The sequence below is a fragment of the Miniopterus schreibersii genome, assembly GCF_964146895.1.
Source record: "Miniopterus schreibersii genome assembly, chromosome: 19".
NCBI lineage: Eukaryota > Metazoa > Chordata > Mammalia > Chiroptera > Miniopteridae > Miniopterus > Miniopterus schreibersii.
The window spans coordinates 31130130-31200268 of NC_138119.1; the positions used below are offsets into that span (position 1 = coordinate 31130130).

Genomic DNA, 70139 nt, shown 5'->3' on the forward strand with positions numbered 1-70139 from the left:
AAGAGTGAGGCTGGGCTGGTCGGGTGGCAGGTTTCATTTTATCATTTCATTTCATTATTTTATTTCATTTCATCATTTCATTTCATTTCATTATTTCATTTCATTTCATTTCATTTCGGCAGGGAGCCTGTGTCACATGGAAGCCCCTTCTTTGGAGTCATTGGACCCTCCGATTGGGATGGATCCCTGGCTGGCCCAGCTCTTGCATAGGAATCGACTGTTCATATACTATTGGCTGTTCCTCTTTTCAGCCATAGCTGTGTCTCCTGCCTCCTCTGTTCTGTCCAACCCCACGGGCTTCCGGAGGCCTGAGCTCCCCTGTGGTTCTGCTGGGATAACAGGCCACCTTCTCAGCTGCACCCCCACTCCCAGGTCACTGCCCTCCACCCGCTTCAACAGTGACCACTGTTTAGCTGCTTTTGTTTCACCCATCTCTTTACTTCAGACACAGCTCCCTCATCCAGCCTGTCACCCTGTCGGAGATCTTTGCACTCTCACATCCAAATGCCAACTTGTGTTTCTGTCCTGCCGATTCTAAGTCCATCACTTTTCTGAACTTGTGGCTCCAGCTCCATCCACTGCCTCTGTGTCATGGTTCTGATCCATCCTTTAGTTCCGAGCCGGTTTCTCTTGTCCAGGAGCCTCCTAACTCCCTGCCGCCCACCTCTAATCCAGTCCCCTTCCACTCTAGATTCAGACGTGAATTCATCCCTCATTTCCATCAAGAAAGGGACAACTTGAAGCAATTAGTGTCGCCTCTACAGAGGGCTGTTTGGCAACATCCACCAAAATTATAACTGTGTCTGCCCTGCGCACTCCTGGGAAGTTATCCTGCATGTAGCGTTGTACTTGTGCAGATGACATGTACAAACCTCTTTGTTGCAGCACTTTTATAGAAACAAAAACATGTAGACAGCCCGACTGACTATTATAGAGACTTGCTGAACAATTTACAGTACATCCATGTAATGAAATAGTGTGTAACCCTAAAAGTGAGATGCATATTGATAGGAAATCACATCTAAAATATATTCAGTAAAAACTAGATGATGCAGGGTAAGTGGCTAACACTTGTGTGGCACATGTGTAAAGGGCAAGAGAACAGTGTGTTTATCTTCTTGTCTATTCATAAAATTGCTAGAAGGTGGGAGCAGCCTTCAAGGAGGGTTACTGGATGGTGGGAGATATTTTCACTGTATACACTCTTGTACCTTAGGAATTAGGAAGCACATGAATGTATTGCCTATTAAAAATAAATAAAATGTAAAACTCTCCTTTTGTATCATCTCAATGTTGTTTCTTTTAAAAGCACACATATTATGCTAAGTTATTACTCAGGGGTGGGCAAAAGTAGATTTACAGTTGTGCACCTACTTTTGCCCAACTCTGTGAAGTAACTTGTACGTTACTCTATATATTTTCTGAATTCATAATATGTTCTAATATAACATAATCTTTTAATATGAGAGGTGCATTTTGCTATGTTAATATGCCTATATATTATACATTGTATTTATCATACATATATGCTCTTTTAAAAAGTCTCTTTATAAAAAAGGATCTGAAAGGAAAACAGCAAAATGTTAACAGTGGTTATTTCTGGGTAGCTGGCATATGAGTGATTTTTAAGTTTCTTTTTAGCCTTTTTCTGTTTCTCCCCCACTTGTTTATGATATGGATACATTGCTTCTAATTAGGGAAAAAGCAGGCATGCTGCCTCCTCCCATTGGCCACCGGGTAAAGCTCAGTCCCCCTGTGTGCCTGTCAAGGCCCCTGTCTGCTTCTCCATCGTCTTCGCTCATCCCCGCTGCCACCCACGGGAGGACTTGTGACCCCTGAACAAGGCCTCCTGGCTGTTCTCCCCTGACCTGCAGAAATGTGACCCGGCCTTCACTGTCCAGCTCAAATGTCCCCTCCCAGATAGAATCGGTGGCTCCCTCCTTTGTGCCCAGGTAACGACTGCCTCCTCTGGGCTGGATTCCTCATGTGTGTGGCCCCTGCCTTAGGGCACTGAGTTTCCAGGGGTAGCCCAGGCCCTGGCTCAGGATGGCCGGGACTGTGTGGGCCCAGAGGTCCTCTTGCCGCTTCCTGCCCCTCCTGCCTGTCCGAGGTGCCGAGGAGCTGCTGCTGGCTGCAGTCCTCACTTCGCTGGCTGGCTCAGGTGTCTCCTTTCTGTTCGTTCGGGTTTCTGGGGTGTGATCTTGGTGTTCTGCCTGACCTGGCTACAGTCCCATTCCCTCCTGGCAGGGCCCCCCACCTAGCGGCGTTCTTCAGACAGCTGCGTCTTCCAAACCAGTAGTGGTCCTGGACCAACCCCAGTGGTCCAGCTTGAGAGGAAAGGGCTCTCCCAGGATGGCTGGTCTGCCCGGGAGAGAAGAGAGGAGGGAAGGGGTCCTTCCCTCATGTTGGTTGGAGCAAGTGGAGCTGGGAGATGAGGTGACAGTTGCCCCAGAGACTTTCACATGCCCCCCCATGCCCCAGTCCCAGGAGCCTTCCAGTCTTCCTGCATGCCCCTATCCAGAGGGAAATTAGCCTGAAGGGGAGGAGAGGGGGCAGGAGGAGTGGCTAAAGCAGATCCCACCATCCGTTTCCCTCCCTGGGAGGACTGAATCTCTCCCTTGCCTTCTAGAAGATTCCTGCAGAAGAGCGGAGCTATCCGAGAATCCCACTTCTCCCCAGCTTCTCAGAGCTCAGAGACCCCACCTCGTCTTTCACCAGGCCTTGCCCCCAGTTCATGGGGAAGCTGCACTTCAAGAATCGCACAGGGGAGCAGATGTCACATTCTTCTCGTGCCCATCTAGGCGCTGGCTTAAGAGAGACTCAGTCTCCCCTAATCGGGCCACGAAGGCTCTCATCCTTGTCTTTATTCTCAAGGAGGTTTACCCAGAGGATAAACCTCAGCCTGAGGACTTGGCCGCTTAGCCCCACTTACAGCGCCCCCTGCAAGTGAGGGCAGCGGAGCTAACCTTGGATGCGGCGGGCACACAGCTCTGGACGGACACAGGCAGACCTATGAAGTCCAGACTATAAAAAATCTCCCCATGTTCAAACTCCTTCCACCAGTAAGCAACATAGCTAATATTTACTGAGTATTATGATGTGCCAGGCATTTCTGAGGGCTTTCGCCGTGTTGAGGTGAGCACATTTATCATTTTTTTTTACATATAAGGAAATGGAAGCACAGGGAGGCGATGTGGGTGTCCTGAGGTCGCTCACCTAGGGAAAGGCTGAGCCAGGCTTTGAACCTTTTGGCTCCAGAGCCTGTGCTCCTATCGGTGAGGCTATCCTGCCAGGGGAGAGGCCCTCTCTCGGGACCACTGTGCCTCTCTCTGGCATCTTCTTGCCAAGTGCACGTGTTCCTGGGGAGGCCAGTATGCCTAGTCCACCTACTGGGTGCAAATGGGTTTATCCCCATGAGAGAGTTGGTGGTTGGCCTGAGGATGGCCCCTGGGCTCCTTAAGGTGCAGAGGGGAGAAGGAGCCTCTAAAGAGGGCACATGGGTCAAGAGAGGATGCAGGTCCTCGGAGCCACCCGAGGGTCCCCCAGCTCAGCAGAGAGAGCTCTGCGGAAAGAGACTGAGAAACAGTGAAGGTGGGAAGGGGAGGGCCTGAGCTGACCCGTCCAGCCCATGCCTTTGGAGTGACGTGCTGGAGTGCAGTGGACAGGTTCGGGTGTAGACGGACAGGGGAGTAAGGGGGTGTCAGCCTGACCCCTGACCCTCTGAGGCTGGCCCAGGCCACTCCAGCAAGCCCAGAGCCTTGATTCTGAACTCAACCTCTACGCCCAACCAGCCGTTGGCTCCCCAGCTGAGTGAAGTGGGTCTGTGCCCACGGGAGGCTGCTGGGCCCTTTGTTCTCGTTGCCTCAAAACCTGAATAAGCTTTTACCACACACCTGGTGCTGACCGTGAAGCACCTCACGGGCGATCGCTAGGCCTCCCCAGCTATGTGTGACACGGGCTGGATGGTCCCCATTGGGCCTGTGAGGAATTGAACTCAGAGAGGTGGTCGTGTGCCCAGGATCACAGAGTGGCCAAGCCAGGATTTAAACCCAGAATCCCACACACCAAGAGTCACACTCCTTCCATGATCCACAGCTGCGCCTGGGGATTCCTGCCAACACTGAAGCTTTGGTCTCTGAGCCTCAGGAGCTCCTTTTCTTCCAGACTCAAAAACCTCCGTTTGCTCCAGAATTGCCGGGGGATTCCCAGAGTCCCCCGCCCCAGGGCTCTGCCTGTGGAGGAGGGCCCCAGGACTCTGCTTTCTTAGCAAACCCCAAGTAATTCCAAAGCAGGAGGCTCCTGACACACCCAGCCCTGAGATGCCTGCTGTCAGCACCTCAGCGGTACCTGCCCCAAGCCCTGTCTCATGGCAGGGTCCATAAACACCTGTTTCAGAACCACCTGTGTTACTTGCCCCCAACCCTGATGTATTGAACCCTGGGGGACAGGGCCCAGAAATATGCATTCTTAGCCTGCACCCTAATCAATTCTAATGCATGTTGAATATCTGAGAAATCCTGCGGTACAACGTGAACTCTGGAGTGTCATCGACCTGGGTTCAAATCCCAGATCTGCCACGAAATCAGCTGCGTGGTCTGGAGACTCAGTTTCCTCATCTGTTAGAAATGGGCACTAAACCTGTGGGTCTTGCTGTGAGGGTGAAATCAGACCAGGGGAAAGTTGGTGCACGTGGCACCTGGGAAGCCCTTGGAGGCACACCCAGCTAGTGGTAAAGAGAGAGGTGCGCAAATGAACGCCTTCTCCGGGAGGGAACTGAGAACACGGAGCATTACTCACCCCATGGCAAGCAGTGAGCTGCTTTAAAATAATTCTGACCTTGCATTTCCTCTGGCGAGAGCTCAATAAAGATTTTCAATTCTAGGTTGGTTCCCATCCTCAGGTGCAGCCATTTCAAGTTGGGGTCAGATGTTGTAAACAAAATACCATTCCATTTGGGCTCAATGCCCTCTAGCCAAGCCCTTCATCCACGAGCCCTTTCCCATTCCCGCCCCCATTTCTCCTCTACTGTACATTCCCAAACCCCTCATGCCAAAGGGGAAGGGCCTCTAGGCAAGCTGCAGATCTGCCAAGGTCCTGAGACCCTTAACCTTGTAGCCACTGCCAGGAGTGGGGAGTCTCCAAGTCCTTCCTTTTCTCGGCTCCCCCAGTCTGGCTGATCCAAGGAAATGCCACAGCTTTTGAAAAGCTTCAGCCATTCATAATGGGTCAGTTCCCTTCGGAAATGTTCCCCAGCTCTGCTGAAAGCCCGCCAGGCCACTTGGTGAAGTCCTGTTCTCAACACACACAATGGACTGGGCAGAACAATGCTGAGTAGAAAAAACATTCTGCCAGTCCAGGGGCTTACATCCTCCTGGGACCCCACCCCGAGGCTCCCAGAGCTGGGGGGACAGGGAAGCAGCTGTGGACGAGGGGAAGGGGAGGAGTGGGAGCCCGACCAACTTTCCCCAGCTTGGCTGCATTCTGGAGCAGCTGGGCGAGTCAGATTAGAAGTCAGCTCTGCTTATTCTGGCTCCCCTGCCAGCCCCAGGCCACTGCTCAGCAGCCCCGACTCTGGAATGAATTAAACCCTGAGCTGGCAAACAAAACAGTTCAGAGGGCAATGAGGCAGGTAGGTGGATCTGGTGGGACACCCAGCTTTGTCACTTAACTGACTAAGTGCAAGGTGCCCAGTCTCCTAGGGCCTCGATTTCCATACCCGTGAATAGTGTAATCATACCAGCCCAGTCAATCTCACAGGGTGTTTTCAGAGCAAAATGGGCTACTGGGCTTGAAAGTGCCTCAATAATTATAAAAGAATTACTTGGTCACCATCTTGTGTCATTACTAACAAAGCAAGTGGGGAGTAGAGTGGCCCACCTGGGGAAGATCACGCTCGAGAGGACATGGCACTTTTCAAACCGGGCAGTTTACAACCTAAACCCAAGAAAGAGACCTAATAGATATTGCCAAGCTTGAATGTGGACTACAGACTGTTAGAATTTCTAGATTGCTGGGCTTGAGTGTAAGGCTGGGGGTGGAGGGTGTTAGAGGTCTTACCTAGAACTCAGATTTCCATACTAAACCCTCTGTTTTTACTTAGGTTGGGTATATTTGGGTGGCCTTGGGGTGATTGAGGTTATTGTTGCCGGAAAACCTGGTGGGGCTCAGGCTGCCTGTCGCTGTGTCCAATTCAACAAAGGCAGGGTTGAATCATATAAGGTGTTTCTTGAGAAGGCTGACCAACCAAGACAGGGGGCATGTGAACATCCAAAACCTGTCTTACGGAGTGGCCTGAGGGGTTGGGTTATATGGGGCCAGCTGAGGCTGGGAATGGAATGTGTGCAGTCCAGGAAGTCATTCTTTTTATCTTGGTTGCCTGGGGATGTCTCGATAAGGTGATATCTTATCCACTGTGCAAGGGCCTCCAGCGCTATTCATAGGTACAAAGAATATGCCGTTAAACCACAGAGCAGGAACCAGCTAGGGGGAAGGCGAGGATGCCCATTGCCATAAGATACAGAGGAATTTTCTTTTGAACAGTTCAATTGCTATTGATTCTTCAAAGACTAACAGTTTCCTGGACATCCTGTAAAGTGTACACACTCTTCTATGGAACCCCCCTGCTGCTTTAATATTAAGCATAGGATGATCCCTTTCAACAACAGGGCAATTGGTAGCATCTGGTTTTAATGCAGACGAGTCTCCTGGCATAGTTTTGGCTCTCAACCTTTCCTGAGGCCTAGATGTTATCTCTACTAAGAAAAGGTCAAGGGAGTCCAAACCACAGGACCAGGGATATGCGAGGACAGGCCATCCTGGTGGGGAGGTCCCACCCTACCCTACAATTGTTCCCTGCTAGGCACCTGGGGCTTTCCACCCTGATGACCTTCTGTACCTGGCCCCTTGTCCTCGCTCTGCTCATGTCTGCCTGACTGCCTACTACATCCCCCTCAAGGATCCTGGCTCTGAATTATTTCAGAGAAGAGGGGCGCAGAGTCTCTTCTTATAGCTACTTGTTGCTGAAAGGGGGTGACGTTTTCCTTCAGAGCCAAGCGATCCTTGCTCTCTGTCAGAGGGACAGCGAGGCCTGGGCACAGAAGGAGGTGGCAGTGGTCTCTAGACGTGGTTTTCCCTGAGTACGAGTAGGGCTTGTAACCTGGTGGAGACAAACTGTTATAAATTTTAGTATTATTGAGGCAAAGCGAGAACACGAATTATGACAAATAGTCTGGTGGAAGGAAAAACAAACAAAACAAAAAGACATGTCAGTTCTAATGTTTCCCTATTGAAACAATTCCCCCCCCACAATCACCCTCATTTTATTAAAGAGCTGAGTTAAGAGCAATCTCTTTACTGTATTATTGTTTCAATTTGGCCTGATTGTTTGTATGAACCCAATAAGAATAACACTTGACCATATAGGCTTTTTAAAATCTGCTTTGCTGGAATCTCATGATCGAGCTTTACTTAGCCCCTCAGGGCCAAGAAGCCAAGCTACCTAGTTGCCATCAGGTTTTGCTTGCAATACCTACAGACTTGGGTGAATTCCTCAAGTTCTTGAGGTCCCCAAAATGTCTTGAGGTTCTTTCCTTGCCATCTCACAGGAAAACAACCTTTATCCCTTACCTGGAAAGACTGCCATGAACCATATGACCAAGCAAGATACCAGGCTTTCTCTAAGGTGCTCTTATTGGCTTCAGAGTCAGCCTTCGTTTTCTTGAGGCTTCCTGGTGACATCCAGAGTTCAGGCATGTCTCTCTCAGGCATGACATTCCAGTCCAAGTCTTGGTTAATAAAACCACAACTGAAAACTGGTCATATTGAATTCATGCAAAGAAATGTATTGCCACAACTCACTCATTAAGAATCGCCAAATTCTGGAAGGATCAGGTAGGGAGAAAAATATAATTTACTTAATTGCTTTAAGAAAAGAAACACGTTTCCTTATGTCTGAAAAACAGAAAGATTAGATATCAGAAATACTTTTAACAAAGTTATAGAAACTATAATTCTTTTCAGTTCATTCAGTCCCATAATCAATTTTTGTTTCTCCTGATTTTTCTTGCCAGTACTTCTATAAATTTAGATACTCTTATAGAGTTCTAATACTTTTCAACCAGTTTGAAGGGAATGATCTGAAAATTTATTCTCAGAGATACGTAATTTAAAATAAGTCAGAGTCCTTTCCATGGATCCCTCAGAAGATGTGACATTTCTGCAAATGCATTACAACAAAACAGTGACTGTCTCTGTATAACAAGAAGAAATTTAAAATGACACGATTATGGGTTTGATTATAATGCAATTGACATGGAATCCTGTCCTTTCTGAAAAATAAAATGTTCCAGAATAACAATTAGTTGTAAGTGAAAGTATGTTAAAATTTATAGACTCCTGGAGACTTTTTACATCTACTTTAATAACATGTATATGTGTGTGTGTGTGTGTGTGTGTGTGTGTATATATATATATATATATGTGTGTGTGTGTGTGTGTGTGTGTGTGTATATATATATATATATATGTGTGTGTATATATATATATATATATATATATGTAGAATATAGTTATTATTTCTTTACTTGACAAAGCTTCCTATGTACCTTAAGTATAAGTTTTTCCTTCATAAGGAGAGAAAACAAAGTCCTTGAGATATTCCAAGGCCTATTGGTGTGACCTAAAGCCAATTCTGGGTCAAGAAAAAGTTTCTTAGAATTCAAACCCTGGGAGGTTGTCAAACTTATTTGTCCAAAAAAACATATATAGTTATTATTACAAAACAGTATTAGAGTATTTATTTATTCAAAGTGACAAGAGATATTAAATACAAACATAGGCTAGTAAAACTTCAGTTTCCATGATTAAGAAGATGGCTTTTTTTTTTTTTAAGTAATCAAGTACCTGATTAATATAACCATTTAAATAATTTATAAAACTTTTGCACCCTAGGCAAATACAGGAAAGACTTTTTCCCTTTTAACAGGCTGGAAAGGACTAAACGAATTCTGTATTAGTTCACTTTAGATTCATTTATCTAATTAAATTTATTATTCAGATTGCCTATAATTTCCTTTTAAGATTTCTCTTTATAACCCTTCTACAACTTTCACAAACCTTCTTACCTATTTAGAAATAACCAGCTCGAGAGCAACAATTCCTTTCTAATTAGTTAGAATTCTTAACTCTTAGAAACCTTAATTTTTAGGTGACATGTAATTAATTAATATTCCTCAGGTTAGCAATACATTCACTTTTTTAAAAAAATATATTTCAAATAAAATGCAAGACATATTCATTAATAGATTCAAATCCATCTTCTAGATTCTCTGTAATAAGAATTCAAAAGTAGGTGACTCAGATTAACATTTCAGTATCCCATTATTTCAAAATACCTAGATATTTAATAATTTTTATTATTTAACCCAGCAAAACTCCAGTCCTAAGTTACCAAGGACTTTAGAAAACTGTATATATATAATATATATAATATATATATAATTATTACTGAAAAGCCTTATGAAGACCCTTCATTTCAGTTATATCTAATTTATTATGTCTCAACAACCTTGAGATTTTAAAGCCAATTATTATTTCCCAAGGCATTTTTTTTTGCAAATTTTGTAACTCCCAGGCATCAGGCGGCCTTAAAGTGAAAATACCCTTTTTTTCTTCTTCACAGAGTGGGTGTGGCCTCCCTCTGCCTGAGGGCATTTTGACAGCTCTGGACCTTCTGGGAGAAAACTCAGGGGGTTTAAAAAGACTTATTTCCCATATTTTCCTTTCTGAGTAGAATAAAATACTATGAAATCTTGTACATAAGGAGAGATGCTATCCTATTTTAAACAGAAACAAACAACTGCTAAAGTAAATGAGTGAGTGCTCTCAAAGGAGGGACTGGGACAGCAGCCTTAGCATCTTTCTCTCACTCGAACCCAGCGCAGCAAAAGGCCTTCATTCTAAGCGGCACAAAGCCCAGACAGCAGGCAGGGTTCCCAGTGTCCACGAACGGCAAAGAGCAGACTAAGTCCTTAAAAAGACAAAGGCAAGCAAAGAACATCTACAACCAAAGTCACATTGCAGACAGACAGACAGACTCTCACTAGTTAAGCATTTCAGGCCGCTGATGCCTTGAGAGGAGAGCAGGGCGGCAAGTTCCCGCGATCCCCCCTCCTCCCCCTGGGTTCAGCCCGCCGCAGAAGTTGGGGACTCCAGCAAAGTGGGATATGCTCCCATCTTTAAACACATTTTAAGCAAGACTATACACAAGGTTACACAAGGCAAAACCACCCTAATATACAATATTTACAAATGCGCACAACAGACAGACGACATACAACAGTCAGACAGCCACTTGCGGCTTACCCGCACAGCCAGACAGAGCACCAGGCCGAATGCCTGCACCACGCAGGGCCACGTCTGGACCCCAGGCTGATCAGGCTGGGGTGCGAGACCGGGCAAGGACCCAGAGAGGCCGCCTGCAACCAGGAGCTGGCCAAGCTCACCCCAGATAGGGGACAATAGACAGCAGACTACAGACAACAGATACCCCTCCTTCCAGGGTTACAGAAGCATAAGGGGACCAGGAGGCGGCCAGTGGGCTGCCGGGTGGGGTTGCCAGTGCATTTCCCATGCTTTTCAAGTTATACAACACCCACAAACAACAGAAATAGAAACAAAAGGTACCTTAAATATGTCACTCCTGGCTTCCAATGCCAGGGATGTCCAGCTCAGATCGGAACAGGCGCGCAGACAGAACTGATTCAACCAACAGCGAGGCGACTGGGAAAGTTCAGAAGCGCTTAAGGAAAGTCCCCGAGTTAAATGACTCGGCAGCTGCTGGGAGTTTCCACGGGCACTTGCAAGAAGTCTCCCAAGTCCAGGCAACCACCCAGAGTTCTCTGGCACTCCCTGAAGGGGCTCACCTTAGGCCTCAGAGGAGGGTCCCAGAGGAGTCGCCAAAATATGTTACCGGGAAACCCCGGTGCGGCTCAGGCTGCCTGTCGCTGTGTCCAATTCAACAGAGGCAGGGTTGAATCATAAAAGGCATTTATTGAGAAGGCCGGCCAACCAAGAAGACGGGGGCATATGAGCGTCCAAAACCTGTCTTGAGGAGTGGCTTGAGGGATCAGGCTATGTAGGGAAATGGGGTAAACTGAGGCTGGGAATGGAGTACAGCTACGTGCAGTCCTGGAAGTCATTCTTTTGATCTTGGTCGCCTGGGGATGTCTCGATAAGGTTACCATTGTTCACAGCTGCGCCACCACCTGAATTGCTTCAGTCCAGGATCAAGGGGAGTACAGGGTGCAAAGGCCTAGGAGAAAGAAGCCTAAGGAAAAAAGACCTTAAATCCCTGCTTACATAAGTATATGTGTTCTACAATTTTATAAGTAATAGAATTATATTTCAGATTAATTCAGGTGCTCAATCTTTGAAAATTATAAGTGCCCCTATTGTTATGAGGGGCTAAGACCCCCACGAGCCCCTTGCATCAGCGTTGGCATAGGCCTACTTGGTGCCAGCAGGACTCGCTCATAAAGAGTGTCCATGCAGTTGACTTCCTCTTCTTGGAGGGGGAGAGTGTGAGGCATGCTTGAAAGGAGAGAGGGAAGTGGCTCCTACAAAACACTGAAGTGGGAACAGACAGGTTGATGCAAAACCGGGAGGAGGGAGGACACTCAAAGGTCATCTGCAGCCCCCCTTCATTGCAGCACTGAGTCCCAGCAAAGGGAAGGCACCTGCCCCAGGCCCAGTGGGTCTGACTGAGCTGGAGTTGCAGAGGGAACAGGGACAGATGGAGGTGCAGAGGCTTGAGGGAGGAGGCGCCTTCAGGGAAAGGTGGGTCCTTGGTCTAGTGGAAGAGTGCAGAGTGTGCAGTGGTTGATCAGACACTAAGCTGGAGAGAGAGAGAGGCAGTCAGGGCTGGCATAAAGGCCATGGGCACCTTGCCAAGGGGGCATCGCCCTTTAGAGATGACAGTGGGACAATGAGATGTTTTGAAGCCCTTTGCAGCGTGGGGGCCACATTCTTTTGACTATTCCTGAGGTATCAGAGGAGTGGGGTGGGGGTAGAGTTTGGAAAAACCTAGAAATAAGGCCCTGTGACTGTAAATGGGCGCTCACATCTAAAGAAGCCTGAGCAAGGCAGAGGGGAAGAGAAGGGAGGGACTGGGGAAGGTGGGTTCCAGCAGGTTCCTAATGTATCAGATGTTTCATTTTTATGCTAATTCATTTCGCTGGCAACTATGAACTGAGCCTAGAAGGTGAAGGTCCAAGTCACTTTCTGAAGCTTTCTGGACTGATGGCACTGCAGAGGCTGGGGGTGGTGGTGGTGGGGTATAGAGGAGCAGAGCCCTGGGCCGGCTGCTCACACCCCCTGGGATTACCACTGAGCATCTGGGAAATGCAGGTAACAGAGCCCATTTCGAAGCCACTATTATTTCTGCAGTTGACTTATCTGTCCCTGAGCTGACTGTGAGTTCCTTGCAGAGTGAGCACTATTTACTTATTTCTGAATCTTTAGTGTTTCATAGAGTGGTTTGGACCAAGATTTTTTTTAAATGTCTGTTAAATTAAATTTTTTTTCTAAATTTAGATAATGTTTGCTAAGGTCATAGTACTTTGTCTAAACCATATATCTGTCAGGATAAGGGACTTCAGAATTCTGAAACTCTGGTGGCAGGGTGGGAGGATGGGTGGCTCCCCACAGATAGAAGGGGTTTGACTCACTCCTGTGCCCCATACAATCCTTCCCCTCTAGCGAGTGATACCTGCTTCCACCCGGGGGCAGATGACCTAACAGCCAACACCTATGTGGTGCTTTCTATGTGGCCAGTATAGATTTTGGGAGCTTTCCACGCTAATTCTATGATCACCTCAATTTACAGAAGGGGAAACTGAGGCATGTGGTCTCATAACTGGGAGATGGTGGAGCCAGGATTCAAGCCTAGGCAGCCTGGCACTAGAGCTTTGCTCTTGACCCTGCACTGCACTGCCTCCGTTGCTGGTGAATCCCACCCACCCACCCTCCCCTGGCCCTGTACCAGGAAGCTGGGCAGCCAATTCCATTGCCAAGTGCAGCACTTTCCTGGAGGTGTAGGTAACAGGTGGCCAAGGGCAACCTTGCATCTGCCCAAGGCAGGAAACAGAAGTGGGCCTGAACCCCTGGGCCCATCCCCTTTCCCAAAGTAGCCCTCCCTCCCCCATCAGCTCCAGCTTTAGGAATCCCAAGATAATTTATTCCTACACCCTAGGGTCAGTCCAGGTCTTGAAAGGCCAAGGTAGTCTGGTCTCCAAGTGAGCAGCCAGAGTGGGAAGGTGACCGGACATCCTGGAATCCAGGGGGAAGGTGTTTGCAAGCCCAGAAGCCACATTCCTCTCAGCTTCTCTGAGGAGTACTTCTCGCCTGCTGCCCAAGAGGCAAAGGAGAGACCCAAGCATACCCCTGGAGTTCCCTCCAAGTGGTCTCTGGCCTCTGCTTGACTGTCCTAGGGACAGAGTGCTCACCATCTCAGAAGGCAGCTTATCCACTTAGAATGACACGTGTGACCCGATGCTTTTTATTGTAAACTCTCTTCCATGTTTACTTCCCCGGCTACACTTAAAGCTCTCTGGAGACAAGACCCTGGGTCGAGGTCATCTTCTCAAAGTCTTACAAAATCTTTTAGTTAGAATATGCCCAATACGTTCTTGCTAATCGAGATCTTATCGAGGGTGAAGAAAGCAAGAAGAAAGTATGACCCCATTTTCATGCCAGGACTGGGACCCCTGGCGAAGCTGGGGTGTCTGCGGGTGGAGAAGGGGGTAGGGGTGCGCAGGGAGGTACTGATGCTGCTACTTCCTGAGCACACTGCGGCATGAATCCTCCCAACCCTGTGAAAAAGCTGTTAAAACCTTCATTTTAAAAGGGGGGGAACTGAGGCACAGAGAGGTTAGTAACATGCCCAAGGTGACAAAGTTTGCAAGCAGCAGAGCTGGGATTTGAATCCGGGCCCGTGCATTTTGGAGCCCTGGGTGTGCAAGACGCCTCACCAGGAGCCCAGAACCAGCCAGTCCCGTCCCTCCTGGGCAAACATGGATGGCATAAAGAGTTTGGGTTGTGTCTAAAATCTTTTTCAAAAAATTGGTAAATTTTAAAAGAATGACTAATGGACAATTTCCTTTCCCCCAGTAACTGAGACCTCAGGAGAGGAAGCAAAGACCACATCCTAACTGACTGAGCCTCTGAGCTCCTGCAAGGGGGGTCTAAATCCGAGTCATGTCTGTGCTTCAGGTGCTAGAAACACAGCCTGGCACGCAGGCAGGAATCTCAGGCGAGTAATGAGTGATTGAGGAAAGGGGGAGCTCTGAGGAGATGGGGGGATGAACTGGGCTGGAAGCTGCGAGCGGGGAGGAGTGCCGACTGCAGCCAGGAGGGCAGAGCCACGTGTCTGCCACACTCCAGCTGAACCGCCCCCATGCCACACAGCCACTGCCACAGCACCTCGTGCCTGTGTTGACATCCCAGGAAATGGACAAGGGTGCAGGAGAAAGGAATGATGCTTGAAGTCAAGAGAACTCCTCTGGGACCGGAGGCTGGGGGTGGACAGTGAGGAGAGGCTGCAGGCTTCCTCCTCAGGGGAGGGGCCAGGCGAGATGCTGGATCTCTGGGTTTTGGGGTTACTCAGGACCCCCCCAGGAAGAGGAAGGGAGGGGCTGGAAAAAGGGGTAACAGTGGGAAAGGGGGAGAGAGGTAGAGAGAGAGACATGGAGGATGGGAGGGAGAGGACAGAAAGCTGATGCACATAGAAGGCGGTGGCCAAATGGCATTGGCTGATCCATCAGAGCTGCCCTCCACCCCATCCGTTCTGTCCGAGGAGAGGTGGAACCTTCACTGACACTGGGCACCGATTCAAAAAGGATGCTGGCCACCGCATAGGGCAGAATGAGGTCTCCAGTGCCCAATGCTGCCCTTTGAGTTGGTGGATGGTGGGATGGTCCAGTGGATCCAGAGGAAGGGGCTGGGTGAGGCCAGGGGGCACATTGTGGGATGGGGGCACAGTGACCAACCCTCTGGTGCCTGCTGGCTGCCTGTCAGCCATGCTCACAGGGGGTGAGGGTGTGCTCCCAGGCCCCAGGAATCCAGCCAACAAGTGAGGTGGAGCCTCCCTCCTGTGCCAGCTGCCAGTCAGGTGGTATAGTAGGGAGCAGGGCACTGCTCAGGCAGGCAGACCTGGGTTTGAATTCTAACAATCCCCCTTATTCTGTGTGGCGAGGCAAGGTACCTCAGCCCAGAGCCTCAGCCCCTCACCCGGGAAATGGGATCTCACAGCACAACCCATGAGCAGAGGTGCCTCCCCACTTCCTTTGTTCCTGGCCAAAGCCTCCTCCCAGTGTCTGTAGGCTGGGGGGATGCCTTTCCCTCTACTCCCCCAGCACCATCCTCATAGGGACTGACATCTCCTGTCAGTCTCTCTGAGCCATTAAAAGCAGAGGTCAGTAGCTTCCCACCTCAGAAAGGAATCTGGAGTCCCTCCCATGCCCCACCTGGTGGTTCTAACCCTGGCTGCCATTAGGGTCATCTGGGGAGCTTTTAACAACTCCTGATGCTGGATCCTGCTGCCAGAAAATCTGAGTGAATGAATCTGAGCTGGAGTCAGGCATTGGTGCTTCCCGAATCTGCCAGGTGGACCCGCAGAGCCACGGCCAGTGGGAAGTGGGAGCCAGCTGCCTGCCACTCAAGAGGGGCTCATGGGGTGCTGTGGAGTGCCAAGACTGGAAGCAGGGTTCTGGGCAAAGACTGGCCAAAGGGGCTGAGCTACTTCAAGAGGAAAGAAAGGAACAGGTCTGGCAGCAGTGTCCAACACGTGGCTGGCCCAGGTAGCCTAGCAGGACAAAGGGAGTGGCGGCCTGTTGGCATCAGCCCTGATCACAGGGCCCAGACCAGACCGTAGGAGCAGGGTGACTGGGAGCCCACAGGAAGGGCAGGGTGGGGCAAGGAAGAGCCAGCCTCAAGTCCCATCTTCATGGGAGCTGATGTGGGGCAGGGCCTGGCATGTGATCTGGTGTCACCACCACCCTTGCAAATAGAACCTTCCATCAGGCACTGCAGGGCTCCTGCCAGTGGGCACATGGAAGCAAAAACTAGTTGGGGCCCTGGGCATTCCTGCCCCGTCCCAGGAGCAGACGGTAGAAGCGAGGCTGGAGGGGAAATGACTGGCTAAAGGTGCTTCAGCCCCGGACTCCAGTGAAATGGGGCAGGCTCCTGACTATAAGAGTCAGGAGGCAGGGAATGACGGGGGGTGCCCGGGAACAGAGGGCTCCTGGCCACAGGCCCTGTGTTCTGGCAGTCTGGTCACTGGAGAGCCAGGTCACAGCCCTGGCAATTGTTCTGCCCTGGCAGGTCATAACCAGCCACTCGGCTGCTCCAGCTTCCTTCTCTGAAACCGTCACTTCTCCATTGAAAGCCTTGAACACTAACAACTATATAGTGTGAGCCTGCCCAGCTGGGCCCCCAGGCTTTCTAGAGAGGGGGCTTAAAGTGCTTCTAAAGTCCCCCAACCCACTCCTGAAGTCCCTCAACCCACACGAGCCTTCACAAAAGGCCCGAAACTTTGGCACCAAGATCAGGTGCCCCCCAGGACAACTCTTAGAGGGGCAGGAGCCCCTGCGAACTGGTGGGTGGCCACTGTCTCAGTGGTGGTCTTGCAAGATGCTCCGGCAAAGCTGCGTCTGCTCCGGGGCCCTTCCCGTTTGTCTCCCTGGTTCCTGGGGCTCCACACAGTCTACTTCTCCACTCTTACCCCTTCTTGAAGACCTGGGGTGGCAAACAGACCTGGGGTTCTAATTTGCTATGTGACCCCGGACAAGTCTTTTAACCCTGCAACTGGGGATAAGTGGGGCTGTTGTGAGGATCAAGAGACGATTCCACACAGTGACTGGTACATAGTAGGGAGCTTAATAAACATTAGTTCCTATCTAGTCTCCTTCCAAACTCAGCTTAAAAGGCCCGACCGTTGCTTTTCCTGGCCCCTGCCCTGTCACGAAGCCTAACGATCCTACAGTTTGGTGACTGGCAAAGGGCTGAGGGGGTCTAGGCTGGGGAAGTGGTGGCCGGGAGTCAAGCCCTGGTCCACTCCTTCCTTCCAGGGCCTTGGGAGACATCACCCAAGCTCTCGGTATTAGCTTCCTCCCCTGGAAAGCAGCCACCCCCCACATGGCAGCAAATTGGAAAGTGCTTATGGCCAGATATGAGTCCACTGGACAGGGGAGATCAGGAGGGTGGCTTAGGGACCTCACATTGCCCCAGGGGTTTTGGGGAGAACAAACCTAGACACAGACTTAGAAGACAGAGCAGGATGCTGAGAATCTTGGAAGAAGCATATGAAAAGAGGTTGCAGAGAGACGCAAGGTAAGAGGCAGTCTGCGAGGCAGATGGGGCCACGGTTTGTAGGAATCACTGCTGGGCCAGAATTACTGTGAGGTTTGTACCCTAGTTTTGCTTCCCTGGCCTTGGTCATCACCCATGTCAAGCCTCTTGAATTTTCCTCCCTCCCAAGAAGTCAGGGAGCCATTTGGTTGGGGGAGCACAAGGGTTGGCCACAGCAGCCCGAACTGCAGAGCCCTCCCTGGGATGCCCTCTGCTCTCCTGGCCGGGACTCCTCAGGCACCCACCTGGGCCAAGGCTGGAGGCGGGCCTCTTCCCGCCCACCCGCAACACCCAGAGTTGACTTCTGGCCCTAAACGCAGCAGCACCCAGAATACAGCAGGGAAGGTACAGGGCACCCCTCCTACAGCCCAGGTGTGTAGGAAGGTACAGGGCACCCCTCCTACACAAACCAAACTCTCTCCACGTTACACACACACATGCGCGCGCGCGCGCACACACGTCCACCCGCACTTCTGACCCAGAGAAGGCCTCCATCTTTGGCGTCATTCTGTCAAATTCAGCTTTTCTGCATGAGCATGCGGCTCCGTTCTGTACATGAATTAAATACGTCATCTATCTTTGTGGTGAGTCCCAGGCCATTCACAGTACTATGGGCGATGAGTGGAGGGACTCTGAGGGAGGCAGGGACCCTCCAGGGCTGCTCCTCAGGGGGAGGGGGTTGGGCTGGGCTGGGGCTGGTGTAGGGAGGTGGGCCTGGCCTCCCCTTGGCCTTGCTGTTCAAGATTCAGCCAAGTGTTGAGCTGTCCTTGGGGATACAGCAGGCATGCTCCGGAGGGGTGCTGAGGAACACCTTCTGCAGGGGCCGAAGCCCCTCCTACTTCTAGCCCCCTGGGGCAGGGCTCTCAGGATCAAAGCCTGTCCTGTCTCAGCCCAGTGTCCTCTACCTCAGGCTGACCTTTTGGGAAGGCTGGTGCCAGGATCAGGTGGAGCAAGGACAGGGCCACAGGGGCTGGGAAGGAGGGGACAGGGAGGCTGTGCCAGCCCCAAGGAGCCAAGGCCAGCCTGGCACCACTGTTGGGGTGACTCTGCATATCTGGGTGCTGCCCTCAGGACCCTGGCCCAGGGCTGGCTTATCAGCACTCAGGTGTGATAAGCAGGAGCTGCTCTTGGGAAGCGTGGACAGGCAGGAGCTTGGGTCAGAGCTCCAAGGGCAGTGAGTGCTCTACCAACCACCAGCTTAAGGCAATCCCATTCACACTAGGGACTAGGGAGACGGGTGGGGTGGCGGAGGTGGAGTGCAGCTGGCCGTGCCAGGCCACCTCCGGACTCAGCGGAGCATCCAGCAGCATATGGGGCCTCTGGCGAGGGGGGGGAGTGGGAACGGGGTAGGATGATGATTGGAAGTGGGGGTGGGGCTACTATTTCCCCTGACGCTGGGGACATCCGCCTCTCAGCTGGGGGGGTAGGCGTGGGCTTTGGCACACACACTGGCACCCAGGATTCCAGGGTCCTGGAAAAGGTGCCATGTCACTTCCTGCTCTCAGAGGGGGAGAAGGTGAAGGAGGGGTCCATAAGGGGTTCCACCAAACTCGTGAGACAAGCAGGCCTCTGGGGGCGGGGCATGCCCAGGGCATAGTGCTCAACCCAGCAGCTGGGTTCTCCAGTCCCTGTGGGTCCCACGCTGGTGCAGGACTTTGGGATGGGAAAGTGTCTGTGGTCCCTCCTTCCCCCGTCACCTCCTCCCAGGGCAGGTGATGCAGGGGTTGGTGTCCATGGGGAGACATGTGGGAAGCAGGGACAGGACCCAACTGTGGCCAGCAGGGCTGCAAGAGGTCTTCTGGGCCATCTTGCCCCCGCCCCTCAGTCTTCCAAGGGTCGCATAAGCCCACCCTGCCTGCAGCTGTGCTCAGTGTGACCTCTTATCCCTCCAGCCGCAGTAGGGTGGGCGCAGCTCAGAAGATGCTCTGTCGCCGGCTCTTCCCTCGTCCTGGAGAAAAGAGGGGAAGAGGAGGACTGCAGGGAGGAGGCTGGGCCAGAGGGAAGGGCATGCTCCAGGACTGCAGATAGCGAGCAAGAGCACACACTTGGGAGCTGGTCAGTCCTAGGTTCAAATCCTGTCAGGTGCTGCACGAAATTGTGACTTAACCTCTTCACAACCTCAGTTTCACTGACTGGGGAGCACTAATAGAACCAACTTCTAGGTGTTTTAAGGATTAAATGAGATCATGCATGGAAAGCGCCTGTCACTTCCAAGGCCATCAGCTGTTTGGAGACAAAGTTCAGTTCTCCAGGGGCAGGCTCGTTGGAGAGCTCAGGGCTTGCAGAGAGAACACACCAGAGAGCATGTACCTTCGTCAGGGTCAGGGCTGTCAGATGCAGCCCACTTCTCTCTGGGGTGGGGGTGGGGGTGGAGGAGGGCGACACTAAAGGAGGAAGCCTGGGCCGGAGATAGGGAAACCAGCCCCTTCCCTGTTCCCCATGGGCCCCCGGAAGGGAGGCCAATGTCAAGGAGGCCTGCTGATTTCCCATCACAAGAGGGGCTGCTGGGCCTCATCTTTGTTCCTCGAGAGGGAAGAGAAGCCTGTCCTGGTCTCCCCTAAAAAAGGGAGGGGGAGGCATGAGCCCCTACCTGGCTGCTGGAAGGCCAGGCCCCGGTGGCCTGGGTCCTTCTGGAGCTGGATGTCCTTCAGGGAGAAGATGGAGGCAGCTGGAGAGGGGGGCACAGGGCGAGAACTCAGTGGAGCCAGCCCTGCTTGGCAAGCCCGCAGCCCCCACGCCCACTGAATGCATGGAGCTGGAGCACCCCCTGGCTGGGGAACCCCTTCAGTTAGGACTGGCCCAGAAACACCTAACTGGGCCTTTCAGGCAGAGTCTCAGATCCAGTTTGGCTTTTTACTCACAAATGAGAACCCAAGGAGGGGGAAGCTGTGTACCCAAGGCTGCTCAGCTGGACCGAGGGCCTCTGGCCTTCAGTTATAGCTCTTCTGCCCACACCTACTGCCCCCTTTCCTGGTTCTGGGGTGGCCCTGTCCCCTCCCCCAGCCTCCCCCACACACTCACTGTCTTCAAGCTGGTGCACCTGCTCTCCCAGAGACCGGAAGTAGGGGTGATTCAGGGCTGCCTCTGCGGATATGCGACTCTTGGATTCGTACTGAAAAGCACAGGGGTCTATTGGGTCCTGCCTGCGGGACTGCAGGGACCCTATGGGAAGTGCTACTCCTATCCTAAGTTAGATGGCCAAAGTGTGAGGGGCTGAGTCTGAACTGAGAAGCCCTGGGGTCTACTGCCAGCTCCCAGCTCCCAACCCAAGGGAACTCAGGCTCCCACCAGGAGAAAACCAGAAATGAGACTTGGGGAGAGTGGCTTCCTCTTGGGATAGAAATGCAAATGCTAAAGCAACCCCAATCGTAACGTTAATAACAGTAATCTCAATATGTAATACCAGCAAGTCCCTCTATTGTGCGCTTACTTCAAGACATGCACCATATTAAGTGTGTTCCATACTCTCAATTTAGCTCCATGGCCATCTTATAAAATATGAATGATTCATTCCACTTTGCCTTTGAGGAAACAAGCACGGGAAAGTTCTGTAGCTCACCCAAGCTACACAGCTATTAAGTGGGTTTGAATTGCAGTTTGAGCTCTGAGTGCCCACTCCAAGTCAGTGGGGAAACCCGGGCTTCTCTTGGGCCTGGGTGGGGGTGGGGTGGAGAGTGGCAGGGGAAGGGGCAGTTCAGACTTATGAGCCCGTGAACAGAGAGAGGGGGGAGGGTCGGGGTGGGGTCTTGGGGCTTCAGCTGTCTTTGGCTGCCTGTTCCTGGCCCTGCTGAGGGCACACTCACCAGGAGAAGGCTGGTCAGGAGGTTGATGCCATCAGAGTCCAACCTGCGGGAGGAAGGAGCTGGCACAGGCCTGGCCTGGGTGGGGAGGGTGGAGTGGCCACCTCCAGGAGGGACAGCCAGGGCCCCAAGCAGGAGAGGAGGTGTGGGGAGGCAGGGCTACCTGGGAGCGTGGCTGATGAGCGGCTGCGGGAGGTACCGGGGGAAGTTGTAGACGCGGAACTCAGGCAGGGCCATCACTCCGGGCCACGTCTCTTCTGTAGGGGTCCCTGAGGAGACAAAAGGGGGTGGAGAGGACATGGTGAGGGGCCAGGGCCAAGGGCGACTTGGAGGGGTGCAACGTAGGGATGGAGGCAGAAAATGGCCAAGGCCGCAGGGGTCCTCGCCCTGCTGTGAGCAGGTGCGGCTGCTGCTCCTGGTCCCTTTATGCGTCTGGGCTGGACAGAGTTCTGACGCCCCCTGGTGGTCATGTTGGGGGAGCGCAGGAGACTGACCGAGGAGTCGAAAGATGAGGTGCAGCTCCTCCTTGACCGTGGAGCCGGGGAAGAGGGGCCTCCCCGTGGCCATCTCGTAGTGAATGCAGCCCACGCCCCTGCGGGGAGTAATGGGCAGGGGCGTGTCAGGCTGGGCCTCCTCATGCCCACCCTTCCGAGGGCTGCACCACCACGATGCCCTGCCCCACGGTGGCTCAGATAAGTCCTGGCGCTGGGGCTGGTGGCCCAGGACGGGGGAGGCTCCTAGCACAGCCCACCCCCCTACTACGGCCTCTCTGGGGGCTCTCCAAGCTCTAGGACGCTCTGGCCTCTCCCCTTTCACTCTGTAGGGTTTGAGTCTGCACAGCCAGCACCCGCGGGACAGTTCTTAGGCAGGGTTGTCTCAAACTTTTTACGTGCTGTGTCCCCCATTGGAGGAGATCAGTCATAAACCCATTCTCCTAAAGAACCCCAGGGCACAGGGCACAGTGGACATTCATTGGAAACCTGTGCTTTAGTTTTAGTTTTATTTACTACAACAAATAATACCCATGTTAATTTTTAAAATAATATATTCTTTCTGAAATTTTCAGTAGAACTGACGCTTGGTTAGAATCATCTTCACTGGGGCCTCCCATGCTCTGGGGATACTGGGGGGGGGGGGTATTTCAGAAGTGTGGCTTGGAGGGTCTATCAGAGCCCAGAAACCCCAGTGAGGTTCAGGCTTCATCCTTAGCATCCATTCTACAGGATGCCACATGGCTTCCAGTCAAGGAGGCCAGCAGTTCTTCATACACAAACTTGGGGCAGCGAAAGGGAGTGTGGAGGTGGAAGGTCCTCCCCCCAGGTCCCATAACACTCACTCACCACATATCAATGGGGGTGGAGTACTCTGTGGACCCCAGCAGCACATCGGGGGGCCTGTACCACAGGGTCACCACCTCATTGGAGTAGGTCTTCGTGGGCACTGACTTGGCCCGGGCCAATCCTAAGGACAGACATGTCACTGAACCTCTCCTCCGATGGCACCCGAATTCTAAGGAGACTGCCAGACCCCCACCCAGCCCTGGGGGCTTTGTTCCTCACCAAAGTCAGCTAGCTTCAGCTCCCCCCTCTCATTGATGAGCAGGTTCTGGGGTTTTAGGTCCCGGTGCAGAATCTTGCGGCGGTGGCAGTAGGCAAGGCCCCGGAGCAGCTGGAACATGAAAATCTGGGGCAGGAGAGAAGAGAACAGGGAGCAGTGAAAGGTGGGAACACGTCCCATCTGGGAGACCCTGTGCCTCTGGCCCCTGGCTGGGACTCACATGGGGACAGGGACTGGGTAAAGGTGAGGTACCTGGAGAGCTGCCTGGTTCTCCTGCCCACACTGCAGCCCCATCCTGGGCTCCATCCACTCCAGGGAACCCAATCCAGAAAGAGAGCGCCAGGTATATGGAGGAGGCAGGAGGGTGGGGGAGACCAGGCAGTTCTCCAGCCTGGGAGCTGAGGGCGCTACAAAGGGCCAGGGAGCCCACCCTGTGGGGATGTGTGCGCCTGATTCTCTGACAAACACCAGAAGAGGTCATTCATCCTTCTGAACTTCCCCAGAAGCCCCCCTTCATCCCGGCAGGTAACTCATGTACCCATCTGACAGATGGGAAAACTAATGTGCAGATTTTGGGGTGGGGGGTTATATCAACAGCTAAACGGTGGCAGAGGGTATGTGTCTGTACGGTGGGGTAAGGGGCTCAGCACAGTTCCTGGTCCTCTCTGAATGGCACTGCCCCTGCCCTCCCTCCGTCTGAGCAACCTCAGCAGCCAGGGCCCTTGGTGGTGAGAGTGAGTTCCCATGCTGGGCTTGAGAACAGGTGGGTGCCAAGATGGATGGGGCCTGAGTGTGGGGTCCCTGCCAGAGGCTCTCACCTTGACATTGTGCATGCTCATGAGGTTTCCACAGTGGTCCAGGTACTGCTTCAGGTCACTGTCCTGGAACACAGAGCTTGGCTCAGCCCTGTCCTGACTCCTGGCTGGAAACCCCTCCCTGGGTAGGGCTCAAGCCCAGGGGTGGGACAGGTCCCTGGCTCCAAGCTGTCCTTAGGCCTGGGAACATCTGAGAACCCGATTCTAGAATAAGACCTGGGATACCCACCACCCCCCCCCAAGGGGAAGAAGCCTCTCACTCACCAGGTACTCAAACACCAGGGTGAGAGACCGCTCCGTATGAATGAGGTCATGCAGGGTGACAATATTGGCGTGCTTCAGGTTCTTCAGCAGAGACACTGTGGGGAGACAGGTCCACTTGGGTCCCTGGGGCCCCACATGCCCCTCACACCCTCTCTTCCTGAGATCAGCCCCAGGAGTCCCATTCCTGCGATGCCCCTCCACCCCCAGGCTCCCACCAGGGCTCAGGTCAATGAACCGCTCCTCCCAGGACCCTCAGGAGCTCAGGACCCTAGGATGCTGTACCCTCGCGGATGGCAGTGCAGGGCGCCCCCTCCTCGTGCTCCAGCCGGATCTCCTTCAGGGCTACGAGGTTTTCAGTCAGTTTGCTGCGCCCTTTGAAGACTGTGGCATAGGTGCCCTGGGAAAAAGAGCCCCGGTAGCCCCAGCAACACTCAGCTCCTGCTCTCCTCTGTCCAGTGCCCCCCTAAGTGCCTCTCTTGGGCTGACTTCAGTTGCAGTGTCCTGCCCCTTCTCCCTTCCTTTCTCTGTGAGGCTGTCCCTAATCCCTCTCGGTCAGAGTGAACTGTCCTCCCTTGGCCCCAGCAGGCCGGGCACCCGTCTATTATAATGCCAGTCTGTTCTTGCTGATGTTGATGCTTATGTGGGTATCTCTAGGTTTCTGCAGGGACAGGGCCATCGAACGTAAAACCTGGGGCAGTGATGACAGAAATCGCTACCAGTACTTAACTACATGCCAGCCACCACCTAAGTATTGTCCGAAAGCTGGTTGTGGTAACCTTGTCAATCCTCACAGCCCCGGAAGGTAGAGCAGCTACGGTCTCTGTTTGAGAGGAAGAACCTGAGGCACAGAGAGGTTACATAATGTGCCCAAGGCCACAGAGCTAGTAAATGATCAAGTTGGGATTTGAACTCAGACAAGAAATACTTGCATAAAAAAGAATACTGGATCCTGCCCAGAGCCCACAGGCAACTCCATCCTCATGCCCTCCTCCAGTGCCCTGGCCCACCTCAGCACCTGCCAAAGGCTGAGCCCAAGTGCCCAGCCGAGATCGTGTGCCCCCGTGGGCAGGCACAGTGAGAGGGCAGGTTGGGGAGGACTGGGGAAGAACCTGTCCCTTCTAACCATCCTGCTTGGATTTTCTGAGAAGACCAAACCCAGACTCTTACCTCCCCCAGTTTGTCCAGTTTCACATACGTTTCCAGTTTCCCAAAGCCGATGTCTGACTGAGGAAGAGACATAGGGTCCCGTGAGCTTGAAGGCTCCAGCAGCCCCAACACTACATTTCCCCCACTCCAGCTTCCAGGAGGAAAGATAATGAGACCCCCATCGGGAAGAGAGAACAACTGAGGTTAGCAGGGGTGAGGACAGCCACAAATCCTTCTTCTTCTCTTCCCTCTAGCCCTGTGATAAAGGAAGAAGCCCTTGGGAGTGCGAGTTCCTTCCTCCCCCGGCAGTGGAGGGTGTGGAGCCCAGGGCTGTAGCACCTGCGATGCCTGAGCACACTTTCATCACCTGTCTTGTTCAGGCACCTAGCTCCAGGAACTCAGTCTTTTTCTCTACTGCACCCCGAATGTCCAGTTCAGAACCCACCACACCAGTAGCCTCTCTCATCAGCACACTTCCTCTAGCTCAGTGAGACCCAACCCTTAACAGTACAGGTTCCTGGGCCCCACCACCCAGACAGTCTGATTCTGTGGGTACCTAGAGTGGGAACCAGAGTTCGTGTTTTGAAAGATACTTCCAAGGAACTCTGATAGGCAGCCAGGACTGGAAAGCATGTGCCAAATGGTCTATTGATCTCACCCTAGTGGAGACCCTGGGGCCCAGAGGAGCTGAGAGCTCTGCCCCAGCCTTGGTGGGAACCATCTGTAGAGTGAATGTTGACCAAGGACGTAGGTCTATATGAATCAGCTATGACCAGCAGGTGGCGCCAGAGGCTCGGGAACTTCCCCCGAAACTGCCACAGGCCTCAGCCAGTACAGGCCCAACCAGGACTGGTGTGTGTCTGGAAGATGGTGTTTCACCCTGATTATCTCTGACCCTCTTGGGACTCACCAGGGATGCTCGGCGGGACATGCGGCTCAGTGGCTTGGGCAGGTCTGGGCTCTCCAGCTGTAGCTTCTGCAGGAATTCCTGGGGCAGGCGGATGTCCACGGGCAGAGAGAACCTCTTACTGATGTCCTGCAGTGGCCGGGATGAGACGTGGACACCAGTGTTTACTCCAGGGTAGCTAGCGCTGTGAGACCCCTGCCTCTCACCCTGGGCCTGGCTTTCCCCATAGACCAACTCGGACAGGGCCAAACCCCAGGCTCTGACCCCAGGCTCACAGCTGCTTCAGTGATGTGCTCAGAGACGTACTGAACACCCAGGGCTTGGTTGCTATGTGACCTTGGGAGGTCCCTTCCCGACACTCTGGGCCAGCATCACCACCCACAGGCTGAGACTCCTACAGACACTACGATTCTATAAGCATATTTTTCATATACTTGTATACATGCATATGGGTCATAGGAACAACAGTTGAGTTGTCTATCCCTTGCTGTGTATCAGGAATGTTCCAGGCACTTGGCATATGTTAACTCATCTAATCTTCACGATGACCGTTTTAGCCCAAGGAGACTGTGGTATCCAGAGGTTAAGAAACTTACTCAAGGTCACAGAGCTAATCAATGGCAGAGCTGGAATTTGAACCCATGAAGTCTGGCTCCAAGGCCACCACCCTCCTGGGCACACGTGAGTGGATGCATCCTGCCAGGTCCACGGGATCGAGCCCAGAGTGCCTTACCTCCATGGAGAAGCGGCGCTGGCTCTGCCGCCGGTACTGCAGGCCAGGGGACGGCTGCGGGGGCTCCTCCCCACTGTCTGTGGGGGAGAAGGTGCTGGACTCTGGCTGGGGGTCTGTGCCAAGAGGACCAAGCTGCAGGCCTGAGAGGGAGAGGCATCAGCTCCCCTCCCTGCCTCTCCCCCAGGCCAGCAGGGAGGGCATAGTCAGGGAGGGCGAGGAGGGGCTCCGGGGGAATGCGGGCCAGGGCGGCTCCAGACCCTCACCCTCATTGCACAGGTTGTGGAGCTGGTTGAACTGCTCCGTGAACTCGGTCAAGGACTCCTCGATGGTCTCGGTGCGGGGCACGGACAGGGAGAAGCGGCGCCTAAAGTTCTTCATCTTATGCATGATCGGCAGGGACCAAGCGGCAGGTCCTGAGATGGCAGAAGTGAGAAGAGCCAGCATGAGAATAAGGCAACCGGGGGCCGGGCGGCATCAAGAGTGAACTCTGGGTCTCAGTCTTCCCATCAAGCTCTATGACCCTGCACTGGGAGCCAGGGTTGAGTCTTCTCCACCCAACCCTCTCCCTCCCTGCGAATCACCCCAGGATCCTCTGCCCCTGGGGAAATACAATCTGGATCCACCAAAACCATAACATATTGCTTATAATAGCGGCACGATGTGCCAAGAGGTTCCTGGAGGCCTCCCCAGGGCCAGAAGGTAAGCTGCCGGAGGCCTAGAGAGTTCTGGAAGGAAGGCTGTGTGGCAGGGAGGGCACGAGAACCCCGTGGCCCTGGGGCCAGCAGCTCTTTACCAACCCGTGTATAGAAGCTCAAATGTGTCAGCAGCCAGTGAGCCTCCCTGATTGATGCCTGTAAGCTAAGTTTCAGCCTGACTTACACCTTTGTGACAGAGTCTGGTCCAAACCCCATTCATCTTAATACCAACACCTGGAGGTGCCTCTCTGGCTTGTCCTGGGTCCCCAGGAGACAGGAAAAGAGGGGGAAATGAGGGAGGAGGTGTGAGCATCTGAGCTGACCTCACCCCATCTCTCTAGCTGGAATGTGGGAGGCCAGGAGTAGCTGAAGGTCTCAGGGGAAACACAGAATTGGCCAGAAACAGAGAGATCCCCTGAGGAACCCCAAGCAGGAAGGGTGTCCACTGCAGAGGACACAGTGGGGGAGGGGTGGGCCACTCTGCTCACCCTCAGGGCCCTTCCCCAGCCAGAAGGGATTCTCTCCCTGCAGCGCCCCAGCCCTCTTGCCCTCTGAGTGAGGGCAATGAGACCCTGCACAAGCCTCGCAGTGAGCCTTGGGCAACTGCCTCTCCCCGCAGATCCTTCCTTCTCTGTCCTGCCTTGAAAGCCCAGAGTGGGGCTGCCCCTCCTCCCCTCCATGGTTTCATAAGCTCCCACTGTGGCCGCCCCCTCACGCTGCTCTGCCCACATCTCCCTCAGCGGCAGCAGGGCTGGCACCAAGAGGTCCCAGAAGGGCCCCCACCCACACCTGCCAAGAAGGCATTGGGCCAGTCCTGTGATGGGAGGGGGCCACCCTGCACCCTCTCTCTGCTTTTACCCCCACACCAGGCCCAGCCCATTCCCAGAGGATGCTCTCAGCCCTGTCACTGGCTACTACCCAGTTGCCAAGGCAACCAGGCCCCTCCTGAAGCCTCCTGGTTTAAGGGATTATGGGTCAGTAACATGTTTGCTTTGCTTAATGATCACATCCTCCTGTCCTCAGCCAGAAAGAACCCTGAAAAGGGTCCTTTCCCTGGGCCTGAATGTTCCCGGCTGCCTCCAAATGCATCTACAGTTGGCCCCCCAGCTTCCCTGCACCCTGAGACTGGGCATGGCCAGGCTTCCTTCCTCAGGCTTGAGCCTCTCAGAATCCAGGCCTTGGGTCTGCACTGCCAGCTAAGCTTCCCTCTGTCAGTGGGCCCTGAAGTCTCGCTCAACTAACGAGGACTGAGTACCTCCTGTGTGCCAGGCATGGGGCTAGACACTGAGGTTACAGTGGTGAGTAAAGTGTGGTCCCTCTTCTCAAGGAACTCGAGGGCTGGTCAGGCCTCCTCTGATGAGAAGGTGGGGAGAGCTCTTCCAGAGGCCTTGGCCAAGCCCACCAACCGTGGACTTCCCCGATCCTCCGTCCTGAACTCAGTGCTGCTAGCCAATCTCAGCCGCTCCTCCATGGCTCTGTGCAATGTCTCAGGCCTGCCGTCTGCAGAATTCTCACTGACAGGAAGCCCCCAGAGGGCAGCCACCTGCCTCACAGTCTGTGCGCAGCAGCCCAGAGGGATTCACAATAGAGAGGGCATATGGGCTCCAGTGACACAAGGACCTAGACATACCCTACTGTTGACTCACATTTCCCAGCATGACAGCAGAGAGGAGACGTCTCCATTACACGGATCAATTGTTTACAAGGTCAGCAGAACATCAGCATCACCAGGAAGCTTTGTAAAAAATTCCAATTCCTGGGTCTCACCCTCAGATTCTGGAGCTAAGGCTCTGAGGATGGCAACCAGGAAAATGCAGTCTTAAAAAGCACCCCAGCCCAGCCGGGCATGGCTCAGCCATTGAGCATCAACCTAGGATCCAGGAGATCGAGGTTCAATCCTCGGTCAGGGCCCGGGTTGGGGGTTAATATTCAGTCAGGGGTGTGCAAGAGGCAGCCGATCAATGATGACTCTTTAATGATGACTCTTTAATTGATGTTTCTCTCTCTCTTTCTCTCTCTCTCCCTTCCTCTCTCTGAAATCAATAGATATATTTTTTAAAATAAAAAAATAAAAATTAAAAGCAGCCCCAATGGTCTGGACATGAGCCATGGTGGGAAAGCTTCTGAGGCCCAGGTAAGGGATAGTAACCTGTCTGGGTCTCTGGCCTGCTTACTGGCTGAGATGAGGACTCCTCAGAGCTGGGGAGGTGCAGGAGGTGGAGGGCACACAGTGGAGCAGAGAATCCCCCAGAAGGGGAGGAAATGTCGGCCCAACACAAACGGACGCCCCAGGCTCAATCATGGTTACCCATGGGGGTGGGAGGAGCCAGGTACTTGGCTCCCTGAGGCCTGAGTTCTGCCAAGTGGGGCCAGCCGTGCCCCCTTCTGAAACAGGGAACCCCCATAAAGCTGTCCTGCAGTCTGGGATTTATGGCATGGAGTGATGGGTTTGTGACTCAGGAATCTACCAGTAGCCACCATAAATCTCATGCCCTTGCTCTTGCTTGTGTGGGAGGGGTTGGGGGAGCACATTAAAAGCCTCCTGGGAGAGAGGGGCCCAATTTCGATAAGATATATAAAACCTAGCCCTAAAGCGTACCTGCTCTCCTCAAGTTCATTTAGAAACAAGGAGCCACCAGCTTGGATTGGGGGTAGGTGGGACAGGGAGCCAAAGGGGGGGTGAAACTGGGGACAGCTGACTCAAGCAGGAATGTGGCGCCAAGCAATGCCGAGGGATGGGGACCAGCTGTTCTCCACTGGCCTGAGAAGAGACCAAGAGGAAGTGGCTGTCACTGTTATAGGAGCGATGGAGGTCAGTTGTAGGGATGGACTTCCGATGGTGACAAGGGAGCAGGTGGCAGGGGTGGTGACCACAGCAGAGTGGCTGCCTCTCTCTGCTGGGGACAATCAGGGCATTGAACCCAACAGGGTCTTGGGTGTGACAGGGCAGACGGGGCAGTGAATGGTCCGTTGTTCCATAGCCTAAGACACAAGATGTCTCTGTCACTTTTCCCTTGGGACAGTCAGCTCCTCGGATTTGGGGGTCGAGGGGGAAAGGAGACAGGAAAATGGCCTGTCACCTTGTGCAGTCTGTCCCCACCCCCATATGGGGACAGAAGGGCTCAGTGTGACCCAGCCTGAGGCCAGTCCAGGGCTGGGCACAGTGTGGCCTTTGTCCCCAGGCCAGGAAGCCATCTGGGGCTGTCCCCGAGCAACTGGTGCCAGGGGAAGAGGGAGATGGGCGTCCAGGGATGCTGGCCTGGTTGGGTGGGGTGGGGGATGGTGAAGGAGCACAGCCCTCTCAGGAGCTGGAGCTGGAGCTGGGAGCTGCGGCCTTGGGCAAGCAGACCGCCCAGCAGGCCTTCTTCCTGCCCCCCTTGCCCAGGTAAGCCTGAAAAGTTCTCAGCCTACCTCCTGCCACTGCCTCCTGGGCACACACCAGCCAGCCCAGAACTTCCTGCTGGTGCCAGAGAAGTGGATGGCACAGGAGGAAGGAGGAGTCAGGCCAGAAAGAAACTTGCCCAGAGACCACTGCGCACCCAGCCAGAGAGGGCTGGAGTCCTGGAACCCTAGCAGAAGGCACTGACAGATGCACCATTCCAACCCCTCGCTGCCCAGGGACGCAGAGACTCGGAGAGGGGAACTGACTTGCTCAGAATTGTGCAGCGGTTTCCTGGTGTGGCCAAGCACACAAACTCCAAGACCACATCCCTCCCTTCTTCTCCTAATTAAAATGCCCCGCCACCCCCTCCTTGTGGCCAAGGCTGCAGGTTTCCTCCACTCCCACCCTGAATTAAAAACTAGACAAACCCAGGTTTAAATTCTGGTGCTACCACTAGCAGGCTATATGATGGTGATTAAGTTATATAATTTTTTGCTTTGGCTCTGATCATTCATTTGATAATTATTTATTGAACAGCTACTACATTCCAGGAACTGTTAATCACCCTAAGAATCTTGTGAACCAAACAGACATTCATTCCTGCCTTCATGATACTTATGCTCTAATGAAGGTGGGAAGGGCCAGCATGGACAGTAAAATAAATAAAATATACGCAGAATGTTACACGGTCACAAGTGCAATGGAGGAAATCAAGCATGAAGGAGGGATGGGGTGTGAGAGATGGGGGCATGGCAACTTTAAATAGGGTGCTTAGGAAGGCCTCCCTGAGAGGGTGACATCTTCTTGGAAAAATTCCAAGTAGGCCTGGGGAGGAAGCTAGTCATGCGGAATCTGGGAAAGCAGGTGAGCAAGGGAATAGCAGGAGCAAAGGTCCTGAGGCAGGAGTGAGGAGCCGGAGAGGAGGCCAGAGGGGAGCACTGAGCAGAGCAAACCATGTTGGGGCCCCTCGGGACTTGGGAGGGTTCAAGGGAACGTGATTCTACTTAGATTTTAAACAGCTCCCTCTGGCTGTGGTGTTGAAAACAGACTATGTGGGCAGGAGGCTACTCAGAGGTCCAAAGAGAGATGGTGGTGTCTGGGGCCAGTGTGGGATTCATCTGCAAGGCGGAGCCAAAGGGGCTTGCAGAAGGACTGTATATGGGCTGTGAGGACAGAATCAAGCAGGACTCCGAGGGTTTGGGCCTGAGTAACTTGAAGGATGGGAATGAAGAGCGCTGGGAATAGAAGTTGCAGCGGCTTGGGGAGGAGGGGGGTTTGGGGCAAGTGTCTGATGTCCAGAGGACGTCTGAATGGAGATGCTGAGTGAGCTGACTTGACACAGCACTAGCACAAAAGATGCCCCCAAAATGTCAGCTCTCTCCTCCATTTCTCTTCTCTCAAGTGCCTGCTCAGACTCGAAGATGTGAGAAGAGACCCCATATAAAGCTCATCAGACACCCCTCACAGCCCGTAAGGTGCTCTGAGACCCGGGCGTGGAAGAGGGTTGGGGAACAGGGAACACGGTCAGCTACCGGAGAGCCAGAGCCACCAGCAAGGCCAGGCAGGCTGTGGTCCCCAACTCAGAATGAGGTAACTCAGAAGAGCCACTCAGTTCAGGGGACACGGCCTCCTGTCTGACAGATCTCATGCTGTCCTCAGGGGAGAAGTCTCCACAGAGCAGAACAGGCCCCATGGGGCCACCATCCAGGAGTGCAGACATGGCCTGCTGCCCCCACTCCCAGGACAGCCTCTGCCAGGCCCCAGACCAAACACCGGCCCTGGGGCTGGACACCTGGAGGATCCTGACCAGCAGGATCCTGACCAGGAGACCACGAGGCAGACACGGAGGCTGGCAGAACACCCAGGGGAGCCAGTAGCAGCCTCCAGCTCACAGAAGTTTGGCTCACGCTGGTGAGGAGGCTGGGGGTCAGCTTCACTTCTTAACTCCAGGGAGCAGGCTAGAGATGCCCCAGCAAACCCCTATGAGGAGCTCCTTTGCCTACCTCCTGAAGAAAGCCCTGACTCGCAGCCTGCACCACAGGCCTTCAAAATCTGGGCCCTCTTCCTCTCCGGCTTTGCTCTTCCCCTCCCTACCACTCTAGCTCTGCATGCAGTGCCGTTCTCAGGTCTTCAGAAGCTTTGCTGAGCCTTCAGGACTACTGGGCGCCCCTCCCATGGACATACTCCACCAAAGCGCGTGACCTCACAGGACAGCTGTTCTGATCCCCCTGCCTCAAGCTGATGACATCCAGCAGGCTTGGCTGTCTGTTTCACAGCCCAGGGAGCACGTGCTATGTTCCGGGTGCACGTCAGATGCTTCCCCAATTCCTCTTTTTGTTTTATTTGTTTTAGATCTCAGTCTCTGTGGGCCCAGGGGCAGGGGCTGAAGGATATAACTTCCAATTGCCCACTTTCTGAAGCCCAGAGGGTCTGACACTTAGTCCCGAAGGCTGATCACCAGCCAGGATCCTCATGATACCCTCTGCTGCCTGATCCCTGGCCCTGCCTGGGTAACTCTGCCACGGGGGGCCTTTGGGCAGGTTTCTAAAGGACTAGAGGCCACAGCTGACCAAGCCTGCAGACGTCATGAGCTGAGACTTCAGACACTCCCTCGCCCCAGTGAGAACTGTGCCCGCAGGGAGTCTGCAGATAGCATCTCTTCCCTCATCCTCTAACTGACCCTGCCCTGCAGAGCTTGAGGTTTTAGTTTCCCCAGCTTGGGACGAACCTCAGGGCTGCCGAAAGCTGGGAGGCACAGGTGGAAGCTGAAGCCCTGAGCCCTGCTCACTGACCTTGCCCTGCCCCAGCCCCGACCCGGGTGACAGAGGCTGCCAGCCTGGGGCCTTCTGGGTGGCAAGAATCTAGGAAGACAGCAAGGCCTGTAGGCACCCTGCCAATGAACAGATGCTCTGGACACAGCAACGGAACTCAGAGAAGATTCCCACAGCCTCTGTCTGGAATGTAGGAAGCAGAGGGGAAGGCCTTCAGAGAGCAAACTGGGTAACCTACAGGAAGCCTGGCCAGGAGGAGAAGCGTCGGGGCTCAGGGTCACCCCTGCAGCATCCTACCTGGTGGCACGACCTACAGTGAGCGCCACATGCCACCCAGGCCTGCTCTCCAAAAGCCTCTGCAGTTTGGAGTCCTGGAAGAAATCCCAGCTCTCCCACTTACTAGCACTGCCACCTGGGCAGACACCCACACCTCAGCTTCCTTGTCTGCTAAATGGGGATGATTCCAAACCTCCCATCCACCTGCTACCAGGCTGAGAGGCTTCACTTTCTCAGTGGCTTTCCGATGATGCCACTCCCCTGTTCAAAATCCTTCAATGTAACACTGCCCTCGGGAAAAGTCCAAACTCTAAGGCCCAGCAGAGCAGGCCTCGTGTTATAATCCCTGACCCCTTGTCTCAGCTCTCACCCCTCCTTGGAGGGTCCAGTTTTGTGGAACACGCTTGGCGTCTGCAGAGGAAACCTCGCCTGGCCCCACGGCTCTGCACATGCCGTTCACCTGGCCTGGGCACCCTTCCTCGTCTTCCCTTGGTCAAACCACTTTCAAACCCAAATCGTGTCCTTCCCCTGAGAAGCTGCACAGGACACCGCCTCCTTCCTCTAGGTAAAATGAGATGCATTCTCCTCACGGCTCCCAGGGCAGCCGGCGCAGGCTCGCAGCTAGACGGCGATGTCCTTCAGGGCAAGAGCGGTCAGCTTCATTTCCCCAGCGCCTTGCATGGCATCAGGAGCCTCCCAGTGCTCGGTGTTTGCAGAACGAATGAACAAATGGCTGAATTAGACCTTAGCCACTGTATCATAAGGACTTGTTTAAGTCTCTTTCCTCTACAGATGTATAAACATGAAGCCCAAGAGGGCCGACCTGTAGTCACCTGGATTTCTAGGACACTTGTCTGTCTGTGTACAATAAATGCTGGTTCCCTTCCTTGCACCTTTGGCCTACCAGGGACCTGTGTCTATCTAGGTTTATCTTCCTGTCGGGTCAGCCCCTTCTTTGTAGGTAGGACTCGAGCACCACTGGGGTGGGTCTGGCCCTGCCCTCTTTCTGGACACACCAGAGGAAGCCAACCAGCCCTAGATTCCCCGAGATGTGGTTCTGGCTCTCAGCGGGAAGTGGGATGCCAGATGGTGCACCAGGGACTAGGGAAAAACCAGCGAAGTGCTCACATCTTCAAGGCTCAATCCAGGCACAACCTCTCCCCAGACACCTGCCACCACGCCCCACATGTTTTCTCCAGCCTGAAACCCCGCTGGCCCCAGCCAGGCGAGCCCCTCCTCTGTGCTCCCATAACATTTGGAAACCCCCAAGCAGAGCCCTTGACTCCTGGCCTTTCACTTGTCTATTTCCTTAGTTTACCTGTGAGCTTGTTAGGGGCAAGGACTTGGTCTGACTCATCTTTACACCCCAGTGCCTGCCACAGGGCCTGGCACCGAGGGAATCCTCACCTGATCAGTGAGTGAATAGATGAAGCTGTGAATTCCTAGTTCCAGGAGCTGTTTGGAAGCAAGAGGACTGACAGGAGACTGTCAGTTGCCGGCTGGACTCGAGGCCTCAGCAGTAACCTAACCCTCCTTCTCCAGCCAGCTCTTGGTCCCAATGGCAGTGGGGAGATGGTGGGCTGGGGCAGAGGGGACAACTTCCTCCCTGGCAGCAACTTCATAAGTGACACCTGCAGAGGTCTCTGGGCTGGCAGGAGCCATACTACAGTGAGGGATGGAATAGGGATGGGAAAGATCCTAACGAGAGATTCCAACCAAGCGTACATCAAGCTGAGGCCTCCAGGGCTCATGGGGAGGGAGAGGTTGGCAGGTCCCTGGAGCCTTCCTCATGGGCTCCCATTCCTCGGGGGCAGATTCCTAGAGACTCATGGGTCAGGTATACTACCCAAGTTCAGACTTTGACCTTGATCCCTACACATGGCCCCTTCTGACTCCTTGACTGTCTCACTTGTAGCCCCTCTTTGTGGGCCCCACATCAGCCCTGTTGGTATGCACTCTCTGGCTTCCTAAGGCTCAAGAAATGGAGGCATATAGATCATCTTCTAGTATTTTCTTTTTGACCTTTTTTGGAAACCCTACCTAACACTGGTCTGCAATCTTTGGGGAGGCTCTGGATTTCCAAGTGATGAGATGGAACCAGGCACCCATCTGTCAGCTGTGGTCCTGGCCATGCAGAACACCCCAGACCAGAGCTGAAGCAAGACTCCATCCCCACATCTTCCTGCTTCCAGGCACGGTCCGCCTCACCTCCTAGGCAGAGGAGACCCTTTCCCACTCCTCTCGGCAGCCCCTGTTACTGACCCTCAGAGAAGGTCCCTCACCTACCGCCCAATGCTTTCAAAATTCCAAAGTCTGGAAACTTTTCTAAGGTCTTCCTTAAGTCCCAAAGGAAAGAGCTCACATGCGTTTCTCTCTGTCTCTTTAAGCACAGACGCTGATGTTCACCATCTTCTACAAATCAGCAGGAGGAGACAAAAAGAACATCAAGTCCACCCACTCTCTGGCCTTCCCTCGTCGATAGGAGAACCTGTCATGGGATCCTTGTTAACATCTCTCTGGACTTCTCGCCATGCCCAACTTTAGCAACAGAACTGCAGGGGGCTTTGAGGGCTGGTGTCCCTGGGGACCCCTCAGTCTCAGGAGCAGGGAGAGCAGGAGGGAAGTGTTTCCCAGCATTTCTAGAGCATGTTCCTATTTATACTCCACTCTCAGCCCCCACCCCCCAGTCTGGCCCACACTACCCCATGCCCGCATTCCAGCAGAGCCCCCTGGTCAAAGTTCAAGCTGCTTCTTCTCACTCCATGTGGTCTCCCTCCCACCAGGTCATGCCCAGGCGACTGCTTCAGCCTGCCCCCCCACACACACACTCCTCCCTGTCTCTAAGGCACCCTCTGGGAAGCCCCTGGACATATCTGTTGTTCAATTGTTCTCTAACTGTCCCCATCAGTGGCACCTACCACCTGGAGCTCAGGCTTCTTGAAGGGAGGTTCTGGTTTCTTCTAGTCACTGTCTAATTTTATAGGTAGCTGCTGGGAGCCAGGCATTGTCCCAGGCTCTGCACTTTGTCTGCCCTTCCCTGGGCCTACTGCTATTCCTTCTACTTCTTTCTCCCTCCATATCTGGCGGACTCACTTCCTCTCCCTGTCCCTGAGCGTTGGCACTTCCCAGAGTTCCCTCTTTGGCCCTTTGTTCCTCCCCCTCTACACACTCTTCCTGGTGACTTCATGTTTTCCAGTGGTGGAAACCACCACCCATGTGCTGATGACTCTGGACCCACTGAGCCCCTGCATCTCACATGGGCAGGGCGACTACCTGCCACCCCAAGGGTCTGAGATATGAGAATAACCCCACAGGGCCTAGGACAATCAGAGGTAGCAAATAGTTTGAGATGTGTTTTTAAGTAAAAAGGGAAGATGTGTACAATTCGTAAAAGCCACATGTGTGCTATATACACATATGTGTCATCCATGTACAAATATCCATACAAACACTGTATCTAATCCAAAAAGATAGACATAAAAATGTTAACAGTAGTTACCCCTGGGGGACAGAATTGTGGGCGATTTTAAGATTTTTTTTTTTAATATATCTTTATTGATTTCAGAGAGAGGAAGGGAGAGGGAGAGAGAGAGATAGAAACATCAATCATGAGAGAGTCATTGATCGGCTGCCTCCTGCACGCCCCTGACTGGGGATCGAGCCCACAACCCTGGCATGTGCCCTGACCGGGAATCGAACCATGACCTCCTGGATCCTAGGTCGATGCTCAACCACTGAGCCACATCGGCCAGGCTAGGATCTTCTTTCTGCTTATCTGCATCATCTAGTATTTCCATAATGAACATTCACTGCTCATGTTAAAAGAAGTAACATTTCTTTTTAAGTGAAAAGAAAGTATTTTTAGATTAAGATTCCAGAACTGTTCAGAGCAAGCCTTGGGAGGACTATAATTATCTGGAACAGGGGTCGGCAAACGTTCTCTGTCAAAGGCCAGGCAGACAGTGTTTCAGGCTCTGTGGACCATTTGGTCCCTGCAGCGATCACACAATCCTACCCTTGTAGAAAGTGCCCACAGACAGGATGGAAACAAATGAGTGTGGCTGCGTTCCAGTAAACCTTTACTCGTGGACACTAAAATTTGAATTTTATACAATTTTCAAGTGTCACAAAATATTAGTTTCTTCTGTGGAATTTTTCCCAGCCACTTAAAACTGTAAAAAACATTCTCAGCTCATGGGCCTTACTAAAACAGGCTGGTTTTGGCCAAGGGCCACAGTTTGCCAAGCCTTGCCCTTGAGCATCTAGGTCTGAATGGCATTAGAATCTAGCATCCAGCAGGGAAGGCAAAAAGTTAGGAGTTTGTGGCCCTGGTCGGTGTGTCTAAGTGGTTAGAGTATCAGCCCATGAACCGCAGGGTTGCAGGTTCGATTCCCGGTTAAGGGCACATACCTAGGTTGCAGATTTTGGGGCTCGTGCAGGAGGCAACCAATAGATGTGTCTCTCTCACATCGGTGTTTCTCTCTCTCTCTTTCTCCCTCTCCCTCTTTCCCTTCCACTCTCTCTAAAAAAAAAAAAAAAAAATCAATGGAAAAAATATCCTTGGGTGAGGATTCACAAAAAAATAATAAGCTGGGAGTTTGTGGACATTATCTCATTGGAATCCGCACAACCACATGAAGTAACACTATTACTCTCCCCATTTTCCAAATGAAGAAACAAACATGGGTGAGCAAGTTCCTTCATCTAGGCAACCACTTACTGAATGGCAGAGGCAGGATTTGAACTGACCCCAAAGTCCATACACAGCCTCCACCCACAGCTGACAGGAGGGAGACACGCTCAGCACGTAAAAAATGAATGACTGCCCCAGCCAGCCATTATCCCAACCCCTAAGGGGAGAATTTAATGCTGGTGGGTGGGGCAGAAGCACAGGGTGAGACCATCATCCAGAATCCCAAGACAGGGGTTTCATCACTCACTGTCCCTTCGAAAATTCTGGCTAATGTCTCTGAGGCCAGGATGTCCTGTCTCCCCAGGGCCACTCATTTCTCAGAGAACATCAAGACCCTTTTTGGTTCAAAGCCAAACCTCACACTTGCCTCCCGATCCCTCCACCTCTGCAGATGGAACCACCGTGGAGATTCCAGGAGCAGATGGGCTCTCCTTCCAACAGGAGGTCTGGCTGAGGTGTGCACAGCTCTCCTCTTCCTGATTTGCTGCTGTGCCACTGGCCAGCTCCTGCCAGGCCCAGCCACTGGCTCTGTCATGATCCTGGCTCCGAGACTCTCTACCTGACCTACTGTGAGCCCAGCCTTAGAGTGGGTTCTATGTGTGTGTCCACAGCTGTGTGTGGGGGGAACCAGAACAAAACAAGACTACTCTTAGTCTGCTCCCACCCCCTAGAGATGGGGAAGTGCCCACTCAGCAGCTAATGCCAGGACAAAGGTGAAGGGTCTGGTGGGGGAGAGAAGGGGTTGTGGCGGGACACAGGGCTAGGGAAGAGAAATGTGACTCGTTCCCAAAGGGCTCGTGAAGTTAATCAGGTGAGTCTGGATCCAGGCCAGCCACTCCCTCATGGACAACAGAGCAGAACAGGGACTGCAATTAATTAAGTATTGGGGGCGGGGGGGGGTCTTCTTACTCCAGGGAAAGGAGGCCCTGCCAGAGGCCCTCAGAGGAGGAAGCTGAAGGTTTTCCAGCTCCCAGTGCCTACCTCATTCATCCTGGAAACTAGAGGGCAGAGTTCCCCACAGCACACATTCCTGGTTCCCTCTTACAGGTTTCCATCCCACCTGTATGCCATCCCCTCATTCTCTTATACAGAGCCTTCCTCCCCAACCTGGAAGAGCAAGAAAGATACTGTCAAGAGCCTGGCCTGATGAGATTAGGAAAGCCGGCCTGAGTCTCTATCCCAGAGCCAGGCATAGTGCCATGACTAGGAAACCCCTTTCCAAATAGCCAACAGAGGTACATACAGCTACTGGTTATTTAGCATCTGCTATGGGCCAAGAACTATGCATTATTTCATTTAATTCATATAACAACCCTACCTATTATGATCCCCATTTCACAGATGAGGAAACAGGCTGGGAGAAGCTCAAGAGTTTGCTGGGAAGAGAGGAGTCACATGGCTGGTGTGTGCTGGAGCTGGACTCCCTCAAGGCCCTCCCTTTAGGCCTCAAATTCAGAGAAGGAAAGAAGAAATCAGGGGTGGGATAGAGGGAGATGCTGGACAAAAGGTGTCCCAGGGAAAGGAGAGGCAAGGTTGGGATAGGAGCTGGGAAGAGCCAAGCCAGGCTCCTCCCCACAGCATGGGGGCTGTGTGCTTAGGCACAGGAAGGCCCCAGTGGGCAGAGGACAGAGTCTGGCTCTGTAGAGAAAACAAATGCAGCCATAAAGGCAGCTCCATCTCCTAGAGGCCCCAGGGGAGTCTTCCAAGGCAGACAGCTGTTCCCATGAGATCTCAGACCAGGAACCTACTTGTTTCTCAGATCTGGTGCCCTCTCTCCTGCGACCCATGGAGAGGCTGCCTCTGCCTGGCACAGGACAAACTGGAGTCTCTTACTTGGAGCACCACCCCCATCCTTCCTCCTGTTGAGGGCTGCGGTGGAACCAGAGAACTCCAGAGTGGGCTGGGATCTCCTTTGATGGGGCAGATACTGAGAGCAGGGGGCTGGGGGTCAGATGGAAATGGGCTGGATTCTATCTCTGCAACTTAGGGAAAGTTGGTGTCTCAGAGTGTCTGTTTCCTCACCTGTAAAATGGGCATGATAACATTTACTTCATAAAGCTTGGCACCCGGTAGATACTCAGTAACTGGTAGCCACTAAGGCATCTGGAAATTGGATGTAACTTACTGAAGCCCACTCTGGCTCTGGAAACCATAAGAAGTTTGGGGAGTGAGCAGGGAGACTCCCAGGAACCTAAAGGGCAGGGGTTGCAGGGGTGGGGGGAGGTCAGCCTCACTGGCTCACACAGGAGGTGGCTGGGGTAGGGTAACCCTAGACAGTAGCTTTGCTAGGGCAAGGTGACCCTCTCTTCAGCCGGCCTTCAGGATGCAGGCCCAAACCTGGGAGCCGACGTTGCCTGGAGCCATCCTCACCTTCTCCCAACCCTAAGCCATTGCTGTCTCAGGCCCCTGCCAGGCCAGGTTAAAGGCAGGGGACCTCTGAGGACTAGGACACCCTGTCAGCCAGACTTCCCAGGTGCCCTCGAGGATTCTGATCCCTCAGGCCAGTGTCCAGAAATGTGCTGTGTGCCCAGTCCCAGTGGAAAACGCCGCAGGAACATGCTGAATCTCACAGGACGCTGACACAGAAAGGGCAAGCCAGTGGTGTTTGTGAGTCACCCAGGGCCTAGGCCACAGCTGGGGAACTGCTGAGGGCTGGCCTGGGGGTGGGAAGCAGGTTAAGGAGCTGACCCCCACTCTTCACTGCCCCAACTCTTCCTCCCCTGTGTCAGGAAGGGGTTCAGAGAGCATTAGAAAGAGGCCACTGGTGCCCAGCAGGATGGTGACCCCATAGCACAGAACACCAGTCACTGTCTCAACAGCCCCACTGGCCCCACCACAAGGCCTGCGCAGTCCTCCACACCGCACGCCTGATCCTGTCCCCCCAATCCCCACAGCAGAATCCTCAGCCCCATCTCCTTAGTCCAACAGGCCGCCCACCCTTTCCCATGGCTGCATTAACCCTTTGCCAGTGGCTACCGCCCGAGGGGGCCACTGCCCCTCTGGGCTCCTGGGGGGGCAGAGAGAAGAGGCAGCAATCCCCAGAGGCCCCCACTCAACCCCCCACCCCCCCACCGCCGGAATCTGCGGGGCTTCACGGTGTCCTTCCACCTTCACCCCAGGTCTCTGGTCCCCCGCCCCCAGAAAGTTCACTAGAGCCCGGAAAGCCCTTCGAGGCAGCGACCCGGCCCCACACTCGCGGGTTCCCTCCTCACCGGGGACTCCTGACCCTTGCCCTCCCCAAAAGGAAGGGCGCCTGGAAAGCGCCAGGTTCGCCACTGGGTGGAAAACTTTGCTTCCCAGGGTTCAGACCAAGTCGGGGGGGCCCAAGGGAGTCCCGATGCAGACTCCCTGGGGGTTGGGGGAGCCTGAGAATGCAAAATCACCCTCCTTCCTAAGCACCTGGGACTTGGGAGTGGCCTCTGCAGGACATCACCCACCCCCGGCACGCCGCGATCCCGATCGCCCGGTGGCTCTGGCAGGCTCCCCCGACCCCTCGCCCCCTGGCAAAAGCAGCGGCGCCTTTAAGAGCTGCCCGGCTCACCTTTGCTCCGTTCCGCAGGCGCCACCGCGCCCCCCGCTCCGACCTCCCCTCCTGCGGCCCCAGCGGGACTCACCGCGCGCCGCCGGGCGCCCCGGGGATGGGCGCTGCGCCCCGCGCCCTGCGCCCTGCGGGGGTCCCTGCCCGGCTCCGAGGTGCTTTGCTTGCTCCGGAAAGGTGAGCGGCTCCCCCGAGAAGCTGCAACCTGAGCTGGAGGAGGGTGCAGGGGAGGGGAAGGAAGGAGGGGAGGAGGGTGGGGAGGAGGGCGGGAGGGGGCGGAGGAAGGAGAAAGCCCGGCCCCCGCTAGAGTTTTTCACGTGTACAAGTTGGCTCCTCCCCGTCCCTCCCGTGCTGCCCACAGCGGCTGCCAATCTCCAGGCTCCCTCTGCCCGGGTGCCCACCCCTTTCTCCCACTCGGGGAACCCTGGTCCAAGCACCTCTTCCGGTTCGGGTCTAGGCCTGGCCTCTGCCCGCCCTCCTCTGGGGCTGGGGGGGAGAGCCTTGACTACGGGGTGAGACCCTGTGGCCTGCAGTACCCCAAGACTGGGGCCAGGGCGCCGGGATGGTTTGCTGAGAGGGCCTGTCTCTAAATGTAGCTCTCCCACCTTCTGAGTCTGCTCCTGATCCCAGCACCTGGCACCTCAGGAGCCGATGAGCACCCACAGGTCCTGTGGGTCATGTCTGCTTTTAGAGTTCTTGACAACAGTAGTAGCCCTGGGGCTCTTCCTCTGCCCTGTCCAGTGGGATATGTCACTTACCTTTAGGTACAAAGCTCCCACCTGGTTGGCCCCACTCTTCTGGGCCTAAATGAGTCCCACCAATAGCCATCAACCCACTTCCTACCCTGGAGGCTATTTCAGTTTGTTCTCCTAGAATTAAACCCTGCGGGTCAACTGAGAAGCATCCAAGAATACTTACAGACTAGCTAGGGCTGGTCCAACTTTAATTCTATAGAAGGGGAAACTGAGGCCCAGAAAGGAGGTTGAACTGGCCCAAAGCCCCACAAAGAGTTAATGACAAGCCACGATTTGAACCAAGGCCAAAGGCCACTCTACCCACACCATCTGAATTTGGGATCAAAGGAAGGCTGAGATGGGATGACAGGGGCCATCTGGGCCCCTCCCAGCCCTGCTTCCTCCTTAGGGCAGTGAGGAGAGGGGGTGGTACCTCAGAGCTGATGAGCACCACATAGAGGAGGTCTGTGCCCTCTTCCCTGCCAATGGGCATGGCCTCTTTAGTTTGGGGGCCTTGGTGGGGATGTGGGCATCTTTTGAGAAGGGTGGCACACAGTATGAATGTACTTCTTCCCGGACCCTTTCCTAGGATTGATCTGAAGTGACTGCCACCCTTTAGGTCCTAGGCTTTGAGCCTGGGGCCTTTCCCTGGGGAGAAGGAGTTGTTGCGAGTAGAACCGTTTCCTTTCTAGAAGATGTGGGCCTGAGCTCTCACCCTCCGGCCAGCCATCTGCCCTCCAACATCAGCCTGAAGCACAAGATCTCTCTAGACTCCACGGGGGATGGGCATGGCAGAAAGAAGGGAGTAGCTGGGCTGTGCAGGAGAGTGTCTTGAGGGTAGTCCCCAGGCGCAACCCACAAAGGGCCTCCCAACTCTTTGCTACCTCTGTTTTCTCTACCAGGACATGTAGATTTCCTGGGCACACACACTTTATAAAAATAAAACTGCTGAGTGTTGAAGGGTTGGAAAGAGGGATGGATCCGGAACCTCCAGGCTTTGGGGAGAGGAAGCAACCTGCCTGGTTCCATAATCCATGTCTGTGATAACAAAAACTGGGGGGCAAGGAGGCCATGCAGTAGCAGTAGCATTTTTAACTTAAAGAAGGGCAGAGAGAGGGGCTCCGGCAAAGGAACTGTATTTTCAAGGATTAGAGAGGATGGGGCCAAAAGATAAAGTTTCAAGGAACCAGAGGGATGGATGAGGTCAACAGGTTTCAATAAAACTTTTCTGAACATCTCATATATGCCAAATAATAGACAAGTCTCTGGGTACAAAAGATGAATGAAATGCAGTCCTTGCTCTCAGGGAGCTCATGGTCTGCTGGGGAGGGTAAGTAAACAGTTATGCTGTAGGACCGAGGTTAGAGCTGTGTCTGCCTGGAAGGATCATTCTGCTGCTGGACTGAGGGTTATGGGATGAGAGGACCGTGGAGGGGAGGAAGGTTTTTTTTTTTTCAGGAGGTCTAACACCATGTGCAAAGTGTAGGGGCAAGATAATACAGCCCCACAGTTCTTTGAGGCCAGAGCTTGGAGTCTGTAGGGCTGGAGGTGATGCCATAAAGGGAGGCAGACGCTGGGTTCTGAAGACCCTTCTACTATAATGTGGCTAAGAGCCAGGACCCTACCTGAAAACACATAGCAACATGGAACACTTCAGAGGAAAGAGATATCACCAGTCTATGATTTAGGATGAGCTCTCTGGCAGCCAAGTGATGGACTGATGATGAGGGCAAATCTGGAGATGGGAACCCCAATGTGGAGGTGAATCCTGGTGAAAAATAAATTCTAGGCTTAGACTAGAGCAGTGGCAGGAAGGAGGAGAGAAAGGACTTACATTATAATTGTTAGGAGACACGGTCAGAACTTTGTGCCTGTTTGAGTCTAGAAGATAAGGGAGCGAAGAGTGTCAAGGTTGGAACCACTTGGTATGATAGGCCAGGGTGGGAGTTTCTTAGGGATGCCTTGATTCCCAGAACCTCCTTGTATTGGCTGTGTGGCCTTGGGCAAGTGACTTAACCTTTCTGAGCCTAGTTTTGCCATTTGTAAAACAAAGATACTAAAATTGATCTTGTGTAGTTGTTCTGCATATTAAAAATAATGTCCATGAGCTGGGCCAGTGTGGCTCAGCAGCTGAGCATGGACCTATGATTCAGGAGATCACGGTTTGATTCCCTGTCAGGGCACATGCCCGGGCTTTGAGCTCGATCCCCAGCAAGGGGCATGCAGGAGGCAGCCGGTCAATGACTCATCATTGATATTTCTATCTCTCTCTCTCCCTCTCCCTTCCTCTTTCTGAAATCAATAAAGACATATTTTTAAAAAGGAAGAAATACAACTATGGTTAAAAAAAATAAAAATAATGTACACAAAAGCATAGGGCTTAGTTCATCATAGAAACTCAATAAAAAACAGGTATAATTACCATTGTTTTTCCATCCAACAAACATTTATTGAGCACCTGCTATGTTCCAGGGACTGTACTGGATCCCTGAGATACAGGAATGATCTTAAGTCTCATTCCTTTTTCTCAAGCAGGTCACCATCCAGTGGGAGAGGGACAAGCAGAGGAACAGTCACATAGCAAGGCAATATGGGCTGGGCAGAGGACGAACCCCTTAACTGTGCCCAAGAAAATCAGGGGCAATTTCACAGAGGAAAGGTGACAGCTTAAACAAAGTAGGGCCAACCACCTGCTCAGAGATTGTCACATCACCCCCCCCCCCTCCCCGACATAGGATTGTGTTTCAAAATCTCTGAAATCTTCTGTTTTGAAGGCATCATCTTGCTCCTTGGGGTCGGGGTAAGGGAATGGGCTCCAGATGAGTGTCTGTGTGGAGGTCACAGAATGGCAGGTGAACCTTGGCAGCCCCAGGGAAGGTGTATGAACAGATGGGCAGGTAGAAAGGGGCACCAGGTAAAAGTGACTTTAGGCAGGCGGGCAGAGCTTACTAGCTGGATAGGGAGCCTATGCGTGCGCACTGTTGGAGCCATCCTAATTTTTCTGTTCCCTGTCTGTGGCCTTCTGAAAATTCCCTCTGAACCCTTTGGTGTCCTCGCCCTCCTCCCACGCTGTTTCCCCCCCATACTTCCATCAACAAGCTCAGCTCAGTAGATGCGGCACCACCTGGGTCTTCCTCTAGGGACAGACTCCTGTCCTGCTGCCCTGCCAAGCAAGACCGTGGGCTTTAAAGCCACGTGGACTGCGTGGCCTTGGGCAGTTACTCACATCTCTGGGTTCCCATCTGTAGCACAGAGATGGGAATAGTCCTGCTCTCCTGGGGCTGTTGTGAAGTTTCAATGAGATGTACACTTGGCGCCCAATCCCTGCTTGTTTCCCTTCTCTGCAGCTCAATAACTGCCTCTGCAGACGGGACAGGCATCCCTGGGCGCCTGAGGACTGAGTGGGGGAGCTGGAAACAGCTCTCGCTCTCAGATTGTGTGGGTAGTGTATTGGAATAGCTTCTGAAAAACCAAAGTTCAAGCCCGCCCCACTTTCCCCTGGGAGGCGCAGCATTCAGACAGGGAGCGTTCAGGGAACAGAGATCTCCTTTCTGCGTCTAACTGCAGGCTCTCCTTTCTGGCCCTCCCCACACCCATGCAGGCACACCCTGCGGAGACACTGGCAGGCCCAAGACGCTGACTGCCCTAAGGTACAGGAGTCATTTCGTTTATCTGGGCCTCAGTTTCCCTCCTCTGCAAAATGGGAATGATGGGAATGCCTTCCTCTCAGGAGGGTTAAATGAGAGTGTGAACGTGAGAGCGCTTTGTAAACTGTAAAGATCTGCATGTGCATGAGATCATTAGTGCTCAGCCAGAGGGCCCTTCTTAGCTTTCTAGGGCACAGGTAAAGACAAGAGAAATGGGAAACTAAGAACGAAGTGGAACTCTCCCCGGGGCAGGTGTGCCCTTGGCTAGGAGGAGGGAGAATGGCAGCGGGGACCTGAGCCCATGGACCGACCCCTGTGGCCTGACTCCCTAGGATGTACTAGTCAGTCAGTAAGGACAACAGGACTTGGCTGGACTCAGCCATTTCTTACTCCTCTGAATAAACCCAGGCCACCGTTTTCCAGTGATTTATCACTGCACCGAGCATTATATCTTCTCACTGTTTGTGCTACATGTACAGGCATGTGTGTACACACACTCACACACACCAGGCACAGCCACTCCAGGCTTCAGAGGGGCAACAGCTGCATCCCCAGAGGGTTCTGGGACAGGATGGACACATAAACAGAGGCAGCCAATCACAGCCCTGTTGACCTTAGCAACCATCAAGCCAATTAGAGCCCCACCCCTGTATCCAGCAGTGCCTCCCAAATGCACCACGCACACGATCTTTCTGGTGGCTGCATTGTCACAGCAAGGAAACCACCACACAAAGTGGAGAAAATGGGAAAGTGGCCTTTAGCAAGAAGGCTGGACCAGTCACTGAGGTGACGATGCAGGCACTGCTGGCCGGGGTTAGGCCGCTGAGAGGGTCTCCATGCAGGCTGGGGGAGAAGGGAGCTGGTTCACCTGCACTTTCTAAATTCACTTTCTAGCCCTGGGCCTCAGTACACTCACCTGTAGATGGGGTCAGAAACTCCTACTTTTATTACAGCATGTGCTGAGAGTACGCAATTATTTTTCAAAAAGTAAGGATAGGAACTATAGATTTTTTTTTCCAGAAAACCTTAAGAATTTTGAGACTTTTTGGTAAGCGAGTTGATTGATCCCCAGAAAGATCCAAAATCAAAGCTTAAAATCCATCTCCTGAGTTCATTATGCAGGGTGAAATAAAAGTAGGTTTCCAGTTGTTCATGTGGGAAATAATACAATAATTAGTAAATAATGATACAAGAATAAACTCTATGTTTCCTGTACTCAAAACTGTAAACTACTTTTGCCCACCCCATAGAGGTGGACCTCAGTTCAATTGGAAACATTATTTGGTGTCTGGCATGTGCCAGGCACAGACGCTGATTCCAGCTATGGCAGGGAGATTTTGAGGGGCCTGGAGAACATGTTGGTGGGGATGTCTGGAAATGTCGAGAAGGCCTGTTGGACAGGCCTGGAGGCTGGTGTTTTAGGGATGGCAGACTGCCTCGGGAAGACTACACAGGGCCAAGGAAGGGGGCTGAAGCTTGGACCCCACGGCCCCCCTAAACTAGCCTCATCTCCCCTTCACTCAGCTCCCAGAGAGATCTTAATTAAAAGAAAACCTGACCTGGGCTCTGCTGCAGCTGCTTCTGATAGCTCTCCAGCAGCGGTGCTTTGGGGCCCCAAGACCTCCTTCAGATTATGAGGAAAACTGAGGAACTCATTTACCAGTATCAAAACTATATGCAGCCTGGCCGGGCGTGGCTCAGAGGCTGAGCATTGACCTAAGGTCCAGGAGATCGCAGTTTGATTCCTGGTCAGGGCTCATGCCCGGGTTTCGAGCTCGATCCCCAGCAGGGGGCGTGCAGGAGGCAGTCAATCAATGACTCATCATTGATGTTTCTATCTCTCCCTCTCCCTTCCTCTCTCTGAAATCAATAAAAATATGTTTAATAAATAAATAAAAATAAATTTACAAAAAACTATATGCATATTTCCCATTCATTTTGGGACCTATGGACCTCTTGAAGCTCATTCATGGACTCGCTTGTGGAAACGTGGCACACGAAGCCCTCGTAGCTTGGTGTCAGCCACATCAAACTGCATGTGATTTCCTCGTGCACACTACTGTATTTCACTGCTTCATGCCTTTGCACATGTTCTCACCAGCTGAAGAGGCTTCCTCCCTCATCTGGTATCTAGAAAACTCCTATTCATTCTTCAAAGCCCAACTCAGGAGTTACCACCTCTTTGTCCGAGTCCTCAATGCTTGATCACTCTGCACTTCTGTTCCATCTACATATCTCTCTCATTGCGTCTCCCAATAAACGGGGGCTGTCTGTCTTCTTTACTGGGCTGAGTTTCCTGAGGCCAGAGACCACAGCTTTAGCCCTGTAGTCCCAGTACCCAGCAAATAATAGGTCTGGAGGACCAAAATGGCAGAACTTAATCGGCAGAGGAAAGAGAGCTGACAAAGAGGGAGGCCAACAAGCAAACTGGAAGACAGGATAGGAGCCAGAAAAAGAGAGGGTGTCAAGAAGGAAAGAGGCTCCAGGAGGAACCTAGAGGTCAAGATGAAAGGCATCATTGAATTTGTAGACTAGAAGCCATTGACACAGTGACCAGCTGTCATGGTTTTCCTGGACTTTCATGGTTCTGGAATTGAAAGTCCTAGGCAAATGGACATTGACGAGGGCAGTTCTGGAGGTGGGGGGAGGGCACAAGTCTGATTGTGGGGGGCTGAGGGGTGAATGGAAGTTGGGGAAGGGCAGCTGGAAGGATTGGGGGCTGCCGAGCTGCTAGGCTGTGCTGGAAAGTGGCAGAGCAGGCAGAGCAGGCAGAGCAGGCAGGAGCCTGAGGATCGTGCCAGCCTCCTAGCCCATCTCTCCTGCCTCCACAGCCCAGGAGAGAAAGCAAACAAAGCTGGCGTCAGGAACACCATGTGCACCTTGGTGACTTATTCCTGAAAGGCTCCAAGCCTGCTGCCTGTCACCCACCTGGTCCTCCCACCACTCCAATCCCTGCGGCACCAGCTGCCTTCTGTCCTCTGTGAGCTTCGTCCGATAAGCATAGAGGGTCCTGCTTGGATGGTGGTGGCTCTCCTCTCCTTTTGAACTGGTATTTAAGAGTCTTTTAGTTTGCATATCTTGTCCAATTAATTAGATTCTGAACTTCTTGAAGGCAGGGATCTTGCCCTCCCTCCCTGCCTCCTTTCCCCTGCTTTCTTCTCAGTAAACACGAATTTATCCCGTGGTCACGATGGTTGGCACAGGTCCTGCCCTCAGGTCTCTCAGTCTGGGTTTGGGCCTCCTAAACATGGGGGGATTTATTCCTCTGAGTGGGGGAGGGCTTCGAGGAGTCTGAAAATCTGTAACATTATATGCCAGTGCTGACTCTGTGTGTGTGTGTGTGTGAGAGAGAGAGAGAGAGAGAGAGAACATGTTTCTAAAGAGAGAGTCTCTGCAAATGACTGTGTTCAAGTGCAGTCAGTCTCCTGGATCCGAGCTCTGTCTGTGTGATACAGGCAGATTCTTCCCCACTGTGCGCCTCGATTCCCTAATCTATAAAATGGGGATAGTACAGCCCCTTTCTCGCAAGGTCCTGGTGAGGGTTAAGTGCATGTAAATAGCTTAGCACAGTTCTTGGAACATAGGCAGAGGGCGAACGGTGTTAGCTATTGACATTTTTGAAAGAGCTAGAGATAGATGAGCTTTCGTGAGACTCTCGAAGGGGTCTATGATCCAGAGAAGATGAAGACCCAGTGGTCCAGGTTGGGGCTGGCTGTAGCTGACCGTGGTAGCGATCAATAGCAGGTGCCACAGCGGAGATAGTCGGAGGGGCACTCCGGGCACCTTGAACTTCCTCTCTGCACCTCCCAAGCACCAAGTATGGAGCAGGACCCTGCTCTAAACAAGTCACTCAGGAGCAGTGAGTGTTTGAATGGGCCCCTTGCTGCCACTGAGTAGCGTGGCCAGGTTGGAACCCCACGTTAGGAGAGACCAGAACCCCCTTTCTCTTAGCTGGATGGATTAAAGAAAAAAGGTGGAGAAGGGGAGGGGGGAAGGGAGGGGGAAGACGACTTTTGCTCCTGATCTCATTAAAAAGCAATAGCCTCCACAGCCATTAGGCACCCCTAAACGACAGAGCCTGCCTCTGTCAGCTCGCTCTGCACTATCTCATTAGCAAGGGGGCCCAGAGACACCGCACACCCTGCTGGGAGCTGCCTCATTGCCAAGTGTCTGCTCCATAATTAAACACAAAACCCCAGTCTCTTCAAGGTACCCGCTGCCCCTCTTTGAAGGGCAGGGGCTCAGTGGGGAGGGTGGAGCAAAGACGAGGCCTTGATCTAAGGGGTGCAGGGGGCGGGCTGAAGGAAGGGAAACTAGAAGGGTGTGAATTATGAGTGGGGAGCCCAGGGCCCTAGCAAGACCTTGGGAGGAGATCTAGGGAGTCCTCAGGGAAAGGAAGGGAAAGGGCATGGAGTGAGAGGAGGGACCCTGCCTTCTCCCTACCAGGATGCCCAGGACAGACTGAGCAAACAGGCCAATTGGCTGCTCCAGGAGATTCTGAGCCGGACCTCAGAAATGAGGTCCAGGAAGAGTCAGGTTAGAAAGTCCTTGCTCAAGATTTGTCTGAGAACATATAAGTCCCCCCCTCCCCAGCACTGGTTTTCAACTAAATGGGAGCTAACAGGAATAGATGCTGGGGGTGAGGGAAGACCACCCCCAGAGGCCCTTATAATCACAATTAAGGTAAGGGTTGGACTAGCTGCAGGTGGAAATCAATGTAAGGAGATGTGTGTAGGAAAAATTATTTGACAAGTCTTTTAGGGGAGAAGTGAGCTCCCTTCACGGTCAAGAATGCTCTAGTGACAAGAGGGTGGGGTTGGCTAAATAGCAGAGCTTTTGCTTTGCTGAGTGGAGAACACAAACCAATTGGGGAGGCAAGAGGGGCCAACGCGAGCCCCAGCAGTTCTCTGCAGATCCCCATGAAGCTTTTGACCACTCTTCTAAATCCACTTTGAAGAAATATATTGAAAAGATATCCTGCTGAAGAGTTGCCAGGTGACTGGCCTGCCTCGGATGCCCACGTCTCCAGCCAACCATGACCACTAGTCGCAGGGCGGAGGAGATGCTCCTGGGCTTCTGCATCCTACCTCATGCTACCTCATGCCCAGGGCCCAGTGAGGACGGAGCAGGGGGAGAGAGGACAGTGGCCAGAGGGCAGCTGCCCGGCGCCCAGGGAGGTGCACGGGGGGTCAGGGGGGGTGTAAGAACAGACTCTCCTGTCGAGGCACTGAGACACCGTACCATTCCAGAGCTCTTTGGTCCCCACCTCCGCCCCTCGCCTGAGCAACTTGGGCCTGGATGATGAAGTGCTTGGAGCCCAGACTCCAGCAGCTGGATCCTGATGGAGAAAGACAGGGCCACAGAGCAAATCATTCAGCACAGGCAAGAAGGCGAGTTCACTGGGGCAGAGACAGGGAGACCTGGAGACCAGAGCGTCTGCACTGTTTGGCTTCCATCTGCGAGGCATTTTAGTTTAAACTGAGCAACTGGGTTGGTGGCCAGCACCCACCTAGAGCCCAGGGAACTAACTTTGCTGACAGAGTCACAGAAACCCCTCTGGCCCCTGCCCCTCTCCCCGGGGTTATCCTGGCTCTGATTGCCCCAGGCCCACACTGCTACCCCTCCAGGTTCCCCTGGTCTGGGGAGGGAGGGGGAATTGAGAACAGCCTGGCGGTGGTGATTGCCAACCTGGAGGAAGGCACGGGCAGGTTGTGCTCCTCTCACCCTCTCTCAAAATTTCAGCTCTTCAGCCGCCCTTGGCCAGGCTTGGGCATGTGTCCATTGGGCAGGGAAAGCAATTGTCGCTCTCCCACCTCAGCCTGGAAGATGCAAGTTTCCAGGCCCAGATCTCTGGCCTTTGCCACCACACTTAGTAAACCCGGCTCTGGGGACCATTGTTCCCTGGAGTCACAGCTAATTTCCCTGGGGGCTCCTCCCAGACCAACTTCCCTTTTTCCTGCTGGCTGGGTGGGTGGGGCTGGGGCCCCAGAGCAGCCAGGTGTGGCCTGAGGGATGGAATTGGGGCTTGGCAGGTGGGAGGGGTCAGGAGCCAGAAGCAATCTGGACAGCCTCAGGGCTGGGGGCACATCAGGAGGAGTGAGGAAAAGCAGGGGGTTATATTCACAACCTCTGTTCCTCTGGGGCGAGCCTGGGACCAGAACAGTGTGGTTACCAGGGCCTACCAGGAACACACAGTCTGAATGACGGGGCAGATACCGGGCCTGTTCAGCTCAGGCACACCTGAGTGATCAGCTAGGTCCAGGGACCCTACACACGAATGAACAGGTATGTCCAATCAAAATAATCTGACTGTGTCAGGTCCTACCAGGTGAAATGCACCCGAGTGTCCCACAGCAGTGGTAAGTCTGTGCAGGTGGGGCCAGGTCCAATTCCTGATACACTACAGTGCCCCAAATCAGACCATCTTGCCAAATGCCCTGGCAAGCGAAACCTATTCCGAGGGACCAGCTACTCCAGGTGACAGCTTAGCCTCAAGGTTGGTGTCTGGCGGGGCCTGGTGCCACCAGGGGCAGGAAAGGAGCAGAGTCTGGACCCCAGGTGGACTGTTTGCCCAAGGAGCTTGCTCGGGGTCCCTCTGGGGCACTAATGCTGTTTGGCGTTTCTTTCCTAGGATCTCAGCCTTTTATGAACCCACAACTTCGCTCTTAGTTAAACAGCTGGTGACTGAACCTGATCCAATATTTACTCCTGGAGAGAGGGCAAAAGGGCAGCCGTCACCCTGGGCAGCCTGAAGCTGCAGTTGGCTGAGTTCTGGGGAGGGGGAGCGAGGGAAAGGGAGAATTTGCTTTCTTTTCTCAGATACCAGAGAGTTTCTCAGACCTTAGTTTTCCCTCCATCAGACCATCTCCCTTCGCTTCTAACCATCTTCCTCCTCTTCCTGGCATGGGCCGGGAAGGACGGGAAGGGGACTCTGCCCAGAGGGGATTGTCCCTGAGAGGGGTGATAGTCGAGTAGAGAACCTCAGCCATGAGTGATCAGAACCCACAGCCCCCCCTTGAGACAAGAAGGCACCAGGTTCTGTCCCGGCGCCCCAGAGGGAGGCTTCCAGGGGCAGGAGGCCTTCTCGCAGGACAGGGTCAGCAGGAGAAGAGGAAAGGAGTGAGACCCCACTGAGGAGTGGGAGCAGGCGGGGCCTGAGCGTCAGGTAGCAGCTGCCACCCCAGACAGGGGTCAGAAGTACCAAGACTCTGCAAGGATCCAGAAACTTGGTAATTTCCCCACATTTGGCATTTTAATTCTCCCTGGTGGGATTAACAATAAACTGTGAAACCCAAAGTTGAAGAACCCTGCCAAGTTATTGAAAGAGAGACTGCTGGGGAAGCTCCCTTACCAGCCCCCGGGGAAAAGAGGGAGAGAGCGAACTTGGGCTGCTTCAAAGAAGGGCAGAGAGCAGGAGGGGAGTGGAGATTGCCAAAGACAAGACCTTGCGGCGGGGTGGAGGCCAATGTGTTTTTTTGACGAGAATGGACTCTGCTGGGTGGCTGTTATGTGTCAGGCATTTATGTAATCCCCATGATAACATAAAGTTGTTATCCCATTTTACATATGAGGAAACTGAGGCTTACTGAGATCAAGTGACTTTCCTAGTCCCTTAGTGAGAGGCAGGGCTGACCACAAGTCCTGGCCTGTCTGAGTCCAGAGCAGGCGCTCTTCCTGCAACACCTGGACGCTCAAGTGGCACCAGGCCCCTGCCCTCTGCCAAGGTGGGGGGGGAGCCTCTGCTTCCTGGCAGCCCCCGGAGACTGGAGGACAGAGGCAGCTCCTATCAAGAGAAGAACGCGGCACTGGCCTCAGAGGAACCTGGATTCAGATCGCACTCGCTCACTGACATACTGACCTTGGGCAAGTGGTTCAGCTACTCAGGGTGTCCTCAACTATAGAGACAACCTAATGCTTTTTGAACAGGAGTCCTGTGTTTTCATTTTCCATTGAGTCACAAATTTTCTCGCCAACCCTGCTTATTGGTTCCGGTTCAGTTCCCTGACCAGAAAGGATTAACTGTGCCCCACACTCTGGAACAAGCCATCATTTCATCATTTCTGGATTTTCTATGCCCATGAAATTTGCTCTGCCCACTCACCCTGCACCTTACTGTTGCTTATAAGAAACCAGAGAACCAGAGAGGGGGAGGCAGAACCACATCCCTCTTGGGCTTCTAGCACCTCCAGTGTCCGGAGAAGGTCATACTTCTGCTCATTCTGAGGAGAAGCTCCTTTGGAGGAAAACTGAGCCCTGGCTCCTGACAATTGAGGGTGGTCTCTCTGATGCCACCAGCCCTGTGAGGTATTAATCAGGCGCCTCCAGCCTCTCCTCTCAGTTCCTCCATCAGGGCCCAGCAGGGTCGTGACCCCCCTGCCCACCCACCAGGGTGAGGGCTGCAGGCTAGAGCAGAGGCAGGGCTCTGAGCAACAAGGTCAGGAGGTGATGGCCGGGGCAGGAGCTCCAGACGCTGCATGTCCCAGGACTGGAACCGAGGCGGACTGGACGCACCCCTCCCTCCCATGCAGACTGCTCCCAGGCTCTGACCTCCACAGCGCTGCCCCTCTGCTGTTTTTAGACTCTAGTTCCCAGGGGCCCAGTTGGCAGCCTGGGCCCACCCACTGAACCCTGAGAAGCATCCTCCAGGGAAATGGAAGCTGATAGGCTGGGAGGCTGTCTTCTCTCGTTCGCTTTCAAAAGAGGACAACCCTCCTCTAGGTCTGGGAGCCTTTTACAAGGAAGCTGGGGTGTGTGTGTGTGGGGGGGGGGGGATGAGGGAGAAGAAGGTGGAAGAGGGGTCTGAGGTGAAGCTGCAGGACTGGCAGAGAGGAATTGCAAGCCCACCCAAAGGCCAGGCAATACCAGAGCCAGAAGGGACCTTTGAGGTCAAAGAGGGAACTAAGTCACTCAACGTCACACAGCCAGGACCTTGGAACCTGAGTCACCTAAAGCCCAGCCCAGGGGTCTTTCCATCTCATCACTTGAGTTCAGCATCAGAGACAAACTGGGGTAGTAGGGGAAAGAGAGCCAGTCCCACTCCCCTCACTCCTTCCACTTCTACACATAGACACACACACAGTTGGATCTGTTCTAGCTCTAATCCCTTCTGGAGACTGGTAAAGGGAGGTGTTAGGCCCCAGTCAGTTAAAAAGGGTATCAGGGTAAGTAGGTATGTGCTCTCTGACTCCAATGTTGGCATTGCCTCAGAGATCTGAGGCTCTAGGGGTAGCATGACTTGCTATGGTCCTGCCAGGACCCTTTTCCTCCCAATGGCTGAGCTAACATGGTAGCTACCTTTCTGAGTCCCCAGGTTGAGATCTTGGGGCCTCTTCATGGGAAGCAGTGACCTGGAGGGGTTTCCATTCAGTGTGGGATCTTAAAGATAATAGCATTAATTGCTAATATTTATTAAGTACTTTCTACATGCCAAGCACTATTCTAAGAGCTTTTCATGTATCAATTAATCTAATACTCACACAATCCTATGGAGATAGACACTATCATTGTTCCTATTTTATAAAGAAACTGAAACACAGAGAGGTTAAGTAACTTGCTCGAGGTCACACAGCTAATAAACAGTAGAGCTGGGATTTGAACCTAGGCAGCCTGCGGGTTGGTAACCTGTGCTCCTCCATTGTTCCCCGAATGAGTGCTACTCTTTGGGCTCCTAGTTTAGTGCTCTTGGAAATATAACACCTGCTTGATCCCCATTCAGGGAGCTTTAGGTGGAAAAAGTTACATATATACCCATATACCCTCTGATTCAGCTCCCCTTCCCTTCCACCCTTAGTGCCAAGCACTGTTGCCCAAGCAGGAGGTTATTTAAAGTTTGGGGGGCCTCTCTCTGGCTCCTGAGTGCTCTTTCCTGCCTGAGACAACCCCTTAATGGCCTATGCTGCCACCTCCTGGCCACAGGGGGTTAAGACTGGCCCTGCAGGTGTTTTTCAGGATTCTTCCTTTTACTCTACATTCCCAGTGACGTCATCCCTTCCCAGGGCCATGTGACCACCTATATGCTGTTGATTCCAATATACATATTTTTGTTATTCCAGGTTTCTTCCAGATTTATTTAGATGTAATTGACATGTAACATTGAGTAAGTTTAAGGTGTTAATGTGATGATTTGAAATATGTGTATATTGTGAAATGATCACAATAAGTTTAGTTAGCACATTCATTACCTTACATAGTTGGGATTTTTTTGGGGTGGGGAATGAGAAGTCTCTGCCTAAATCTGTATCTCTTCTGAGATCCAAGTCTGTGTATCCTGATGCAAATGACTCTCGCAGCCCAGCACCAGCATCTCCCATAAGTTCAGAGTTGGAACCAGAGCCCAGGTGCCTTGGCTCCTAACTCAGTTCTCATGTCACAGCATCACTGTTTCTCCAAAAACATAGCACAAAACATGGACCAGATGATTACCCGGAGAAGAATAAGACAGAAACCACGTGCTGGCTGGTGCCAGAGTCAGGTTTAGACCCAAGTCAGAGTGGCAGCAACCCCAGGGTGCTTTCTGGAACATGCCATGTCCCCATTGGGGTTTGGAGAAGGGAAATTGCCTTTAAAACACACAGATAAGGGAGCGTAAGACCAGCCGGTGGGCTGGTAAGCTGCCTGGGGTGGCTGAACAAAAGCTTTGCAGCTGAGGAGTGGTGGGAAGAGGGTGCATGCTGGGACTCCCTGCACCAGGCCAGGGAAACTGCATGAATGAGTGTCCATGGGAGAAAAGGTGAAGAGAGCAGAGGGCTGAGGGCAGGACCTCGGGTTTGGGCCGCTTTGAGGGGATTGCAAGAAGACCCAGAACAAGGGACAAAGAAGGAGCAGTCAGATGAAAGAGTTAAATCCGGAACACTGTAAAGATGGACTCCTACATCTTAGAGGAAGGATTGGGACATGACAGCCCACTGCCTGCCTCTTTTCGTATAGCCCACAAGCTCAGAATGGTTTTTCCTTTTTTGTATTTATTTTTATTTATTTAAAAAAAATATATATCTTTATTAATTTCAGAGAGAGGAAGGGAGAGGGAGAGAGAGCTATAGAAACATCAATGATGAGAGTGATTGACTGAATGCCTCCTGCATGCTCCCCACTGGGGATCGAGCCCACAACCCGGACATGTGCCCGGTTGAACCACAATCTTCCGGATCCTAGGTTGATGCTCAACCTCTGAGCCACTTCAGGCTGGGTTAGTTTTTACATTTTTAAATGGTTGAAAAATTCAAAGGAAGAACAATATTTTATGACATCTGAAAATTATGTGAAATTCAAATCTCCAAGTCTGTAGATAAAGTTTTATTGGAACACAGCCAAGCTCATTCACTTATGCGTTGTCTATGACGGATTCCTGCCACAGCGGCAGAGTCAGTCGTTGCAACAGAGACCATACAGCCCACAAAGCTTCAAGGATTTACTATCTTACCATTTGCAGAAAAGTTTGCAGACCCCTACCTCAGAGGAAAAGGGCCTTGGGCCACAGGATTGCCCCCGTGCTGGAGGGGAAACAGCTGGGGCAGAAGGAGAGGGTGGGCTCTCCAGAGCCAGCTGCCCTGGTTTTCCCATGGCAAAACTCTTCTAACAATGAACCTACATCTTCCCAGTCCTAAGCTAGCTCCCCGGGGAGATCCTAAAGGGAACTAGGCCCCTGTACACCCTCTGGCCTGGGAGTCCCAGCTCCACCACTGTGAACTGTGTGAGCTTGTGCAATTCCATAATCTCTAAACCTGGGGACCTCCGTCTATAAGACAGGGACGCTAGCACAGACCTGGAAGGACTGCTGAGAATTCTATAAGAGCGCAAATTTCACAGGCGCCAGGTAGCATTCTGAGCTCTACAGACCCTGTTGCTGCTGCGGGAGCAGGTGCACCTCCTAACTGCGCCCACTAGAGGGCAGGAGGGCCCTGCTGGCAGACCCCAGGAAGGCCCTCCTGTGGGGGGCTGGTCGGCAGGTTCCCACCGGGGAAGATGTGCGGCCCTGCTGTTCACAGCCCTGGCCTTTGATCAGCTCCAGTTCTCCCTGAAGCCTGCTGGGGCCAGGCTGGTGCAGAGCGTCTTGCTGGAGGAGGGCCAGGCTTCCTTCTTACCCTTTGTCCCCCCAGATGCATGCCAGGTAGAGCCCAGGTCACTGGACACACACTCCAGTCTATTTGTGCATCACCAGGTCATCCTCCCGATGACCCTGGATGCAGAGCAAAGCAGAGCAGGCAGAATAATGGCCCTCATCCTGGTGAGGGAACCAAAGCCCAGAGAGGTTAAGTGACTTGCCCTGGGTCCCACAGCTGGTTAGCAGTGTGTCTGGGAGTGTAGCTCGAATCCTGTCTTCTGATGCCAGGTGTGGCTCTCTCCTGGTGAGCAGCTGTCCTGAGCTGTCCTAAGGACCCCATCTCCCTGCAGCTCCACCTTCTGTGGCTTCTCTCAGCATTCCTGTCCTTGTCCTCTTGGCTGGTGAAACAAGAAACCACCCCTCTCTCCCCATGGAACTCGACTGTTCCAAGTGCTTCCACATATGTGAGCTCTTTTCTACCAAGAACAGGCTCTCCCAGGATTTATGAGGGCAGCGACCATTCTGTCCACAGGCTCTTGATGCAGTTGTGAATTCAAGGGCAAATGGGCACATATGTACACAGATGTGACAGGGACAGAGAGGTTACCAGGTGGAAGTGGCCAGGGAGGCTGCCGGAGAGGGCCTTTGGGAAGCTGCAGGGAGGAGAGTGAAGAGGCAGGAATGTTCATGGTTTTTCAGGGTCTATCTATAGAACCAGACAGCAGAGCAGAAGGCAAAATGGGAGCCAGCCTCAGAGAGGAGGGTTTGGTCATGTGGGCAATGGGGAGACATCGAAGGCTTTTGAGGGTGGGTGTGACAGGAAACAATGGAGTTTCAGCGTGTCCTCTGAGAGGCTGCGATAAAAGTGATGAGTGTGGATGCAGTATGGGGGATATAGTCAATAATGTCGAAATAACTGGGCGTGGGGCCAGGTAGGCGGTTGGGGCTGCAGGGACCACTCTGTAGAGTGCACGGTTTTCTGGCCACTTTGCTGTACATCGGAAACTGGTGCAAATGGTACTGAATGAAAACTGTGGTTGATAAAAAATAGTTTTTTGGAATCTATAAAAAAAATGGTGTATTTGCAACACACACAAAGAAAGTAATTAGGAAACAGGGCACATTGGGGAGAACACAGAGAAGGGTGTTTCTGAGTCCAGGCTTAAGGTGACTTTAGACACAATGGAGAGGACGTGGGCTGGGGAAGAACAGCAGGACGTCGGGCCTGATGCGACCTGGGCAGGGAAGAGAAAGACTAGCCCAAGTCAGGGCTAACTGCAGAGTCCAGCGTGTGTCTGTGTGGGAGGGCAATGCTGGGGGACAGGTGACCGTTCTGTTCCTATGAGGATGAATTTGAGGACATCAGGTAGAGATGCTCCGGGAATACATCAGGATACAGGGTGGGATGCTGGAAGAGAGTCAGGGCTTAAGACGTAGAAAAGGAGGAACTCAGCCGCAAGGATGTGATCTCTGAAGCCGGGAGAGGGCGTGAGGAACCAGGGGAGCAGTGTGGAGAGAGGCGAGGAGGGGCAGGGGCAGGGATTAGAAGGGGAGGGCCCAGGGGAAAGGTGTGTGTAGGAGCCTCCCCAGTAGTCAACCCTCTCTCCCACCCAGCAGCTCCCAGGGGGAGCACATGGCACCCCCAGCAGCCATCATTGGTTCAGGGGAGCCATTTGTCTTAAGTCAGGCCAGTGAGGCCGACGGCACGGATGGGGGCCATGCTGGGAAAAAGAAGCTCTTCCCATCAGTACGCAGACAGAGAGGCAGGTAACGCTGAGGGCCCCAGATGCCCATCGGGGACCCCCCGGGGAGCCAGCCTGGGCTGAGGGAGACCGGGCAGGAGCTGGAGAGGGACTTGGCCCTCAGTGGCATCCAGGTTGGCTCATCGCTGCTGGCCTGACCTGTGGGTGAACACATAGGTGTCCTTTAGTGTTTAAGGCAGTTAGGGAGATTTTCTGTTTCCTGCAAATGGAAAAGTTCCAACTCCGACTGAGGGAAACGGAGAAACCACTTTTTGGTAATTGAGGGAGGAGAAAGTTCAATGTGGAGGGAGGGAGCACATGGAGGGAATGCTGAGCGCCAGGTCAGAGATGTTTCATTGCCCAGAAACTGTGACTGAAGAGGACCCCGGATCGGAGAGGCTCCTATAGTCAGACGGCAGCACCCAGAACTCAGGAGTCACAGTCAGTCGGTGCCCCAGGGGAAGGGACCCTGCACCTTGGATACCCTCACCCCTGGCTTTGGCTTAGACCCTTCCCTCAGCCCCCGCTCAACTCCATTCCAGAAAGTTCTGGAGATTTAAAGCCCTCATGCCAAATCGCCACTCATCTTTCTTCTATTTTAAACTATTTAATATTTAGGAACTCTTTTAAACAGAGAGAGACCACATTCCTCTGTACTCAACCACCCAACACTGGGGCAGTTTTTCCTAGTATCCGACTAGATTCCTTTCAGTTGAGAGTGGTCCGTTAGCCCTCCCACGGACTGGTGCTGGTTGGGGGGCCTGTAGGGCATCTGAAGGTGACACACAGGGAGGGGAGAGAGGGCAGAAGGTGAGTAGGAGTGGCTGCAGAGGCAGGCGGGTGCTGCACCCCAAATACGGCCCCCAGGCTGAGGCAGGGCCAGGCCCAGGCCCTTCCGGAGCAGATTTCCGCTGCGCTCTAAGTGACTGAAGCCGCCGAGAATGCCATTGCAGCAAGAGGCTACGGAAATGTAGACACCCAGCCCTGGCATGTCCCGACACACAGAGGGAAAAATGAACAGAATAAGCTCCCAGGGCTAAGCTGCTCTATTGTCCTGCTTGTTGCTAAAACACCTTGCTGGGTTTCCTGCCAAGTGCCTCTCCCTCCTCCAGAACTGCCCTGGATGTCCCTGTGGGCGCCCCACCTCCTAATGCTGATGTGGGAGGCAGTTAGACAGACATGAGCAGAGCAAGGGTGATGATCCAGGCACAGAAGGTCACCAGGGAGGAAGCCCTGGGTACCTAGTGAAGGACAATTGTGGGGTGGGACCTCGCCCCCAGGGTGACCTTTCATCCACTAGCATATCACTGGTCATGCAGTTTGGACCCCCTGACCTTTCTTCCCTAGGGATAACATTTAGGCCTCAGTTGTATTTCAGCTCCAGGCCCAGAAAAGCAGCAAAACCAGACAAGCGACAGCAAGGCTGACTTCAGGACCAGCTGCATTGGGTAATGATCCTCTGCTCTGGTGCTGACCAATCCATCAGTGGAGGGAGAGAGAAACATCAATGTGAGAGAGACACATCCACTGGTTGCCTCCTGCACTCGCCTGACCAGGGCCAGGGATCGAGCCTGCAACTGAGGTACGTGCCCTTGGCCAGAATCGAACCCAGGACCCTTCAGTCCGCAGGTCAACACTCTAATCACTGAGCCAAAGCAGCTAGGGCAAATTGTGCTATTTCTCACTTCGTTGTCTGGGGCCCTCAAAGAAGTAACTTTCTCTGTTTCCTCAGAGAGTCCTTTGAGGGCAGGCCTAGGTCCTTGGTGCCTAGAATTCTGCATTGTACACAGTATGCTCTCCATAAATGTGTTGATTAATATTAATAATAAGGAGAGAGCAAAGGGGAGGCTAAACATTTTAAGCATGGTCATCTGGGCAGCTTCACCAGGAAGCTACAACCTCATGCTCCCCAGGGAGCCACTGGTCCGTTCCCTGCAGATCACTGGGGCAAGGTATCGAACAAAGGGGGAGATGGGTGCATACTCAGTGAAGTCGGGGTGACATAGGGAGGGTGCTTGCCTGTCAGTCTAGCCAGGGGAACAATGGATTGGCTAGGAGATGGACCCCAATGCAAGCCCACAAAATCTTGGGAGGTTAAAATCCCCAGACAAACGAGTTCCCTTCTTGCGTCCCCTTGCTCCGTGACCCACACTCACCTGTGCGTTCGCCTGTTCTCTCTCCATAGCCATGTGGCCTTAAGCAGCTGCATGGCATGTGGCCATACAAACCCCACACACAGTGGGCTGCAGCTGTGAACACAAGCTAAGCTAGCCAGATGCTGGACTGGACTGGACTTTAATATGGAGCAGAAACCCTGGACACTGATTTTTAGTCTGGCCCTGCTGAAGACAAGATTGGACTTCTTCCATAGCGAGACTGAGATATGGGACCTTGGAGGGGAACCCCCTTAATTTTACATCATCAATAAAGCTTTCCACAAACCCCACCTTCCTTCAGGGCCTCAGGAAACCCTTTTCTTCATGATACCCCAAGAATTCCACATCCACCAACAATAAAATAAATGATTGAGAGTGCTGGGTATGGGTCTTCATTGCTTATGTGGGAGGATTTTGGGGTGTCATTATGGTCCCAGGGAAACATGTTAATATTCATGTCCTTCCCCCAAGCACATGTCCAGTCCCTTATAATAAACATCAAAAACGCAGTGATGGCCAAGTGAAGGGAAGGGCCTGGAGCCTCCTGGGGTCAATGGATGTGATCCTGGAGGGGACCAGCAGAGGGAGGAAGCAAAAAGGAAGAAAAATGGGACTTGGGTGTGAAAAAGTCTGCTGTCCCCTAACTTTCCTTGGGTCTTCATGATTCTTATGGTCCTGAGGCCCTGCCCTTAGTGTGACCCAATGAGGTTCCCTGGGCTAGAGTCAAAGCTCCCATAGCTGTGCCATGCCACTGCCCTGAGCCGGTAAGTGGGGAAAATAACACCTCTTCTCTCTTCCTGGGGTGACTTTAAGGCTCAGCTTCTCCAATCACCCATTCATCCATTCATTCAATAACTTTAGTGTCTTCTAGGTCAGGCATGGCTCTGGTTGCAGGGGGCAAAGACACGTACAATCTTTGCTCCCAGGGGACTTGGAGAGACAGACAGACAGACAATGAAATTGTGGAATTGTGAGTTATGACCAAGAAAGTATAGAGTATGACAGGAGTGAATGACATAAAGGGGAGACAGGCCTCATTGGGGCCCCCAGGACTGCCCTCTGCTGATGCAGTGGTACCAGGTGCCAAAGAAATGGTGTCTAGTGACCTCTCCTGGTCACAAATACCTGGCACCAGGACCCTACTTCCTCTTGGCCCTCCCATGCCAAGCACCCACAATGCTGTCTTTCAGACCATGAAAGGGTTTTTACCATTAAGGACTTAGTATTGTGAGGCTCGAAGGCCCCTGCCAGTCCCTTGCATTTAGAGCTGAGTTGAAGGTAGTTCACGGTGTCTGGGAACAGAAGGTGGATGGTCCAACAACCCTCACTATCCCTCCAGGCAGCTGAGATGCCCTGGCCCCTGTAGTTCTGTCTCCTGTACTCATCTGGAAGCAATCTAGAATTCCTCCTCACCCCTTTATTAGCTGGGTGACCTTGGACAAGATACCTAACTTCTCTGAGCCTCGGCTTCTGTATTTGTAATATCTACACTATGGGGTTGTTATGAAATTACATGACTTAATAGAGGTAAGGTGCTTAAAACAGGCGTTTCACAAAACCAAGCAAGCCCAGTGATTGCACATGGTGAGCTCTCTGTGTTTCATAAGCACTTCCTTGCTTTTATTAAGATGTGTTATGTGCTGCTTGTTTGCCTCCCCCGAGGTCCTTGAGGGCAGGCACCCTCCAACTTCTTCATTCATCTGGGCATCCCCAGGGCCTGGCACAGTGCCTATCTCAGAGCAGACAGGCCAAAAATATCTGTTGAGTGACGACTGACTAAGCAGCCAGTAGGAGCACTGGGATGGGCTAAGGCAAATGCTGCTGCAGGTAGGCAGTGCGCTCTGTTGGGGAGGGTCCGAGAGAGGATGCCAGGATGGCCGCGGGCACCATCAGGGGATGCCTGGTTTGGGTGCCATGCTTTTTCTTTTCCTGCTTGTAGCTTGTAAGGGCACTGTGGCCATCTGCTGGGGGCCAGAAGGGCCAGTACCCAGGGAGGTGGAGTCTGGAGCCAGTCAAGAGGCTTTACTCTTGTGCCCCTGAGCTCCTGGCCTGGGAACAGCTAGAGCAAGAGTCCACATGGTCCTGCAGAGTGGATGGGACAGCCGGTCAGGTATCCCTGAAACTGCCGGGGTGTGGGGAAGGAAGCGTGGTCCTAGTGGCCAACAAGGTGGAGGGCTACGGGGCTGTCCCGTGTCAGAATGGAACGTGACCACACTAAGGAAACGGGGAGGGGGTGGCTTCCAGGCGTCAGTGCAGGGCCAGGCCTCACAATGGTCACTTGCGTGCTTCCCACCCGTGCCCAGCCTCGCAGAAGGCGCCTAGATCCCCGCCTTTGACGCCCCGCAGAGGCAGGGCCGGCAGGGCAGGGACCTGCAGCCTCGCTCAGCTCAGTGGAGTGATGAGTCAGGATATCCGAAGCACATTCTAACAGGAATTACATTCTAAATCGATTAAGAACTGATTTTACTGCTAGTGGATGAGAAAAGGTCTGGAATGTTCGATTATGGGTGAGGGGGCGTCCCTCTGCTCTCTAAATCTACTCAGAATTCTGGCAACTTTTTCTCCTCTCAGCCCTCAAATCCTGTAGATGTGACCAGCCAAGCAATGAGCAGCCGATAGTGTTGGGTGAAAACATCTTGCAGAAGTGACAGTGATCTGTTGTTGTAGGGACTCCAACAGTCAGGGACTCCAATAGGCGGGGTTTCATGGGCCAAAGGGAGACATTAAGGGGCAGGGAGGGTGCCGGTTGCTCAAAGATATCAGGGGGTGGTCTGCTGCTCAGAGATTGCCCTCGCCACCACCCACGATTCTGTGGCTAGATCCCTGTCGACTCCTGCATCCCCACACACGCAACACACACATTCTCATGAACCAATGCATAGGCCCCACTCACACAAACACATCCACACTCACATGCATGCACAAACACATGCACACACACACCCTTTTCCCACCCTCCCCATCTCCTTGACACACATACACACACCACTCTGCTCCCTTCACAAGCCAAGAAAATTCCACACAGACGTGCCTGTGAGATTTGTGTTTGTTTCCCGTGGGGAATGAGGCACAGCTGAGGTGAGCTTGGGAGAATGGTAGTTGGAGTTCTTTTTGAAGTTGTTAGTGTGACTATCATCAAGCCTCTATTCACAGTTATTTTCCACTTATTTAGTCATTCAACATGTATTTTCATTTATACCCACCACCTACTATGTGCTAGGCACAGTTCTAGGTTCTAGGGATCTTAGCGGGGGCTCCCCAAGAAGTGGACCTTGAGATTAGGACTTTAAAAAAATCAAAAAGCCTTGCCCAGCCGGGTGTGGCTCAGCAGTTGAGCATCGACCTAGGGTCCAGGAGATCACAGTTCGATTCCCAGTCAGGGCACATGCCGGGGTTGTGGCTCCATCCCCAGTAGGGGGCATGCAAGAGGCAGCTGATCAATGACTATCATCACTGATGTTTCTCACTCTCTCTCTCCCTCTCCCTTCCTCTCTCTGAAATCAATGAAGATATATTTAAAAAATAATAAAAATAATAAATAAGTAAATAAGCCTCATTGAGGTATCATTCACAGACCATACAATTCACCATTCAAAGTGTACAATCTGATGACTTTTAGCATATTCACAGAGTTGTGCAGCCATCACCACCATCAGTTAGAACATGTGCATCACCCCCGTAAAGAAACCCACACCCATTAGCAGCTATTCCCAATTTTTCTCTCCCCTTGCCCCCCAGCAGGCATGAACCTACCTTTTGTCTATAGATTGCCCTATTCTGGACATTTCATATAAATGGAATGATACAATATGTGGCCTTTTATGACTGGCTTCTCTCGCTTAGCATGTTTTCAAGGTTCACCCATGTTGTAGCAGGTATCAGGACTTCATTCCTTTTAATGGCTGAATAATATTCCACTGTGTAGATAGACCACATTCTGCTTACCCATCCATCAATTGACGAACATTTAGGATGTCTCCACTTTGGGGCTCTTCTAAACGATGCCACTGTGAACATTCGTGTACAAGTTTTTGTGTGGACATATGTTTTCAGTTCTCTGGGGTATATACATAGGAATGGAATTGCTGGGTCCTATGGTAACTCCATGTTTAACATTTGGAGAAACTGCCAAATTGTTTTCTAAAGCAGCTGTACTATTTTACATCCCCACCAGCCATGTATGAGCATTCCAACCTGAGAGAAGATCTTCACTGTAAGATTTCACTTGGGAAAGCATCGGGGAAACACCAGTAAGAGAATGGGGGAGGGAGAAAGAGAAGGGAAGGCAGCCAATAAAGAATCATTACTAAGCGAATTACCACGGAGAGCAATCAAAGATTAAGGCCGTTTGTAACTCTGGAAGCCAGAATAAAACTTGCACTTCAGAATTATCCCACCCAAGGAGCAAGGGGGCAGGGGGATGCACATGCCAATTCCCAACAGCTGTTGAGTGCTTGTGTGAGTGAATTTTCAGTTAAATCCCACCCCCTTTTCTTCTTTCTGCAGATGCAAGCATGTCGGGCACAGCGGGAGAAAGCCATCAAGCGCAGAAATGCAGATGCCGGCAGCTGGAGTCCAGCCTGAGCGCACTGCCTGCGGCTGTAGAGGAGGTGAGCCAGGTGCCAGCAGCATCTGCTGGTTGGGGGTGAACCGAAGTTCCTGCCCTCAGGGAGCTTAGACTCTAAGGAGGGAAAAGAAATATTTGTGGCCTAGAGTCAGGTAGAACCATAAGGAAGATAAAGCGGGTAAGGGGCTGGGGGACATGGAGGAACTCTGTGTTAGCTCAGCTGGTCGAGGCAGGCATCCTGGAGGAGATGGGTTTCAGCTAAGACCTAAGTAAAGCCAGGGACAGGCTAGCTGAAGGCAGCTGAGTGTCCCGTGGGAAACAGTATTGGATCCGGGCCGTGGGAACGGCAAGCGCGGAGGCCCTGAGCTGGGGTGGCCGTGGGGTGCGGGAGGAAATGCAAGGGGTCCAGAGGGGCTGCCGTGGAGTGACTGAGGCTGACAGCTGTCAAAAAGAACAGAGATGTAGCCAGCGGTCAACCTGGACATAAGTTTGGATTTTGTTCTAAGGTGGCCGGGGCATTCCCGTCTGATTTGCACGTTTGTTTCTTGCTGTCAAAGACAGTGGGTTCGAGAACTACAGTTAGAGAGCCCATTAGGCCCCCAAAGGTGCTAACACCTTGCTGTTGGGCGTCCAAACCCAGGCCTCACCATCATTCACTCCACTTATTAGCCCCGGGCACTGCTCTGGGCTCTGGGGGCGCAGCAGTGAGCACCCCTGACATAGGCACTGCGCTCGTGGTGCGGACATTCCAACAGGAGAGAGAGGGGGCGACGTAAGTGCACCGTGGGGTATAAACGTGTAACTCAGAAAACGGTCAGTGCTTCCGACTAGAGACAAGTGAAGTGGACACGGTAAGTACAGGGTGCTGGGGGCGCTTAGACATTTCAAATCGAGGGGTCAGGTGGCTTCTCAAAGGGGCTGACAACACCGAGCCTCACGTCTAACCCTGACGGGCTCCCAGGAGTCCCCTCCCCACCTCCAGGGACTGCATCCAGGGACCCTGCAGCCAGGGAAAGGAGGGGGCCCACAGCGGAGAGCTGGGGAGTGCTCATCAGAGGGCCCAGGCGCCAAGCCTGGGAAGAGGGGAGGAGCCAGGCCTGGCCTGGGGGGCAGGGCTGGGGCTGCCAGGCCTTGGGGAATATGGATGAGTTTTCTGGTGAGAAGTGACGAAGGCGGTGGGGGTGGTGTAACGAAGACAGATGATCCCCAGCCAGCTCTGCTCATCTCCCTGGAGGAGAAGCGGCACATCTGGATGGGGGTGCAGGGTGCGAGGGCTTGCCAAGTGCCCGATGCCCTCTGCTCTGGCACCGCGGCTCTCCACCTGCCGCTGGCACCCCCATCCTGTCTCCTCTCGCCTTGGTCCCCCCTCTTCTCTTCTTCCGGACCTGCTTTCTCCTGGGCCTAGGTACTTTCCCCTCTCTTTGTTTTTCTTTTTTCTCTCTGCCCCGTTTCTCCCTTTGCTAATTTCTGCAGCCCTCCCTCCTCACATCTCTTTTTCTTTGCGGGGGGTGGGGGTGGGGGGGCATCCTGGCTGTGACCTCTAGAGCAGCATGCCGTCCTCCCTCTGGGGAGTTCCTGTCCCCTGGAGCTCCCTAAACAGCAGCTCACTCTCCCCATTCTCTCAACAAGGTATTGAGTGCCCACTCTACGGTAGCCACTGGCCATGCCAGCCTGTAACCTGTGGCTACAGCAGTACCAGGGAGGAGAAGGAACGGAATTGTTTTTGCCTGAGTCGTTCCTTCTAATTGTGGTAAAATGCACATAACATAAAATTTACCCTTAGTGACATTTAGCCCATTCACAAGATTGTGCACCAACAACACTATTTAATTCTAGAACACTTCATCACCCCAAAAGGAAACCCCATACTCATTAACAGTCCCTCCCCCTCTCCCAAGCCCTGGCAACTAGCATCTGCTCTCTGTGTCTATAGGTTTACCTATTCTGGACATTTCATATAAACGGAATCATACAACATGAGGCTTTTTGTGTCTGGCTTATTTCACTTAGCATACTATTTTAAAGGCCCATCGGTTGTAGCATGTATCCTTTTGCTGGCTGAATAATATTCCACTGCACCGCATCGTGTCTATCCATTCATCAGCTGATAGACATTTGTTTAGGTGCTGAATTTTGAAACAGAAGCCCTAGTAATGAGTCCCGTGCCATTCCTACCTCTGTGGCCTTGAACAGCCATGTAATGTCTTTGAGTCTTGACATTCACCTGTAAAATGGAACCATAACATTTAAATCTCTTGTGCCCTTTTATAAAAGAGAGTAAGGAAAATGAGCCATGCTCCTCTAGCTTGATAAACTGGAAAGTGCCTCTCACCTCTCTACAAACCCTTTTCCCATTTGCTGTGGAATTTGAAATAAACATTCAACAAAAAGATTCATATGCCAAAGCCAGTGGACTGTCACTCATACCATGTCACCAAATTTAACACGCATTATTTTTCATATTTTAGTATCTTTGAAATCAGCACTCATTGTACACCAGTGGTTGCGTTGTAATCGACAAAGCTCTTTTTATTAGTGATTAGTAAAATAATTGTGCTTATTACAATCAAGAGTCTAAGTTTTGTTTAGTATCCAGGCAGAGGGTCATGAATATCTATGTACAATAAAGGAAATAAAAACTGCCTGCCTCCCGAAACAGCTTTGATGGTGGCACCATGTGAGTTGACCCAGTAAACTGCCAGCTAAGTGAGTAGGTTGAGAGGGACGTGCTGATTTACTTGAACTTGCATAACATCAACATTATTGTAAAAACCACAGGTGCGCTTGGGCGGCACAGGCAGTTCTAGCTGCGTGGCCACAAGGATGGGTGGTGAAGTCGACGAGAAATACATGTGCCGGGCTTTGTGAGCTGAGATGCTTGATGAAAGCGTGAGGCGAGGTTGTCACTGGCATTCTCCAGGGGAACTGCCTCCCGGGGCCCCTCCGCCGCCTCGGGCACAGGAGAAGCCACAGGCAAATGCTGAAGAGGTTTGCCTTCGCTAACACAGGCCGGATGTTGTAATTGTGTCCTGGAGAGCAGAGGGCTGTCTGAGGGGAGGCGGGGAGGTGGGGAGTGAAAGTCAGCTGGACACGCAGAATTCACGAGCGTGGCTGACTGAGCACCTCCACAATGAAGCGTGTCTTGGTGCCTGATTGTCCTCAGAGCTGGAGGTTCTCCCACTGGGCCACCCTCCTCTGAGCTCTCACAGCACATGCCATTAGGGATGTCGTATTTCTCCAGCTGGCCTCTAACCTCTTTGAGGGCAGGGCACT

The 70139-nt window shown here is 52.9% G+C and overlaps 1 protein-coding gene across 3 annotated transcripts; it reads right to left on the reverse strand.

The window, feature by feature from the left end:
* Positions 1–17738: 17738 nt before the first annotated feature.
* CDK18 (cyclin dependent kinase 18) lies at positions 17739–42186 on the reverse strand. 3 transcript variants are annotated; one of them, XM_081121409.1, is made up of 16 exons: positions 42057–42186; positions 26889–27038; positions 26626–26765; positions 25896–26021; positions 25007–25063; positions 24122–24236; positions 23840–23934; positions 23579–23641; positions 22763–22886; positions 22544–22664; positions 21698–21795; positions 21367–21472; positions 21207–21249; positions 20425–20515; positions 19994–20071; positions 17739–19351 (listed from the first exon to the last, which is right to left on the reverse strand). In XM_081121409.1, exons 2-16 carry the CDS (start codon positions 27010–27012, stop codon positions 19317–19319), a joined length of 1416 nt encoding a protein of 471 aa, XP_080977535.1. In that variant the 5' UTR covers positions 27013–27038; positions 42057–42186; the 3' UTR covers positions 17739–19316. The 3 variants fall into 3 exon arrangements, with proteins under 3 accessions (XP_080977535.1, XP_080977537.1, XP_080977536.1); XM_081121411.1 differs by having other exon boundaries at positions 26626–26738; positions 42057–42139; XM_081121410.1 differs by lacking the exon at positions 42057–42186 and adding an exon at positions 28967–29020.
* Between the last annotated feature and the right edge of the window lie 27953 nt (positions 42187–70139).

Bases quoted from the DNA above. Each gene is read 5' to 3' on its own strand.
- CDK18 (XM_081121409.1), bottom strand. From the start codon at position 27,012: ATGCATAAGATGAAGAACTTTAGGCGCCGCTTCTCCCTGTCCGTGCCC. The intron at 26,766-26,888 runs GTGAGGGTCTGG...TCTCCCTCTCAG, and splicing joins CCACAACCTGTGCAATGAGG to GCCTGCAGCTTGGTCCTCTT. The intron at 19,352-19,993 runs GTAGGGGCTCAT...TCTTTTCTCCAG, and splicing joins CCTGGCCTTCCAGCAGCCAG to GACGAGGGAAGAGCCGGCGA.